Below are 72,089 nucleotides of genomic sequence, written 5' to 3'. Positions count from 1 at the left end.
AACCGGAGCCGCCTTGTGAGTGGGAAAGCGCGGCTACCTCCAGCCACATCATGCCGGCCTGCTCGGTTGTGATTAACTAAGGTTTAATCAGCTTTACAAGCTAAACTTCCTTTGTCGACATGCACGCGCATGATAATCCGCCGGACTATCTCGTCGTACTCGGCCAATCATTGAAAACACCTTTGGCGCGTCGAGAATCGGACTAATCTGAATGTGACGCTGTTGTATCAAACAAGAATGCCCGCCACGCCGTTCCGTACGCTCGATCCGTCTGTCTCTGTACCAAGAGGACCTTTGCGGTCGTCGTCGTCGTCTCTCCCGCTTTCGGCTCGATTCAGCTTCATACGGTCCTAATACCAAAATCGTTGTATGTGAGGCCTGCGAGGCTAAACAAGAGCGTCTAGCGTCAATATTGCCGACTGTGGCAATAATCGATAAAACCACGTCTCTGAATTAATATATTAAAACTCTCTCGCACATTACACAGATTCTACAAAAATCACACAAGTATAGAGTTGTAATTTTGCTTTGGAAGAATCTTATCTAATCTTGCTCACATAAATTATTTTTCGTTGTAACAAGAAATTTTTTGTCAGAAAATGAATGAAATTTAAGTTTAACATCAGTTACGTTGGGGTCGTATTTTCACATCTCAAACGTTGCTGATTATATGTTTAATAATTGTCAATCTATCGAACAGATCAGTATTACTTTGCAAATATAAGAGCTTTATCTTGCATTACGAACAACATGACAACCGCACGCAATACCTTCCGTTGACATTGATCTAGCGATCGGACAAGGTCGAAAGCTTCTTGCGTCGCATTGTTTCCTGATTCGTTTCTTCGCGTTCGTTTCCCTCATTTCGCCGCGCATGCGTGGAAGCAATCGATGTCCTGTTCAAGGATGTTCGTTCGCTTTTGAACGTCAGTTTATTTTTATTGTTCATTAAATGGCAAACCAAAGTGCTTCTACACCGTAGACTGACGCATACGGCGCGTAAGCACTTAAAAAAAATCTATTTCCAAAAAAAAACCTTAAAATTCTATAACATACATTTTTTGTAGCACTATAGGCCTGTTGCAAAAAATCGCGAGCAACAAATACAGGACTTTATTTACAATTAGAACAAAACAATCTTCTGGACTAATATCAATCCGCGCATAAAAGAGGCCACTCTTAGGCCTCGCCGAATTGACACAATCGGGATAACTGACATCAAATTTGCGGCCGATAGAAAAATGATAAAATTATTTTTATCTTATTTTATCTATCTATAAAAAATCTTTAGCATTGTTTAACTTACACTTTTTATTATAGTTTTCTACGGAAAAATATGGATAAAAATTTCTTAAATTCTGCGCTGTACATTTAAATAGATTCACGTAGAAAAATTTTTTAGTTTATTATCGCGTTTGATGAATTTTTTTAAATATATATACGATTGTGTGTATCACATGTATAAAAAAAACATTTACCGGTAAATTTTTTAACTTTTTGACGGGATTGTATGTGTGTAATAAGGAAAAGAGCAGTAGATACTATATGTGTAAGTAGATCATCGCTCTACCACGTTGTGTTATTCGTGACCGTCGATGAAGCCGCGAGGAACGTCAGAACCTTATCGAGGTTGCAACTACTTGCTACCGTGTACGTCGCTGGAGGAACAACTAATCCAATTGGCGGGTCGAAGCGCGAGTGAAGAAGCGAGACAAGTGAAAATTCTTCTCCCGAGTCCGAGAAAGAGAAAGAGTAAGGGAGAGGCAGAGGTTAACTCTCGCTGGGTTATTAAGGGTTCGCGTAATAACGTGTTTGCGAGAGCGCGCGGTTGCACGCATCGCTCACGAGGAACATGGCATGGCCTCCGGCTGCTCTCTCTCTCGCAAGGCCCAGCATCTTCCTACGAAAGCGTCGGTGTGGCCGCCCCCGACTCATGGGAACGTCCTCGGGGCAAAACACGGTCGACGGAATCGCGCGTAGCCATAGAATCGCCGTCGGCACCGGCGGAATTTTTCCTAGGAACTTATTAAAATCCGAAGTTCCTTCATTAGAATCGCGTCAAATCAAAAATGATTGCGTCGATGTAAATACGTTCAATGATTTCTTTGAAATCATTATAATGTGATTACAGAAAGGCAATCTCATATATGAAGTCATAAGTGCAACGATTGAAATATTGTTCTAAAAAAAATTGGAGTTTATTAGAAACGTTCGTTATACTCAAAATTGTGTCTTAAAATACAGGGGATACGCTGACAAATGTTTTGGTTTTAAATGGTTGCTTCAATATTCCGCTCGCTTCTTGATTCACATTCAATTTTTTTCGATATACAAAAACAAAACAATATAATAAATTTTAAGAAAAAGAAAATAATAACATAATCAGTTTTTTTTTTATTTATTCGAAGAGATGTAGAATCTTGTGGTCCGTTCTTCTCTCACGTGTGTGAACGAATTCTCGATACTCCTCTTTCTCGTTTGTGGTACCACTTTTGGCTTGCTTCTTCCACCGCTTCTTTCTCTGCGAAAGATTCCAATTTCCGAGACCATTGCGCACATTTGGCATCAGTGGCGGAAGGTCCAGGAGTTTACCAGTAGGCAATAATTTCGCGGGAATGCGGCGGCAACGCAGCTTTCGTGTCTGCGGAAAAGAATCTCGGATACCCCGCTCGATAACGGATCTCACGCCGGATTCCGCGCCGTGAACAAATTGGACTCTCTCTCTCTCTCTTTCTCTCGCAAGCAGATGTACCCCGTTATTCTCGAATAGAATAGTCACACGGCAAAAATAAACTCTCATCAACACACGGTATTCGTGCTTGATGTTCGTTTATCTTGCTGGAATGCGCGTAAAACGTACAAGACACGAACATAAACGTAATTCATATAATTAAACTCCTAATTTTATGAGTCATACACACAAGCGCACAGTAGTATTTTATACTCTTTTCTTTGCCATTTTTTTTTTTTGCACGTTATATTGTCGTATAACAAATATATGTTAATTTCAAAATAATGTCTTAAATAATTTATGTATAAAAAAAAGATGTATCTATCGCAAAATAAATTTTTATCTTATACGCGCACATTTATAATTTATATACATATTTTTATCTTAAGCGTATTACTGCGAGCGCGCTAAGTAATTTCTAAGCGAGAAAAAATATATAGAATGACGATCCACAAAAACAAAACCATAAAGATACAAAGAGCAAGAAGATCAAGAAGCTGGATGGTAATAGGCAGGACGAGATAAGAGAGAGCAGAAGGAGCACGAGAGAAGTAGAAGAAGGGAAGAAAGATGAGAGAAGGTGGCTGGCACGTATGTCAGGTATGCGGGTGAGAAACACCCCGGGGCCGTCCCTTGCCGTTCCGCCCACGTTTAAGGTGCGCGTTGCGAGCGAGCCCCGCGGGCCCCCGAGGGCCCCGCGATAAACTTCTCGACTCGGGCTCTCTCTCCCTTTCTCTCTTTCTTTCTCTTTCTCCTCTCCAGCTGCGGAGCAGCACGCGATCCACGACTCTCGGAGAATCGAACGCCCCCGCGGGCACACGCCGTCATCACGCGAACCCCCGACAGGTAGAATGAAAGAAAGAGGGGCACGACGAGCTCCCTCGCGCCTTTCAGGCAGAGTAATCTTGTATCTCGCCGCGGTTTTCTGTAATTTCCGCAGGCTTTCGTTCTTTTTTTTTTTTTTTTTTTTGTTTTTTTTCGGAACCTTACGAAACTCGCACATTCTTCCTTTCTTTCTTCGAGAGATTTCATAGAAGATTTTTTCTCGCTTATCAACGCAGATGATGTTACCAGTCATTATACTGCGAGCACAAGAAATATGTTTTAATGAGTTGTCAGAAAACATTTGGCATTAAAAACCAAATTTGGCTAATAAAACTTTTGAAGAGTTTTACACGTAAACTTATTGTTTAATAAATATTAGTGTTGATGAAGAATGATTATAAGAGCCATTATATGAAAAAAACTATTATTATAAAAAAAACTCTATTTAGCTTGTTTCCTATATAGCATCTTGAAATCTATTATTGCGGCAAAGAGAAGAGAGATTAACGCCGTGTAACCAGCAACCCTATTATCACTCGTGTATTACACAGCGCTTCATTAGTCTTTTCTACTAGCCGCTGGCAACACGCGAATAGATATCTTATAGATATAAATATAAGTAAAATTTTTTATCACAGTGTAACAGTCAATCAACAACATAATGATGCAGATAAATGAGAGAAAAATTTTAATTTAAATAATTATAACTGTATCCTATTGTTAACACGTATCTTATATATACAATAGTTGAATAAGATAAATACGATGCGCGCGCCCACAATTATTGCTCATAATTTCCAACATCGGAGATACAAAGATTTCAGAAAGCGGTAGCTCCTCGTGATTTCATCCGCGAGGAAGAGCGTACTTTTCTCGATCCCACGCTCTCGAGTGCATTACAAGTTCATCTCCGCCTACCGACCGCTCGCGGCAATACGGTGCATGTCGGCGATCGATATGCACAATCAAATCGAATCGATTCCGCACAACCAAGCTATCGTGCCGCGAAAACAACCGATCCGCAATTAGAAATATTGCTCGCGGGTGATAGATCAAGTGGAACATGTAGATCAAATATGATAAAACTCGAAAAGTGTAATAATATACATCGAATGTGCGCGCATCATTCAAACGTACTTATTTTTCAGGATAAACTGTGTGTAGTATTACATCGATTTTCTCATACTTTAAAAACAGAATCCAGAAAGTTAAATTTTAAATTAGAGACTAGAATTTTGAAAAAAAAATATATATAATATTTTTGCTTTTTACTTATTTTTAACTTAAATTTGAATACAAAAATTTATTGTAAACTTTAGGTTGCATTTTTAAAAAATTTAAATGCAATCTTCGTTCGACTAAATATTGACTTCTATGCGAGCGCAATCTTCATGTAAATTTGCACGCAATGTGATTCTTACGCGTCTTTACTCTCTCTCTCTCCCTAAGGCTGACCAATCGGATCGATATCGCACATCTCTCCGGTTGATCAATAAGCCGGACTTGGGCATTGCGGGGCTACGTGCAAAGGCAGCCAAATTGCGCGCGTATACACATGCGAATAGAAGCGGCGCGATTTTCGCTCGCACACACGGCTCACGCGCGATCGTCATTAATTAGACAGTTGGCACGCGCCAGGTGAAGCTCACTCGTGTTCACCTGCGACGACGAGTCGCACACGCGCCTCGTGTGTTATAGCACGAGCGACACGGCTTTTTAGATGGTTGTTGCCGCTCGCCGCCGCATTGTGGCTTTGTGTGACGGTCGGCAACGTTTATAGGGGTCGCCCACATGACATCTGACCCACATCCGGCCGATGTTCAGCGAGCATCGATATCGTCGTTCAGGTCGAACCATTAAAACGTCGAATAATTTCGAGTCCGCGTCCAGAGGATTTACGGCGGATCGATATTACGCGCGATACCGTAATATCGCACGCACAAGCGCGTGTGAGCGCGCAAAGTCTGCTTCGGCAAAGCGAGATATTCTCGCTGAAATTCTTTAATCTCTGAACGTAATGAAAACAACAATATGTATATAAAATATATATGTAGCACAGAAGCGAATAAATATCAAATTTGATCGTTGGTTTTTGGACGTCGTCTAAATCTCTAGTGTGGATACTCTTTTTCGGATTACACTATTTATCGGGGATCAATTTTTGTCTGAAGTATCATATCCATTTTACAAAGACAGAAAGAAAGTGAAAGAGAGAGAAAGAAAATTTATGCGCGTTTATCTCAAAATTGTTGAAACCTCTATTTTTACTTATTTCTTTTTATTATTTGTATTTACACGCGTATAAATGTTTTGTCTATAACAATATTTATTTTTTCATAAAAAAAAAAGAAAGTGTACCTGCCCGGAGCGAGAATAATTTTGTGTGCGAAAACGATACCTGCTTTTGTGCATCTTCTGGAAATTAAAAGGCAACACCTGTACGTACATTCGCGTGATGCAAGACGGCGCTGCATATTCACGAGTAATGTAGCAACGTAATGAAACGGAGCTCTAAAGAGAGTGAGCCGCGCGGAAACCCGAGAGAGAGGTTACTCGATAATCGTCAGAAATTTCTGATTATTAAGTGTACAGGTGTTTACAGCGGGAACCCAATTCCGGATCTGCCAGAATCGCCTCTGGAGGAACTTACGCTCGCGTGTGAGTGATGTGAGCGACTTCACGTGGATGAGTGTGCGCGTTGCCGCTAGTTTTCGCATAAAGAAATTCACTTGCGTTGCAGCTGGTACTTTTTGCGCCGTCCAAGTTTGATGATTCCGCGCGATAATTATTTACTGTTGACTTTATGACGAAGATATATTGCGTTCATTTTGCTCTTAAAGATAATATGTCAATTAGATGTGAAAAGTGTGCGTGTCACACAGGTTTGAGAATTATTGATCGCTAATATTAAGCACCAATGAAAAATTGCAACAAATTAAAGTTTGTGAAATAAAGTGCCAGTGAAATCAGTCGGTGAAAAAAAAAAACAATGAATCTTGACTGAATTTCAAGCAGACATTTTCTTTGTAAATGTTATTATTTATATATTATTACTTATATATATATATATAAATATTATTACTTATATTCTATAAAATATTTAATATTAAATACAAGAAAAAAGAATTGTAATAATATTTTTACCAACATAAAATTAAGTGTTTATTTACTTTAGTTATCACCAGTTTTAGTTATCTTTTCTAAATGAACGCACTTAGAAAACTCGACACATATATTTCGTAATTGAACTCGCAAGAAAAATTACTTTTACAAACAAAACGTGCAAACTCATCATAGCGATAATATCGGTTCATTATAATTACACGCATGTGTAAATAAACGCACGCATTGTCAAACGCGTGACTTTTGAGATCGCGGATCAATTCGATGTTAAGAGGTAGCGTTTGTCGACGGTCTCTCGTCAATGCAAATTTTGCTGTCGTGCTTCCTCTCTCCCTTTGCCTCTTCTCTCCCACCATCGCGAAACGAATTTCACCCTAATTTCCTGCGCCGCAGCACCTGACGATGCACGAAGTGCAGCTCTGCTCGCGTGCTCAGCAGCTTCCGGTTCCGGCGCGTGCTTAAGCATTCCGGCTGTTCGCACTCGTGAACGCGAACACGTCGAATGTGTGCATATAAACATAAACGCGCACACATACCCACCTGCTCGAGCCATACGCACGTCCGTTCGCGCGATGTGCCCCGCTCTATCTAAGTGTGTCCCTTCTTCCTATCCTCTTCTCTCGTGTTGCGCACCTGATGCACAACACCACCCGAAAAGCCGTGCTCGTAGATCGGTAGATAAAAATGTTAATGATCGCGAATTGAGACAAGGAACAGGCGCGCGCGCGCGTTGTTCCGACAAATGGCCTGCTGAAAATAATTATCGTCCGGCTGACCACAAGAACGCCCTCGCGCCTTCAAATCGATTCGGGATCGATGCAAATGTATAGCCGATATACGAAGGGCTTATGTATATTTTAAGATGCATATCTCGAAAACGACTAATCTTCTACAGATATTGAAAAAATTTGTCGTTACATTTTTTCATAATACATAAGAGTACCTTAAACAAATTACTTTTATCAGACTGGTTTTTTACAATATTGCGTAATATTTGAAAAAGAACGTGACGATAACGCCGTGATGAACGCCCGTTATGTAACATAACGGACACACAAAATCATCGGAGAAACAGGTGAAAGAAATAGTATTTTCTCGGTTCGGTGAAAATTTCTTAAAATCCGCTGCTTTGACACTGGAAGAAATAGGTCCTTTTTAAAGGCTATATATGTCGCAGGTGTCAGAGCGGATGGTCGGGTCCGTTGTTCGACATTCGCTTCGCGTTTCACAAACGAACGGTGATGCCGATTACCATCGCCGCGAGAACCAGAAACGTGTTACATGTCATGGTTTTAATGCACGGCAATCTGCAGCGGATTTTCTAACTCCATCGATTTCTAGAGATTCTATCTAATATGCAGATATATATTACTTTTAATGGAGCAAGCTTACACACGCGTGATTACATCTTTACTGTAGTTGCCTCTTTCCATATTAGCATAATATTTATTATAATTGTTTATAAAAACTCAAAATTCCCAATGTATTTCACTGGACGTTTTATGAACAAGATTTGTGCGATTAATAAATTACTGATTGTTAATTATTCGCGCGCGTAGTGTGTGACGTTTAATAAATCCCGGCTGAGATAATCAAGTTTGTAACATTGTAAGTTATAAATAATAACGTGGAGATCACACAGGTGAGGCAATCGGCGCGGAAAACGATGCGCAAGCTGATGCCGGACAAATATTATCGTCGAAAACCATCGGACATTTTGGGGCGGTCCGAATGCTGGCAATTAGCGGTGGCAGGTGGTGATTACCGGCTCCAAAATGATCCTCCTAAACACCGGAAACGTCCCACTCTATTGCCCGGGCGTGATTCTACAGTCTCGCCGTATTAAGACGACTACGCGCGGGACTCAAGGCTCACAACTAAGGCGCAATAATTCACGAGCGCGATCGCGAAAGAAATTGCCGGTCTCGAGTCTCTCGTACAAGCGCTAACGATCTCCTCGACCAATTACACGTCCCGCGGGTCGATAATCAAAGTCCTTACCGCGTGTGTACCGGCGATTAGCGGCATAGCTCACTCCGCAAGAAACACGTAAATTAAGGAGATCCCGGACGGGGAATTCATTTTGTGAGATTAAAATTTCTAATCTCTGCGAAACGGCCGATTGAATTCCTTTTGAGATTTTCTTTCTTTTTCCCAACATTACACGCGCTACCATATCTGACGTTTCTTTTCAAACAATTAAAAAACAAATTTTGATATACATTTTATATTCTGTCAAATAAATTTAAACAAACAACATTTATAATAATTTAAATGCAAATTATAGAAAAAAATTGTATTCATCTTTAATATGTGTGTGTGTATGTGTGTGTATACTAAATCTATATAAATATTGATTGTATTTATAAAGTATCGACGATGCTTTTAAAGTGTCGAAAGGAAAAGAGAGAATATATAAAAAAAAAAGAAAGAGATACATTAGATTTACGTTCTTGTATTCGACAACTGTGCAGCGACGGGCTCGATTAATTAAAAGCGAAGCGCGATGGTTCGCCCCCCGAAGGTTTGCTTCGCGAGCTTCTCACCCTGCTTCCAGTCGGCGTTATTAGAAGGAAACAACGAGAGAGAGGGACCGATAGAAAAAAAAGAAATCCGATGTAAAAAGGGATCTCTCGTTTGCGGTCGGCGAAACACAGAGAGGCCGTGATTTCGCTGACGCCATATATATATAGTGTTGCAAATCGAGAGAAGCTACTAGAATCAATCAACCATTTCACATTACGCAAACGAGCACGGCTCGCTTCGCGTTCGCATATAGATCGTTTTCAATTGAGTTTTCATAAAACCGGAAATGATGATCGAAACGGTCGGTGTGTGAATATAATAGTTCGCTTCTAATTAACTTCTTTTACACATTCAGCAGTGTGAATCCGCGTTTGTATTATAAGAGGATATAATTTCTGTTTATTGATCGGCACAATCGTAACTCTTCTGTCAGTTGTTGAACATGAATTATTACATCGACCATACACAAAGACCGAAACATTTCAGTCTTTCTCTAATATTTATTGACGTCACATTCGTTTTATATTTACTCTGTACCGTTAATGCACAAATCGTATTGTACTCTGAAATTCGATCATCTATCACTCGTTCTGGATTCTGTTTGATGCGTGAATTTTGCCTCATCGGTCATTTACACTCGATTGATTCGCGAGTTTCCAAGTTCAGAGCTTCGTAAGTTCGCATGTTCGAATTTGTTTTTTTTTTTTTTTTTTAACAACAAAAATCTTCAATTGTAAAAAAGATATCGATTTTTTTTCGAATTAAATAATAAGTTTTTTCATGATGTTTGAAACAACAACTGCTCAGAGCAGGAGGCGGAGAAAGGCGAAGTAGGAAAAAACGAACAAAAGAAAACAGTTTCTTTTTTCCTACACACATAGGGAGTCTGCGCCGCGAGAAACAAACGAGTCTCCTCTCTCTCATTCAATAGCCATAAAAGCCGAATTATAATCGCGATATCATTAACGACGTCGTGCGAAAGAAGTAATTAAAGCGCGCGGCTCGTGTTTCTCGCGAACCTCGGACAGAACCTCTTTCTCGGGGCTCGTGTGTTATAACGGGCTCCTTCTCTTCTCCTTAGGGTTTTGCTCTGCCTGGCTTTCAACTCGTCGCGTCATTCCGCGCGGCGTTGCGATATAGCATGCGCAGGAAGACACGCCGCGCAGAAACGCCTCTACCTGCGAGTTGCAAAAAGCGGATCCGCCGCGCCACGGAAAGATACGTCGGCGCCTCTCCCTCTTTCTCTCCTCTTTTTTTTTTTTATTACTGCCTACTTGTTAATCAAATTGCAATAAGGATTTCAAGATTAATATTTCTAGGTGCAAAGAGCGATGGAGATTAGAGGTGCGCGCAAATCGTCCGCTCGTAGGTAAATTGTAGCTTGCGCTTCTCGTTAGTAAAGAAGAAATATCCAAAAATTACATGTTTATCAAGATTTAGTTTTTGTTACCACGTCTCAACAGCTGCATAACGTAATGTCTTTATTACTGAAAAGCATCGCATAGTATATTGAGAAGAAATTACTGTTACATATGCGTCAATATATTTTGACATTGTTAAACAGAAAATATTTAAACCTGTTATTTCAGTACAGAGATACGTCGAAAGTGTGTTGAGTGATTTCCGACGTTTGCGCACACTTGTCAGTTAACCGCTCTTGTCTAAAAAAAAAAAAATCAAGTCTTAAGTAATCGTAGATTCCAATATCTCCGCGCAACAAAAAGGTTTTTACAAAAAAACAAGTTTCTTTCAGTCAACAGCACTTTAGATAAGTAAAACTTTTCTCTTCGATATAATTTTCGAATATCTTCAAGTTCCTTCGGCTATCTGTGATGTACATACTATGTAAATACTACTGTGGAAATAAAGTATAAGATCACACACACACACAACGTCGGCTGAGCGGATCGTATCTTCTAGACGCGGCGCGCTTCGACATCTCGTTTCACGTCCGCGATGATAAAGGGTCCCATCGACTCTCTCTCTCTCTCTCTCGACCGCGGGGGCCAGTTCTCCAGTCTTCTTTCTTCTTTCCTTCCCTCTCTCTCTTTCTCTCTGTTTTTTTCATTCTTGTTTTCTGCGCACAGTAGCCGAGAGACGACGAGGCTACCTCTGAGTTTGGCTCGGAACTGCATTCCGCAGCTGAGAGTCCCGCGCTGCATTCACCGTCATTGGCGCCACACGCTGCATTTCTCGCCGTCGCCCTTATGCGCATTATGTGTCTCTCTTCTTTGTACACGCACACGCGTGTATGTACATGTGCGTGTATTTTTTTCGTATATCTTCGACTTACTTACGGAGCGATTGATAAGTATCCAAAACAACGCATAGATAGTATCACATTCCTGTTGACAAGTTTGATATATCTTTCAGAAGAAACGAATGTCAAAACGCTGGCTCATTATCACACACGTGTAATGTCTATGTGACAGCTCGTCAAAGTAGTATAGCCATTTCCGACATCGATGACTTCGTTGCTCGAAAAGTTCTTTCTTCTTTTCCTCAGATTGGAAAATAAAAATTGGAAATTGCACACAGTGGCAATTCGAAGCCCAATTCGTAAATTTTGTCTATTGCAACAGTGTGTGAACTGATGCATCGTCTTGAATAATCGAGAGCGTCTCTTTGACGAGCTTAGGTCACACGTGCGATAATAAGTCAGCGTTTGACGTTTGTTCTTTTAAACGATAAAATTGCTTGTCAGCAAAATAGCAGCAAAACGATATTACTGTCTGATCGTCGTTTCGAGCACTTAACAATCGCTTCTCGTATTGTATTTTGCCGTGTACGCGTGAACAATATGTTACATAGCGCGAAGATGTAGCGCGTGCGTTGTTCGACCGAATAAAATTATATTTTCACGTGACTTCTCCTCGGATTGTCGCGTGTGTGTTGCTGCCACACATTAGCGTCACGCAAGCTACGCGTATTGTATTATATTAGCGTTTCTAATTTTGCATCCTTGTACGTCTTCCTCCATAATAATCGTCAAAATGCTCGTCAAAAGCCCCAAATTGTGTATTATAGAATATTATAGAATGTAGAAAATATATGTACGTAAATATATAAACGCCTCGTGTTAATTAATTTTTCCATATCATTTAAACTTGAGAGCCGAAGTCTTTCTCCCGAGTGTGTAAATTTAGTATCAAAATCGAAGTTGTCGGAAATGTGTTTTCTTGAACATATTGCGAGACATTTTCGGCAACGTGTGATTAAGTGCGTGGTATTTCCCGATGGGGATTTTGCGCCATCGGGAAATTGAATTCATGAAAATAATAAAAACAATATTGCACGCAAAGCGAGTGAACGAGACGGTGCGAACAATCGTGCGTTTGATGATTCATTCGACACGTGGTAGAGAAAAACCACCCACGCGACGTTTTTCTATTTTCGAAACCAGAGAATCATCTTCCGCTCGCATGGATAATAAAGATACGTCAACTAAAGATACGGGACCGAGTTCTGCGGAACAGGTGCTAGAGCTGGCGAATAACTTCTTTCAAGGAAATCGAGTCGTTGATCGTATTTAGCGTCGGCGGAGCCATTGGCAATGAAAACTGCGCGACCGTAGAAAAAGCGAGAGAGAAAAAAGAAGAATGAATAAAATATATTGTTGACGATACGACCGCGAGACGAAGAATGTTGATATATTTTCTTTCTTCTGATTAAGTCCTTGTCTTCCCTTAAGATTCTTCCTGTTCCTTGATCCGTTTCGGGCTAATCGACGCAAATCTACGAAATCGCGCTGCACTCGCATGCGATGCATAATAATGCGACACGAGCGCGGTTATCTCGGGACTATCCACTTACCCGGGACTATCCTATACCCGGCTATATCTAAATTATCTACTTAGCTATCTAACCAACCCACATCCCAAGTGCGCGACCGTGTGTTGCGGGAACGCTTTGCTGTTTCAGACTTCTCTATAATAAAGAGAAGCGCGCTTTTCCATCCCCAGCGAAGATTTTTCATCATCTCTGATGAAATCAAACGCAACTGGCGAGAGAACAATTGAATTACCAGACGCCTATATTCTATAAAAATCGCGATTTTTGTCATTTCGTATAATAGTGTAATTAAAATAAATAAAAAACAGATGAAACGGTTTTCTTTCGTTGGAAAGAGACGTGACATAAATTCCATTTAGTGTTTATACGCGTGACGCAAGATATTAGATCGCGTTAGAACACTACGTTAGAACCCAGACTGCTCGTGGTTAAAATTAATCGACGTCGCAACGACGATCTATCTATATTTTATCCGAAACTACTACTTTACGTTGTTTCCGCGAGGCAAGATGACGTTTTTGATATTACGTCCAAGAACTGCACCGGATTTGAGCGGCCCGGTCGTGTGTCTCCGGACAACAAATACCGCGAATGTCCGGCCAGTGTGGCGCCAGCCGCGCACGTCGCGGTAACTTTATATCACCGCCTCGCGTCTAAGTACGGCACTGCTTGGGGACCGACATACCCAACAGTCACGATTCAACGACTAGCCTACCGATGTGTATTTATACAACAGAAGGCGAGAGAGAGGGAGGGCGAATACATCTGTTTCCATCCGGGCACGTGTCTACAGAATTAGAACGTTTCGAAGGAGACGACATGCCGCAGAAAAGAGTCTCACGGGACGACAAATCGGAGACCGAGAATACCGTGGCGATCTAGGCAACTGCCGGACCGACAAATTTATTTACAAGTCCCGCGATCAAAATAAAGCAAAAGGCGAGTTAATAAGCAAAGCGCTTGCTTTGTCGATGAGTATAATATTCGTATAGCGTATCTCGAAGATCTCCGATATAAACGTAGTTGCGCGTAAGTTGTCTCCATTGGTCTCTCCCGCGTATTTCTTCGAATTTTTGAATATTCTTTTAGCAGTTTCAATTATATGCAATAAAACGCAAGCATAGCTTGCAGTTTTTATAAATTTGTTTGTATATTTGACATTTATTTACCGCAGCTTTTCCGCACTGATAAAAATTTCGCCAACATAGTTTCTCTCTCAAAAATTGACGTTGAGTATAACTGAGATCGAACCAACGACAGAAAACGGTCACGGCGGGCGACGGTGCAGAAATGCATTCGATGCGATCGAGATAGCGCGGAATTCGCGATGCGACGACGCCGACTCTAGCAAACGTGTTAAGGGAGTGACAGAGATGCCAGCTGGACGTCGGCGCCGTGGCGTCGTCGCACGGCCACGTTCTTGTTTTGTGAGTCGTGGAGACGCGTCACGACTGCCGTCGTCGTCGTCGTGGTCGTCGTCGTAGTCATCGTCGTCGTCGCTGTGTAACACTCTTCGCGCATGACCACGCGACCAGACGAATGCGTGCAGGTGTTCGGCGGGTGGAACAGAAATGCTCCGGGTTTCTGTGGCGTTGTGGATATATTATTAGAGCATTTCGGAAAAAAAAAAAAATAATGCTCGACGCTGCCGCCGCGAGCCGACTTTGAGTTTCCTGACAAATGTCCCGCAACTGACGCGGCGTTCCTGACAGCAAATAGAAATGAAGATCTCATTATAAAAATAAGACAAAAAAAGTCAGTACTTGTCGTAGAACATATATATTTTGACGCAAATACACAATAACAACACAAATGTTTTGTGTATCGTTAACTTTTTATTCATAATACACTATTAATTTATAAGTTTTTTTTTTAAGTATGTTATATTACGTTTTCTAAGAAATATTCAATTATTTTTTTTGTCTTTCTTCGTCAACCGTATATAGACCGAAATAATCTTTCGGATAATCTCTGCACGTAGGCCGCGCAATCATATTCGCGCATATATCCGTGCGTAAGTATATATCCGCGAAGGCGAGTACCGTTCGCCTTCGCGAGAGAGCAAATCCGCTTCGCGTCCGGCTACCGGATTGCAAAACGTGGGCGACTTCTCCGAGTCGCGAGATCTCTCCGCGAGATCTCGGCGTAAACCACATGGCACGTATGTGTGTGCGCCTGTGAGTGTGGCGCCAGATGTCGCGCCTCGTAATCTTTACGTCGGTCGCGAGCGAGCTCTCCGACCCCTTCTCACAATACATCCCCCTCGTGGCATCGACTTTGTTCTCTCTTTCCGTCTCGTTCTCTTGTTCTCTTGTTCTCTCTGTTGCTTTCTTTGTTTCTCTTTTTCTTTCTCGCACGAAGTCTGCCTTTCGCGCGAAGAGACATTGGAACCGCGTATCGTGTTTCTATAGCCGCAACAATAATAGCGAGTTTATGCGCGGCCAGGCGTTGACGCCGACGTTAGTTACGACGGTAAAATGGAATACCGGTGAATATCGTTTTGGTTTGAAAAAAAAAAAAAAAAAAATGCGTGTCATCAAAAAAGAAAAAACTCTATTTATTTTGTAAGTATTTTGTCGCGTGTATTTAATTAAAGTTTTTTTTTTTTATCGCATAAGCACGTACAGGCTATCTGGGGGATCCGTGAAATCTACACAAATAAAAAAGACCGACGACAGTTCGGGGACACACGATATAACGCGGCGTAACGACGCGAAGGATACCGATTGCCAGAAAGCATGAAATTGCATTAGTCACCGCGTTTAACGTTCACATCTGGCCGTGGCGCAATGAAAATAACAGCTCGGTCTGGCGACAGTCGTAATGCGCGTGCGAAGCGCATGAATTATTATTTTGGTACCGATACATGAGATTTGCAAAATTTTACGATTTATACATTTGCATCTGGCACGCTCGTTTGTACACAAGCGATGACCGATTAGTCTTCCGCGAAGAGCGTTCCACTTGGCTTGATCGCCGACATCAGTCATCATGTAAAATAATTTTATGTAAATATCCGACGGACTTGTTCTCGGTTGATTGTTTTATACAAAAGATATTTTTCATTGCGAGTCAAACTGCGCGTCGATTATATTCAAAATTTATTATAATTGCAAAACACATTTTTTGATTTTGTTTACTTTATTTTTTCGCAAAGAAATGCGTTAACTAAATATAGAAGCTTGAACCGGATCTCCTGTTGTTTCGTTGAGGACTACACTGCCATCTTAAACGTTGTCAACAACCGGATTAAATTATGTAAAGTGTAAAAATTAATTTAACAAAATTTTTGAGGCGGAGATAAAAAAAATTCATGCTGATATATTCGTCCTTCCATCCAGTCCACACCGACTCTGACATCACTTGTTCTCCTTCCAGAAAGAAATCGGCATTGCGGCCATCCGCGTCGATCCACATACCGGCGAACGACCTCGTAAAAGCTCAAACGCTTCGCCGGCGTGTGGATGAAGAAATTATGAGATCGCGTATAGTCTCGACAGAAGGTTCTCGCACATCTGCCGCATCTTCCGCATTTGCGCGATCGCGTACCGAGTCAGCGAGAATCGGTATCGACGCGAAGAACTTTTCTCCCGTATACGAATCGGCACGCGAGTGTTCCATAAACGTCTCGTCGCCTACACCAACGACGCGAATGAATCACATTCGTAGCGCGAATAAAGGCGAAGATTTCTGTCGCCTCGCATCGGGATATCGTAAATTAACATTTACGAGATATCCTTCTCCGGGAAATGTCGATTGTGGACTATGCATCCGCGCTGAAGGCAATGATCGGCGGAATCGCAACGTGGTAACTCCATTCGCACATTAACGAGAAAACAGAAGCATTAGCGCCAATGAGGGAGATAACTTGATTGTCGATTATCACAATCGACGGAGGAAATTGCGAGTCCTTGGATTTCGAATTGAGAGAAGATAAATATCGTCCACGCGCGATGTGTTCGGACAGTAAAATCCACCGCTAAAAAACATTTTAAAGAACATTAAACTTTTTTTTGTTTTTTTTTTTTTTACGAGTGAATAAGCCCGAATTTTTACAATTAACTATAATGAGACAAAATTCTGTCCAAAATCGGGTAATTTTATCAAATTAAAATTGGATCTTGAAGCGACTTTTTTCTAAACAGTCCGAGTCCAGGTCGCGTTGATTTCTGCGTAAAGCGCGATATGAGATGTCAGATGCATGACGATCGTCTGAATCGCTGCAGGCGTCCGGTAGCATTGGTCGGCGGACGTGTTTCACATGACGGCGATAAACGCCTTCGCAAATCTCACCTTTTTTGCGCTTCCTACGTGCATTATCCGGCGGCTCCTTCCTCTCACCGGTGTCTCTCTCGTCCTCGGATTCGCTTCCAGGAACGATTCACAGTGGGAGAGTCGTTGCCGAGATTATCTTGTTTGCGCAAACTGTTCTCGCCGCAGGGGTGTGTGTGTGTGTGTGTGTGTAGTGTATTCTCCGCCCGCGCGGAAATTATCTTTCGCGAGATCGGCGTATGACGTTTGCGGCACGTGTAACATAACTCTTAAGAGGATGCTGAACCGTCCTACTTTACCCCCATTTTGTAGTTCCAAGGTTTTGTAAAAACTATTAATCGAAATGAAAAACGCTTCTCTAGAAAGAAAATACGCTAAAAAAATGGAATGCTCCTAAAAAATACAAGAAAACCAAAAAAAAAGTTCACGGACCTGAGTACATTTTCACTTAGCTGAACTACACTTTACCTGAACTACATTTTCACCTTATGGACTGCAAATTTTGCGAACACGAGCTTTAACGCGGCGTTACACGCCTCGTGTGAACCAAGTTTCACGGTAGTCGCAAGCTGGCAATTTTACAACTTCAAAGCTGCATGTATGCAGGAAGCGTAAAATGTTCATAAAAAGTTAGCGCGATTAATTTTGAACTCTATTGTGAGATGAATAATACATCAAAGAAAAGTCGAAGTCAAGTCTTTCTGTCTATAAATTTTCACGAAAATTTTGACGTCGCCGAACTGCGCGTGTCGGAAAACAGCAGGCGAGAGCTCGTCCCAACTAATTTCTTCGTCTACACGTTTCTTGTGGATTTTGAAACGCCCAAAAAATGTGTAGTACTACTAATTAGACAATCGCAAGGGACACAGGTAGAAAGAAGGTGGTAGAAAAAAAATATCATCCCTTTTTCCTCCGGAAAAACCGGAGACTATCGTTTACAGCTTACAACAATGTAAAGGGAAAGGTGTATTTGTACCGGTGACATCAATACACAAATAAATTGCGCCATCTGGATCAAATCAATAAATCACGTTCACGACTCCAATTCTTTTAGTAGAATATTTTTAACACCTGTGTCTATATCTGTCCCTTTTCTTTTCTTTCTTACACAAGAAGAGAAAATGAGCAGCAATATTAACGATCAAAGGATCCCAAGCAAGATCAATTTCGTGGCCTTTTTACCGGCGATACCTGAAGTTTCTCGTCCTATTCAGAGTTTGGCTTTGTCTCGTCTATCGTGAAAAATGAGCAGGGAGATAGCGGTATAACCTTCCGCGCTCAGGTATATCCTCAACATGGAACATATGTGATTTTTTTATATTAGAAATTTAATTGCCAGCATTCAAACAAAGAACGAAAATCAATGCTTTGTTAGACGTTATAAATATATTTAAAAAAGAAGATAATGAATCGGCAAATGTTGGATTCCTCGGAGTATCATGTCTCTCTCGTCAATTTTCAAAAGTTATTTTGTAAACTTATTACGCACATATGAGAATAAAAAATTATTTTCTTCTCGCTTACGTTGGGAATAGCAAATTAATTTGCATCTTCGAGAAATTTTGTAGCGGCTGCGATCTTGGATAATTAATATTCATGCTGAATTCACCGAAAGTCATTAATCTAGATATTTATCTTGCTATCTCAAGCAAGCGTTGACAGAAAAAGAGAGAGAGAGAGAGAGAGAGAGAGAGAGAGAGAGAGAGAGAGTATCGGTTTCTTTTTAATCAATAACAACATATTATGCACATTCCTTAAAAATAAACATGCCAGCACTTGTCTTTATGAGGTTTCTTTGTATTATATAAGTTTGATCAAGAAAAGTCGTCTCAGTGTACGGCTTTTCACATAATGTTTATTCGATTAATATACCGATTGAATACTTCGAAAATTTCGTCTCGACAAAATGGACGAGGGTGGGCAATTCGTTTGAGGACATAATGGTGTCAGACGCTTTTTGACTTCTAAGGATGATAGAATTCTTGCTGTATTTTGTAACTGATACCTGCGCCTCATCGTTGTTTGATCGCACCTGTTTGGCCCACGGCGAGCAGCTTGAGGCGCAACTAATCCGCCTTGGAGTTACACATCGTTAAAAACCTTTTCAAAAGGCGAAAAAGGTTTCTTCAGAGAGTCGTCTCGAGGGAGAGAAAATCTTTCCACTCAAAAAAGTTTACCGAACAAGGTCGAAAGATTTTCCAGTAAATGTATAGTTAATAGAAATAAAATAAAGTTAGAAAAACAAAAGGATATTTAAAGTTCAACACTAAATAGGTTCTCTTTCAGAAATGAATTATTTGAAACGAAAAAACACGTAAATATTGAAATTTTTTTTTTTTTGTTAAAAAAGAAGAGGTAAGACGTTCTTATATTTAAAGTACTTGAAATTTTATGATATTGCCTGTTATCAACTTTGAGGTCGCTTGTAGGTCAAAAATGGCTCATAATATCTGATTGTGACAATGACAACTTTTATCAGCATCGCTCTGAGTGTTATTTCCCAAAGTTTCAGCCCATTTGAACAAAACTCAATTTCCACAAAAGTGCGAGGTCTTTAACTTCTGAAGATTAATTTATTCTGTCGTGAACACGCGATAAATCATTTTTGACTTTCTTCAAGACAGAACTAATAAAAACATCATTAAAATCGATTTAAAAACATTGTTATTGAAATATGTACATTTTAGTTCCGGCTACTTATATTACATAAATCACGTTAGCGTGTCAAGAGACAAGCCAAGTCTTATCATTTTCACAAGCCGAAAAAAAATTTCTTCTTCTGCTTAAATGGCGCGTAACAGTCCAAAGGGTGTATCGAAGAAAACTAATATGTGGGGCGCGCAAAGAAGTGAGGGAACGGGGTATTCTGAATTTCTATAGAACGATAATAAAAGAGCAGAGTGAGACGGAAGGTTTTGACAAAAACGACGACTACGGTTCTTTTGGCGCATGTTTTCGTAAGTTCTCTACGCGAGCGAGAAGAGAAATTAAGAGTATGGAAGAGGAAACGAGATCGGAGTCGAGTCGAAGAAAGATGAGAGAGAGGAAAGCAATAGGTGAAAGAAGAAGCAAAGGAAAATAAAGGCAATGAATGATGCCGCGGCAGGTGCATCGTGGCGTGTTTAACGAGTGGTCCGATCCCAGGCTCCGGTGCACCTGTAACTCGCGTCGAACGAAACCAGTCGAAAGAGGTTCCACCATCTCCACCAGAGCGACGTTTTCTGCTCTCTCTCTCTCTCTCTCTTTTCTCTCTCTCTCTCTCTCTCTCTCTCTCTTCTCTTCTCTTTTCTTCTCATCTCTTTCTTCATCTGATATACAGCGACTTTCTTAAAGATAAATTACGCGGCTGCGAGTACGTAATCGCGACGTCATTGATTTACGACTTCGCGGAAACGCGTATCGAGGTAGCCAATGCGTGATCGGTTTGATCTTCTCCTTGAGGTGCCACGTTTCTCATCTTCTTTATCCTCAGGTAATCAACCTGCCGAGCAGAACGGCATGATATACTTCTCAAAAGATCGAAATCGAAGAGAAGAACTGTTTGACTCGTTCGATGAAGCATTTGTCAGTTCAGCAATGAATGTCGTTATACTTGATAAAAGAAGTATGAGCGAGAGAAAATTAAATTATCTTCTTGCGTCGATACGTTTATGAATATTTAACTCGATTTATATCAATTACTTACTTTGTATCAAACAGAGAAGAAAAATTTATATATTATTTCGATTTCTTTTCTTCTAATGGTAATCTACAAATTGTTAATTCCGTCTGAATTGTCTATAAAATTGCCCAAATAGTTTTTAAATTAAAATTTGCGCCGCTAAAATATTTTTCTAAACTTAAGAAATAAAGTTTTCGATCTTGTTACACATTTGAAGAGAGTCGTGGTGCGAGCAGTGGTGCCGCGATTGAGCATCACTATTCGCGACGCGCTCGCTTCGAGGCCCGTAAGTCAGGAAGCTGAACGGCCGGGCTTTAAGAACGTGAGAAATAAGTGGTGCCGCGTATGTACGAGAGATGAAATACGATCGCTTCGGCCGCGCTCGGAGAAAAGCCATTTCAGACGTGGCTCTCTCTCTCTCTGTGTGTGTACGTGCACCGCGCCTCACCTTGCTTCGATTCAACTCTCGTTCCGTCACCCGATACCCACCTGTTGATGCGCCAACGGTTGCTCGACCTTTTTCGACGATATACCACTTTTGCCTCAGAAACCACTTTTCTTTTTTTTGTTCTTTCTATTCCGGATTCACGACGATCTTAATATTGTTCCTAATAACTTTGTGTACTCTCTCTCTTAAAAATCTCCAAATACCCTAAATTACTATTATTTAGTTGCTTCGGAGAACATTTAAGTGCATTGAGACACTCGATATATCGAATGTTCGAAATTTCACAATATACACTTTTTTGTTCGTAATACTCCTAATTGTTTTTTAGCAGTGTTGAAACAGCCAAACAAATTTGTTCGACAGAATCTGTGTCTCTTCCCCGTCGAAAGAATGTAAATGCAACGATATCATTGAAAACAAAAAATATTAGATTCTCTCTGACTTCGTTTGTAAAGTTCAACAGACAGAAAGAACAAACGATCATAAAATCAACGTAATCTATATCTCATCACGTAGGAACGCCAAATTGGCACTCTCTTATAACCAGGTGGCAAACACCCAGATGAAACCGTTACATGGAATGCGATGAATTTAAACGATCATATGACGTACCAAACTTGAAACAAACGCAGATCGTATCAAATTTTGGGTTGCAGAGATCTTTACGCCCTCAAAAGATTGCAAGTACCGGTATCGTTAATGAAGTAGATCGGAATGAGATACAAGAAAAGATGAATCCGTTTCTATATATAAAATCTATATCAAAACGGTACGAAAACGGTGCCGTGTATAAAATGCTGAAAAATTATACGCATTGCGCGTACAAACAGTTATTCGATCATCAATTTTTCAATTAAAAATTCTTAGTAGAGTTTCGAAAAAATCTTATTTTTTTCTACAATAACAATCTGATACTTTACATGTGTGTATTAAAATTTTATTCTTTTATTTCACAATAACTTTCGTGTAGTTGTTTGGCACCGTGTTGAAGAGACCCGATATAGCACGGCGCAGAGACAGAAGAATAGAGAAGACACGTAGACACCGCCGCGTCTGGGGCGATACAAGGGAAAGAGAAATAATAGGAACAAGAGAAGACGGAACGGGAGAGATGAGAGTGAGAGACAGAGAGGGAAGGGGAGGAGAGACGGGCAGGCACAGGTGTGCCGGGCATCGTGTAGGCGCCAGGTCCCTCATCGGACAACCTCGCTATCTTTTGCTCGCTTTTTTCTCATCGCCTTCGCCTGGAAAGGGCGGGACATGGAATCTTGGTGCCCCGTGAAGAGAGAGAGAGAGAGGATCGTGATGCCGCTATGGAATTTTCGACGGGAGAGACAGTTGTCCGAGATGCCATTTCATTTTGCCGCCCCGATTTCGATGTAAAGATAAATACTTTTCAGGAAATACGGATTATATTTCTCAATAAAAAAAAAATTAAATAATTTTATACACGCGTGAGGTTAAGAAACAAAAAGTGAATGTTGTTTGTGAATTATGTTTTTATTTGCTTTATAATTTATCGTATCCTTGTTAACTGGTTTAAAGCAGAAGGGCGTAGGTGGCAGAGAGCGAAAGAAAGGCTGGCATCGTCATTTCGTGTTTGTAACGCGTGAAAATGAGAGCAAGTTGTTCTTTATACCGTCAATTACTTTGTCGAAAAAAATCAGATCTTTACGTTTACGCAAACAACCACGCTTCCTTCGAATATATACGCGCCGATAAAATACTTTCACAATCTTTTGGCTTGTTACACTTTATTTACGTGCGTATAAATAAAGCCGTAAAAAAACACAGATGGTTGCTCTATGTATGATCAATAAGAAACAAGAAAAAATATATATCTCTCGTGTATACATTCTTTGCATAGCTATTAATTATCTATTACAAAAAATTGATATCTTTTTGTTATCGACGAATAATTTATTAATATTAATTGATAAAAGTTTATTTATGATAAAAACTAAAATGTGGATTTTTTTATGATTAACTATATATGAGTAGTATTATAATTTTTATTGTAAGAATGTTTTACATGTTTTTAAAGAACTGTTACAGAAATAGCGGGATTTCTTTTTACTCTTCTCGCCTTAAATACAAAGATGCTAGAGATACCCACTTAAGGGTCATCCTGTATGGTCCATCTCTATGTGTCTCCACGTAGGCAAACACATCGCGACATAATACTAGTTAGAGAAACGCACTTTTACAACATGTGCTAGCGAGAGATGTGTATTTTTCCCACGAGCGAGACCACCGAGCTTATTAGAATTTTCGGAAAGTTATAGACTTTCGAATCGAATTCCGATTGGTAATTCCGATTGGTTCGGATGAGCGTCTCCGATCGATTGAATCTTTTCGACATTGTAGGAAAAGAGAAAGAGAAAGAAATAAATAGGTAGATAAATAGATAGATAGATAGATAGAGATAGAGAAGGAGAGAGCGCATCTTTCTTAAAAGATATAATTTTCGAAGATAACTATATTTTCTCTCTTCTCATCATTCATATATCATGTAAGGCATTTTAAATTATAATATTTTTATCAAGTATTATTCTAGTGTAATTAACGTTTACAAACTTAAAGCTATTATTAAAAAACTATATATTTACTATATATATTTTTTTTACTTAATATTTAGAATATTATTTAATAATTAGGATTTTTGGAATATATTTATTATGAATGGTATTATATAAAATCAGTAATATATATATATATATATATATATATATATAAGTTTTTATAAATGAAAATAGATATTTTCTTTGAAGAATTAAACCAGCATAACTACGAGGAGATTTGCTAGTGATCCGGGACTTTAATCTTAAGATAGTCTCGCGAGCAGCACCTTGACACTGCACGAAAAGGACCACTCCTCAATCCGGGCAATCCGGTTCTCCTTGACGTGAGTGTGTTAGGTGCAAATGCCACTGCCACCGTGTGTGCACTCGACGGCCCCGGAGTGCTTGTGGAATGGCCCCGAAATTTCGACGCGGGAGCCGAGCCACTGGTCTCGTTCTTTCTTTTTATATTGATTAAATGCGCAACGATTACGGGCATTAAAGCTGCGGGATGTATCGTCGGATTTGCATAAAATTTCAGGACCGTGCGCACCGATGAATTCGAAGACGGATTTTTTTCGCAACAGCTATAAGTACGACTCTTGAATTTTCGATGCCGCGAATACTTCAGCGACTTAGTTTAAGATCTCATTGAAATTAAGTGCGCGCAACATTAATCGTGTAATAATGTTTGAGAAAGTTAGAGAGAAGAATTATCTCTTTGTGTAAGAATTTAAATATCTAAATACGTTTTTAGCAAATGGCAATTAGCACAACCAGTAAAGTTTTTATCGTATATATATATATAAATAAAGACTTATTAAAATAATAATTCTAAATTCATCTCCATCAAATATTTACTTTAGAAAATTTTCACTGAACAATATCTCAATATAATATTTATGTTTTTATTATTATATAATTTCATAGAGTGACTTTTCTCTATTACACAGCGCCAAAAGCTTTGATGTATTTCTCTTCTGGTTTCGGAATGCATTGCGTTTTTCCGATAACGTCGCTTATCAAGATACATATGTGTTGACTGGAAACGCGCGCCGCAAGAGATTGATAGATCAGATCGCATATATATATATATATATACATGTATGAAAGAAACGAAGTAGCAGATTCCGCTGGTCTATTATCACGTAACTGCCAGCGTGAGAGACTTCACTGATTCTTTCTTCAACAAAAAGACTCACAGAGCCCGCGGAAGGATAAATTACTACTATAAACTTTTAATGCCAGCCCATGCCGCAGGCCAAACCGATTTCGCACGCCCGTGCGCAAAAGATGCGTGTCTTCGAATTCCGATAGAGCAAACGAAAACTTACGCGCTATATTGACGCATTTCTCGTCACAAAAAAAATCAAGAAAGAAAACATGCGGATTGACGGACTTTCAGCAAAAAGAAGTTTTCATTTCTGGAAAAGCGACGTAAGTAAATTTAGAAATCACACACATGGTTGTTTTACTAAAAATCCTAACTTTAGACATAAATCAGAAAAAATATACTCTGACGCTTATTAGATGACCAAAATGTAATTATTTTAAAAAAAGTTAATAATTTGAAAGAATTAAAATCTAACATATGACACAGTGTCAAAAAAATTGTTAATATTATTTTATTTATTATATGGAAAACACACGTAAAAAATCTTGTACAACACCGCAAGATAAGCAAGACGCAATAAAACCAAATCCTAAGGAAATCCTCTCTAACGCGTTTTTACGCGTTTTTTTGTCTTTTTCGATGTATGTTTATCTCACCTTTTCTGAAATTTCCGTTTCTATTTAGAGCTGAACGAAGAAGAGAATAGATAAAGAAACGATTGCACAGGTGCGCCGACCGACCACAATTTCGAAAATCCTGAAAGAGGGAAGGAGGAAGAAGAACTGCTCTCCGCGGCGATAAATGCGGTCTGGCGAGCAATCGCGTCGACAATTTACAAGCGGCATTAGAACCGCTACGGTGGGATCCGATGTATATAGAGTATGTACACACGTGTACACGTACACACTTGTACAGTCGCATACACGCAGCGATGCGCGGTTTCAGCTGTTGCTACTTTCTGGCGAGCAAATAAAAGCCCTAGCACCTGCGACCGCAGCGAACGGCGGCGGCAGGCGGCGCTAATTAGACGGGAAAATACGATTCGTGTAGCGTGTCTCGCCCCTGCTCGTTGATCCTCAGTCACCTATGTCGCGTAGTCCGTGGAAACTTGCATCTTATATTTACAAAGCGCGCCACAGCATCGACGCTCTTTTGAATTTGCGGCAAAATGCGCGCGGTTTCTTTTTCTGAATTCGAAAGTGCGCGCAGCATAAAGATACATATTATATATTCATCGATATTGACTGAATTAAATTAAAACTTTGAAGTTTCGCGTGAAATAATGTAAAGATGTGAATAATGACATTTATTAATGTATGACTAAAAATGTACGAGCGGTCAATTGTAACCAGAAAATTAAAAGGAAAGCGAAGTTAGCGACAGCTGATCGCTCGTGAAAGTTACGTTGGCCAAGCGAAATTGGCGCGGTGTGGTATATTTATATTTGCCGGATCGTCGATCTCACCGATTACTTGTCGGTGTCTCCGATCAAAAACAACACACCTGACATCTCCGACACGTTCGACAGATGGAACGAGCCACGCGATACTCGACGAATAATTCGGACGCCTCGGTGACACGCATACGCGCGAGCGCGCGGCTTCACATTCTCTCGTTCCGCGTCACTTTCGCGAGCGAGCAAACGAACTCCGGTGGTTCCGAGTCAAATTGCACCGCGCCACCTGCCTCCAAATGAAGAAGGAGCCATCGACCGGAACGAGACTGGATTGGAACGAAACTTACCGCCTTAATTCGCCGACACTTGATTAACCCCTCGGCAGCGCGCAGAATATATCCCCCCGACCTATTAATTACGTGTATAATTGGCGTTTCAGTTCTTGTTTGTTCTTTTAATCACTTTCCTCCAACTGAAGCACGAGCACGCATCCAGAATCTTATTTTAAGTTAAATTCAAACAGCTCGATCGGCTGGTTGGTAAGGCAACACACAGTTCAACTTTGACGTGAGAACGATAATTTAAAAAAAAAAAAAAAATGACATGTTTACTTACTTTAATAATAAAAATACAAAAACTTTATATCAAATAGTTTAGATATGTGAAATATTTAATATAGTAAACACGCACGTGGAAAAAAAACTTCTGCACAAAATGAGCAGAAATGCAGTTTTCTTTGACAAAAACGTGTTGCTTTTACATTCTGCAATTTCCTGGCTGTAAATCAGACATAACTGTGTAACGTTATGGTAAACGGACTCGTACACATATGGTGACCAGCAACGCGCGCTTGGCGCGCAGGATGCGTCCGACAACGGATCTATTGGCCGACTTCCTGTTCCGTGCAGATCGGGAAAGTCTGATTTTCTTTTTTTTTCTTCAAGGACATCGTCTGTTTTGGGCGTGACGAGAGCAATCGTCAGTAAAACGACAGACACGAGGCGCTCAGCTGTTTTTTTTTTGGAAAACGAGAATCTGTTCCGTAATTACCATGTGTCGAGTGCTTAGCGACACGTGTTTTTAGTCTTGCTGGAAATCCAAGTCTCGCTTGTCGTATGGGCCGGCAATGTGGGCGGTTGATATAAATTTGGAACAAATAACAAAACAGACGTTGTCGGAGCTTCGATTGCGGCAAGAAACGCGATTGTTAGCTCGCGTGTGACTGAGAAAATTTACTCGTTCGTCTCGCCGGAATTAAAACAAAAGACAACTAGTTAAATAATATTTATATACCATAAATTTTTGCTTAAGTGATAAAACGAACTTTTTTCTTCAGTTAATAAAAAAAAAATGTTTCTTTCCTGGTTTTAGATTTTTCTAAATTAGACAATTGGCGCACATTAAGTTTGTTATGCACAAATTCGCCGTTATTGCGCTGTTACATATGGTGACCACAACCTTGGTCATATTTCACTATCGGTGATGTGATATGTATGTGTTACAAAAGCCCATTCGATTTTTATGTACCGCAGTACTCATTACGAACGTGTCGAACACATGTTTGCAAAAGTAAAAAACAAGTTGGAAGTGTGATCGAGCTTTACAACACAAAATTTATTACACGCTTCGCAAAAAAATATACATTTGTATTCGACGATGTATATAGCTTCTTGGTTTCACGTTGTTATCGTGCACGCATTGCACGCGTACGCAATGTTGATTTTTTCTTTAACAAAAACATTTATATAACGCTACTCTTCTTCAATGTTAATTCTTGGCATTATCTCGACTGTTTTCAAACTTGTTTCAAAACTTGAATATATACAATTTATCAAGACTTCATTGACACAATATAATTTTTCTCTCAAAAATATTTTTCTTTAATTTTTTTTATTTGAATACTGAAATAGAAAGTTTGCGAAATGTGTACGCATAAAAACTCCTCGAAGCAAATTTCTTTATCGGTCCAATTTATTCATAATTGAACAAAAAATGCTTTCTTGTTAAATTATTTGCAAGCTCGAGATTTAATTTTGCTCGTACAACAAATAGAAATTTAATCAATGATTCGCCACCGGGAAAACAATGATCGCGCTTTTAGATCTCTCGCGCTCTCTCTCTCTAATATTTAGCGTTCACAGAGAGAATTCGCGGTACTTTGCGGACACCGCGTGCATGCCGACGCGAGAATCCAGCCGAAGCGAAGCGTGCGATCGCGTTAGTATTCACGGTGATTTGTCGTTCGTGCGACGGATAGCGTAAACAAAGGGGAATGTCATCGCGCCGCGCGTTGACAATGACGGCCATCGTCAATGGGCGCCCCGACGTTTGTACGTGATTGCAAACAATCGCCTGGGCCCAGAGGTAAATTTGATGTCTCTCGCGTGCGTGTGCGATGCACCACCGTTCGCGCGCGGTGCATACAAATGCGGCTTCTTCCGATTAATCGCTGCCGAATCCTGACGTGTTATCGAACTTTTTCCCCGTGCTATATCTCCAAAATCGCTAATAAATATTATATTTCTGATTAAAACGCCCATTTATTAAAATGCAATTATGTCTGATTATATGATTAAATAATAACAATATGTTTTTTTATAAGACTAAGAATCTGAAGACTATATCTCAAACATTATGTTCGTTTAATCGCAGATATATGTTTCGCCGATAAAAAGTCCTCAAAAACGCTAACGAGATACTTGTACAAGTTTTGATTATGCGCTGACATCACATCTTCTCCATTTTAAGTGGCCGTGTGTGTAATGTAACAATATAATCGTTGATCCGTCGGGCTCGAGTTGCGCAAACAAGTTCGAGTCAGTACCCTTTTTGGATTATTTCAACGAGGTCACCACGTGTGACTGTGCTCGGCTGAAAAAGAGGGTTGAAACTCGCCCTCTCTTTCTCGGTTTGTTTTCTCTTTCTCGCTTGACAAATCCCGCCGCCCTTAATTGAAACAGCACGTGTCTTCCGCGACATGCGGCAAGCTAATGGCAGCATCGTGAGCTATCAAGGGTGTAGGGAAACAAGAGGAAAAGGGGGAAAAACCGGAGCGCCGCGCGGAGGGGAGAACGTGAGGGTCACATCTCTCTCTACCCGATTGCACATTCCTGCCGCGTGCTTTTCTGCGGGTCGAATCGATAATAATGGCTTCTCATTTCAACACCGCGGTAAGAAAGACGTCTCGTTATTCTCGCGAATGAACTATTGATACGAAGAGAGAAAGAAAATCAAGTGTAAAATGAAGAAACATATTATTTTTTTTTTTTTTTATAGAAAAGATAAAAAAAGATCCACATATTTCGAATGCTACTTTCGAAATAACTCACGTGTGTAAAAAAAAAAAAATATACAGAAAATTCAGGTGTATCGGAAAAAATCAATTATGTACATTTGTAAAGTCTATATCTCTAAAATTTATGCGTGTGTTAAGTTTTTTAATTATATACGAGAATGTTTTTCTGAACTTGTTGTTAATATTGAACGTTGACACTGGCGCTTTAAAATATTTTACCGCAATTTAGTCGTAAGACGTGCCGTAGTTAAGCGGCATTGGAAGTCATCGTTGTCGTCGTCATGTCGTTGTAATACCCGTACAGAGATATACAACCGGTATAAGCGCGATATCTGGATCACGGATAACGAACGACGGTGGCGTGGTCTCGTGCTGCGATTCACGTCTCTTCGTCGCACTCGCGCGATCGTATCGCGCGCGCGGATATCGCGTTACCCGAATTAAACGGCGACCAGGTACGTGAGTACCATCCGATCCGACCATCCGTCCGTTCGTCCGTCTATCCATCAAATCCGATCATAATTACATGCCGTATAGCGATACAGTCGGGGGGTAGTACCCAGCAAACCGAAGCGTATCCACTGTCACGCGAACTGTCGGACGCGGCGCCCCCTCTCTCGCGCGACGACCTGATTTACGAAATTTCGTATACACACCATGAATTTCCAACTGGCGTGTATCTACGCGCGTACATACGTATCGTACTAATCTCATTACATCCACGATCAAATAAGCATAATAAAGAGGATCCCCGACCAACTGTGCAGTTTTTCTCCCTTACGAAAAAAAATATGTCGAAATATATACGTACATATCTTTCTCTTTCTCTCTATGTGTGTGTACGTAGATGACGTAAATAAAAAAATCACATATTGACAAGAAATTAACAATAAATATATTATTTAAAAGTTTAAACATGAAACATTTCTTCTTTTTTTTAATAAAAATGAGTCGGAGATTAAATTTGCGCGTATCGTTGTCACTAATCGCAGAACCGCGTTTTACAATAGCAATACATAATTGCGTGACGTATCGCTAAAGCAAGATTTAAAATATTTTCGATACGACGCCGCATGTGTCCCACAAGTGGCGGTAGATACTCCTCCGATTAGCCTCCGTGTGCACCCGCGCGAGCCTTCGCGAGATTCGCGAAGAAGAGGGTCAACGTGGTGGCAAAAGGGGAGAGTTTGGATTAGATACCCGGGAGAGGACATATGGTGAAGCTTTAATAATTGAAGCCGACACCAGCGCAGATGCGACCACCATTCGCTGCCACCGTTATCGCGCGCGATCTCTTCATCTTTCTCTCTCTCTTCCTCTTTTCTCTTCTCGCCCATCAAATATTTAGAGATTATAAACTACACACAGCGCGTGCACACACGTGCCGTGTTGTATACCGCGTTCTTTCCGCGCGTTTTTCAGCGCGCATATGCGCGCGTCCGTCCTCTTCTACAATTACATCGGCAAAGCGCCGATGATAATGTCAATACACGAGTAAGGGATACATCTCTCGCGATTTATTTCCATATTTACACAGCGAACAAGTTAATCTGTTTGAATATTAAATTTGAATTTTTTTTATTTGTATATATATATATATATATATATATTCTCCGGAGAGAGAAACAATTGGATAAAAAGCTTCAAGAGAAGATAAAAACAAAATATTAGGGCAGAGCGAGTCACAAAACGCAGGTATGTACGTGTGTGTTGTTTTATTAAATATAAAGCTTGTACTGGTTTTTTTATATATTTAATAAAAAACACACACATACAACTTGTGTCTTGGCTCGTATCTGTCCTAATGCTCTCTTAGTTTCTTTTCCAAAGATAATATCTCTTTCTATAAAAGTATTTAAATTTATATTGATAATCAAATTCTGAAATATCTGATAGATTAGAAAAAAACTTCATTGTTCAAACAATTTTTTGGGGGAAAAGGAAAACAACCGTGTAATAATAATTGTTATTATGTGTATAAAACATTTGAAGAGATATACGAAAACTCGAATAGAAATTATATCGCTACACTTCACAAATATGGGAATCAACTAAACCATAACTAAACTCAATCGTATCATCAAAATATAATTTCCTGTGTATTATAATGAGTTAAACAATAGTGACACTTTTGGAATACCGATGCCACAAGCCTAAGAGATTACGGTCGTTTCTCTCATGGGACCTGCGGGTAAGCGACAAAATTTATTAAGATAACGTGCGGGCAGATGAGAGCGGCGAGCAGGTGTGTCTTGGGCGTAGCACCTAGCTACCAAACGAATCGCAACACACGGAACGGCGAAATGGCATTGCGAGATCAGACAAATTCGTCATCGCGCAATTTAGATAATCCAAGCGATTGTACAAATAGGCGGAAGATATATGCATCCGTGTGTGTTTTGTTATCAGATTTACATTAGTCACAAGCTACGCTTCTTGTTTTTCTTGTTGATTTTTACTGTGCTACACGAGATACTATTGTACACGTTTGTGAGATGATAGCGACGCTATCAAAATAATTTGTTTTGTGATAGAAAAAGATGCTTGCGAAGACACGATAAAAAAAAAAATTAAATTTGAAAGTAATTTTTTCGGTCGTGTTATTTTACAACAAAAAAATAAATCTGGTCTTTTGACCACACTTGAGAAGCTTCATAATGAATATCCGTGAGATCCTTTCTCCTCTTACAACTATCTGAAGAACCGCAAGCGAAGGAGCGAGAAAGGACGAGTTTGTCAGGTGGTGCGGGATTAGTCGATTGACGTCGAGGAGTTGCCATCTGGTTATCCTCGAGGTCCCAGTGGATTAGCATGCCGTATCCTTCACGTGCCACTCGCAGGAGGGTCCTACCCGGACGGTTGATGGCAGAAGGACGGTAGGATCGCGACTCGAATGGCGCTGGACGACGGGATAATAGAATTCGAGTGCCTCAACGTCTACTCGACTTAGACAGCCGGGTAATGTCAACGCGATGAAACTTATTGTGACATCATGTTCTGCAGATCTGTTCAAAGTAGTTACTGTGTGGGCCAAAAAAAAAAATCGGCTATTTTTCGAAAAAAAAAAACACGCTTTTTGTATAAAATAATTTATTTGTTTTTAACTATAACTTTTCAAACTTTTTTGAATGTCGAATGTTTTGCATAAAAGATATTTATAGTCGGAAGATTAATAATAATTTTCTATAGAATGTGTGTAAATATTATATATAGATTTTAAAGTGTTGAAGTATGAAAATTAGACGTTGCAACATTGTACATTTTATCTGAAATTGTTTTATTTCAAATTTTTTCTAGTTTTCAATAGAATAATTTTTTTCTATACAATAGAGAGTGTTGCCGTTTAAATTATTGCAAAAACAGTCGAGAAAAATGTGACAATATCTTGAGAGTTTCTTGTTGACGTCAAGTCTTTGAAAAAAAAAAAAAAAACTGACCGATAGAAAAGTTAATTTACAAATGTCATATGTATCTATGAGCACGAATGAGTATAAGATGAGGCTAGGGCAACCCTCGGGAATTTTCTTGAAACCTTTCTGGGTAACATCTGGCCGACACGCAAGCGAGTCTTCGTGCGTGCTTTGCTTTCCCGATGGTTTCGACGCACCCCTATCGGTGCATATGTTTCGCAGATACCGCGCGCGCGTGTGACGTGTGTCCCGCGTGTAAGCTCTACGTGTCGTGGAAATTCCCGGGCCGAGCTCACGCATTATTGCACCAACTGTCATTCGCAGTCCACTGAGAAAAGACCAGTCGCTCCTATGTCTAATCGCGCCTGCAAAATTGGATCTTATTAAGCCGGTCTAATTTTATTGGGGAGGGGTAGCCAGTATGCAATTCCGACATGAGTGCTATCGATTGTGTCTGGAAAATCTTGACGTATTTTTATCAAGTAAAATATTGTGTTAATCTTAAAGCTTCAGAAATAAAATTGAAATAATATTTTTTTTCATATTATCAATTATCTATTTTGCAATTAAAAAAATATAACATTGATAATTTTCTTTTTTAAATTTTGAAGTGCATTTTATCAAAAATCAGAGTTCTTAAGTTACATAAAAGATTCTAATATCGATGGGTTAAGTCTCATGTAACAATGCATGACCTGAAATTTTATTTCCAGGAAACCATTACCTCCCAATTATCGTGGAATCTATTATGCAAGCTCGATCCGGAAGTATCGGGGGAACGAGCTTCGCATAAATAAACGGTGGAAGGATATTCCGTAAGGCAGAGCGGCGAGATATTAGGCAAATAGGCGAGCGCAGGAAGCGCGTGTCATGCACGCGCTCGCGTCGCGATTACTTTCGCGGGGTGAACGCACGACATCGCACGCATTTCCTTTTCTCTCTTTTTTCTCGCTCTTTCTCTCTTTCTACGTTACGTTACGCGTTTTACTGTAAATATAGAACGACACCCCGCTGCGGCTACTGGCTATGCCATAAGGTAACGCGACGTGACTCTATATGGGGCTGGGTCGAGGCTGAGTTTCCGCCCCGCGCAATGACGCGCTAACGATTCTTTGTCACGCCGAATTGATCAGTCGATTATCTTGTAAATAGATAATGTATTATTCATATCATCAAAAAAACATTAATGCGATCAATTAAAATCAATGCTATCATCTGCGATCAGAAAATTCCTCATTGTCAAGAATAACACACTGAGTCATAATAAAAAAAAACTAATGTGTATTAAAATGTCAATAAAAGTAGTTTTCGATAAGATTTTATTGGAACACAACGATCAAGATTTAATAAAATTATATTAAATATTACATAATATATTATAATGTTATAATTATATATATATATTAAATATTAATATTTTTTTCATTTATACACACATTGTGTTGTTTTTAATAGAATACTATCGGGATTCGATGTTTCTCGACAATCCCGGTAAGTTCCGTGAATCAATGAACCTGACGAGATAAGCACGAACGCGTACGAGATAACAGATTAAATATTAGCGTATACGTCACCTATACTGTCTTGGTCTGGCAAATCTGGAAAATCGATAAGGCTTGCTATCTAGGGCTTTTCACACGTGACATGCTTTAATTGTGCTAGGTGTTCTCTCCAAACGTTCGTCAGAGAACAATTATCATGTATCTGCGTGTTCTGGCTATCGTTAGAAACTTTCCCAATTAGTCAGAATCGTGAAATAGTTTGCGTCTCTAAATGAAAATTATTTAAACTAAAGTTACATGCAAAATGTGTGTGTGTGTGTGTTTTGATATTTTGAAAAAAAAACTTTCTCTTTAGATTTTTAATTTAAAACTTTAAAATTTTAAAATGTATATAATTAATTATAAATGTATAATAATTAATTTATATGTATAATTAATTTTACATTTAACTTTATGTGCAATAAATAAAATATATTTTTGTACATATGTAATTATCCGAAGTTCAGGAATCAGTTCGTCATATAAAGATTAAAAATTAAATATTATCATAACCAAATTTAAAAACTATCTAAAATCCTTTTATATTTTGCCTTCCGACTTTAAAAACAGATTGCACTACAAACAGATTCCACATGATTTATCTCTAAAATCCGAAATCTTTTTCTTTATAGAGATTTTCTTAAGAAACTCAACAGAGAAAACGAGCATTTGTGAACGGGAGATAATAAAACAGAGCCAAAACGTATTAAGTACAAGTACACAACTTTTAAAAACGACGCGGAGTAAGCGTAATGCAAGCCTTGTGCGTTCGTTAACAGTGATTCCTTTCATTTCTTCGCACCACTCTTCGTCGTCTGGGAAGAAGAGAATACCTTAAAGCGCCTCGTGTTTTTGATCATCATTTTTTTCTTCGAGAAAAAAAGCAATGAAGCGGTCGCGGAGTCGATAACTTTTAACCCTGTAGTCTAAACAAACAGTTGAAATAAAATCAACGTTAATATATAACTTAAGTAAAAAAAGAATCTGACTTAATGTGTTCATATTATATATATATGTTCCTCAAAAAGGAACTCATAAAATATATCAGGGTCTAACAGTTTTGCTGCGTGGAGAATTGAAACATCTTCCTCCACTTAGAGCGGCTCAATACTAACGAAGTGTGTACTGGCGCAAACAATCGTGACGATAACATTTCTCGTAAAAACCGGAGCAAATCATTCTCGGTCTAAGAATGGATTAAAGCGATATCGTGTGGACGATGATGACGAGAAGATAGTTATCGAGCTCGCGTGCGTGCACTCGTGTCCAAGTACGCGTGTACTTGGCAAACACATCTCTCGATCTGATATGCGTCAGTTATTATATCGGTTATCGCGTAACGCGCGCGCGCGTGTCGGACGCGTTTACCGCGTCACGCATTTCGTGGCAAACGTGATGTAGTACTTTTATCGCGCAAGAAGCGCGAGTGTATAACACATAAAAGAAAATCATGCGATAAGAGCGAGACTCGCGCGGTTGTGATACGCGCGGGAATCGATTTTCCGCGATTTACGAGAGTCATCGTCGCAAAACTATAACGAGATACGATTTTCCGGTAAAAAAAAAAAACAAAAAAAACGCGCATATCTGGCAAAAAATTTTGATACGATATTTTTTTCGCGTGTATGCCCTCTTCATTCGAATATTATTGATCATTAATATGGAAATAAATTTTATACGCGATAAAGATTTACTCTACGTGGATATATATATATATGTATATATATAAATTCGAATTTGTATGTCGTATATAAATATTCATCTCTTCATGTCGAATATATTACGTTATTTTTATCGATATGTTTCATCAAATATTTTATCAAAATTTTCACTGATACGCACCTACGCACATCGGATGAAGTATTTATTTATTAAAACCGAACTGTTTTTAATAGAACATGGGCTCTAAAAAGAGAATATGATATGATGAAAATGTCACGGCTCTCCGGAGACACCCGTGGGATTAATACCATATCATATTCCGCGCGCCAAAATGACGTGTCGGGTAGGGAAGAATAAAAGAGGGAACCTTTTCGCATCATGCGCGAGCGCTCGCACGCGTGCGTGTTGACTGTTAAAAACTGTAAATCACATGGCACTCTCCGAGTTAGTGCACCGCTCTCGTCTTTAACGCGACCACCATCTTCGTCTTGTCAACTCTCTGTGTGTCCGTCTCTCTTTCTTATCCCCGCGTTCTCTCCCCCATATAGTCGTCAGCTGTCGACCGACTTCCGTCCTCGAGAAGAGAGAATGGAACCTTCTTCGTTGCTATTATTACAAGAATGCTCGTGGTGCCGAGATTGAAGGAAACGAAAAAGCTGTTGCTGTATTATTTTCCACAGTAGCGCGCACAAGTCACAATCTTCAAACACGATAAATTTTTTTGTGTCAATTATGCTTTCTATCTGATTTGATGACGATGATGATTTATTCGGGCTTTATTAAATGAGTATTCTTGAAAAATAGGATCAATTAGAGATATGTGATATAAAACAAAAAATAAATAAAAGACGCAACATTTTTGTATTACGCTTTTTCGTTAAATCCTAAACATATGTGTATAAACGTTTTTTATAATTATAGAAATTATTTTTTTATTTTTTTTTATTTCTTACTCATGTGACATATTAATTTAGATTTACAAATTTTTTTTTTTTTTTTGTAGATATATCACGTTCTGCAGAGAAACTGACAAAGCGAAATAGGAGACCGGCTGCCAGTGTTGACGTGACAACACTGGCACATAGGTTATGCTCTTTGAATTCAACGTGAAATTAAAAGGCGACCGAACACCGCACACCGGGCGTGTCTTTTTCGCGGGTTGACTCGTGCAATTGCACGCAAAATTGCTGGCGGCCGAAATAACCGTCATTAATGCACTCTTTCTCTCTCACGTGCGCGCGACCGATATTCGTCGTGGTCAAAGCCGGCGCGAATTTTACAACAGACTGTGTGCAAATGCACCACGAAAGAGAGAAATCGCCTGACAAGAACTCATTTGTTTATTATTATATTATACGGTATATAACTCGAGTTGTGTTTCGATACTAACTGCCAGCAATAAAAATCCATTACTTCACGTCACACGTGTTACAGATTTCCAGTACTGACAGTGAATATCGAAACGCAGTCTTGATTGCGAGATTACAGGCGAATTTGCAAAATTGTGGTTCGATTAACGGACCAATTTTTCGATATGACTAGCACAACACAGGTGCGCGCTATTGTTATTTTTATTTAACGTGTTGTCAGTGAACACAATCTGTCACCGCGATGACAGATAGTATATACGTCTTATAAACCATATAATACACATATTAGAAATGTCAGAAATAACGCATGAAAATCAAACTCAAAAAATAGTGAGAGAGAGAAGTGGAAAAACAACACGTGACTAAAGTAACGTGACAGGGAAAAGGGTAAAAAAGAGAATATTATATATATTATATGTAATATTCTATATCTATATATAATACACACACATACGTATATATGTGTATATATATATATATATATATATATATACCGTAATCACGTAACCGAAGTCAGTAACACCGCCGCGGTCGCGCGGCCGAGGTCAGTGACTTCACCGCAGTCGCGTGACCGGGGTCATTGACCCCGCCGCGGTCGCGTGACTGCGGTCAGTGCCCCCGCCCCCACCAAGGCCGCGCGCCCGCGGTCACTGACCCCGCCCCCACCAAGGCCGCGCGGCCGAGGTCAGTGACATTACTCTGTAGTATGTATATAATACATATAATACAATATAAAGTATGATATTATAAATATATAATAAATTCTATGTATAATACGTATTATTTAATGTTATATATAATATAAATTACAGTCACGTTATTTTCACGTGTTGTTTTTCTATTCTTTCCTGTCACGTTTGACTTTAGTTACGTTTTTAATTTTCTCTACATATACGACGACCTGTCTCAAAATTGCTTTTCATTATTTACTCGCTCGATTTTACCGATTCGATTCGACCAACCAATCAATCGGCAACGTGGAAAAGAGGCAACAATAGATGCGATATATTCGGCTCCAAAACGCGCACTTCTCGGTCCAAATGCCCTTTTTATATAGGATATCATCATTTTTATATAGGACTCATCGACATCACATCAAGAGAATATAGAATCGTCATAAGATATTTAAACGCAATTAATGTGGCGCATTCTGCATTTGTATTTAAACGTAATTTGAAGAGACGCATTTATGACTTTACCTCGAAAAAAAAGAAATTCGACATAACTGGCTAAATTTATCGAGTTTAATTTCATTCTGAGAAGTAATGTTCGCGATAACATCGCTGTGAATTGTGATAAAAATAAATGTATATAGAAACTCCGATGGATAATATATTTACGCGTAGTTTTTGCTTATCTCAAACCATTCGTGTGTTACCTTAGAAAGATAGCTTACTTAAGATACACAATTTAATCACCGATGACTTGAAGGTATGTCGATAATGCGTGGCGATAAATACGATAAAAGATCTGACCAACAGGTAACGGAAAGAATATTATCTCAATTAACATATCTTGTAAAAAATCTTGATCGCGGTTGAAATAATCAAAGTGTCCTGAGTATATCGTCAAACGTAGATTGCGACTTTTTATAGAGAAAACTGTGAGCAAAACAATTATAAAATCAAAGAGCGCAGACTTTTGCATAACAGAATCAAAGTCTTTCATTTCCATTCTCACTTCTGGAAGACTCTGATTGGTTGATTTCTCTTACGTCTTATGTGTTATGCATTGTGCAAAAAAAAGTTTGTGCTTTCGTCCTAAAAGTTTCATTATTTCGATTTAATTGCACGTGAAGCTTACGAAAATACATAAAGTCGAAGTCACGCACAACTTCGTGTACGTGTTTTAGAGTTAATATCATCGTTCGAAGGTAACGCATTTTTGAAGTTTGACTAATTCTGAGGAATTTGGGGTGAAGAAAGAAATACGGTAAATCACACTCGAGGTTATTGTTTTCAAAAGTTTTCAACACACACAAAATCGAACCAGGGAGCGCAGGTAACTAAACATTCTCCCTTTGATTTCGATACCGATAAGACGTCTGTCGGATGATGTGCGCAGCAAGTATTGAGACCAGAAATTTTGACTTCAAAAATCGAGAATGAGACAAAACGATTTTGGAAAATATTCGTTCTATATACTAAGAAAAGATTTATCAATTAAAAAAAAAGTATCAATTTAGTGTTAAATAATGTTAAATAATAATGTTAAACGTATCGATCGGTGTATATGATTCGCTTTGCAGAAAAATGCATCAACGAGAGTTCACTTGTTTTGAGAAGAAGAGACGACTGCGAATATTCTATTGCGCAAATCTCTAAGATACAATCGTTTTTTTCTTTTGCGTGTTTTTCTCAGTTTCCGTATTTGTTTTATTTATTTTTTTTATTCAATTGCATATTTATATTTAATTCTAAAGAACAGCTTGATACACGTACATTTTAACATACAGAGCAATTTATTTCTTTTTAAATCACATTTCTGCGTATCAAATATCGCGTATTACCGAGCGTAAAACGTGTCCTCAGAGAGGAGGAATGTTATATCACAAAGATTGTTAATCGATTGATAAGAGAAATATAAAAATTGTTTAGAACGCGAGCACTGGAATTATTTTTTTATTGATAAGTATGAATCATGCGTATATACACTATACACTCGCGTTCGCATTTGCCACGTATTTATTCGCCACCTCTGTCACTATATATTATAGTATCAAAAACTTATATTCTCTATTGTAGAAAAAAAGTCAATAAAGTTCAAAAAACCGTATTTATCTCATTAATCGTGGACCTTGATAGATAACGACTCGTGAAATTTTAATGTATGTGTCTTTGAGAAACGCGCTCAATTATAAAATAGAAAAAAAAACTTTTTTATAAACACCATGTGAGAAAATTACAAGATTAAATAAAAGTCGCTGATGACCTTGATTGGTTATGTCTCTTGATGCGCGTCCGATTTCTGGTTTGACAAGTCTGGTTATTGACAGGAATAAAGCGCGGAAGTTGTTTAGCTTCAAAAATCCGATCTTGATGAAGACTTTTCATGAAACTTCTCTCTCTCTCTCTCTCTCTCGCACACACACACATACAATAGTTTCGAGCGCTAAATAAATAAATCTAAATAAACGCGGAAATTAAATGATTTTGTTTTTTTTTTTGCAAAAATTTTCCTACTTTTATTTCTCGTTCAATATTCATTTTCGAATTTATCTGATTTCGCGGCTATCAAAGTTTACACGCACGCAAAAAATAGTTTGAAATATTGTAATTGCGTGTAACGATGACACACGAACAAGCTTCAAAGATAAAGAAAATAAAAACAGATCTTACTTATCTATTTGACGGTAATCTCGCTAGTAGTATAACATTAAAAAAAAAAAAAACTGAGTTGCGCTAATCCGAGCGGATTGGACATACGGATTTGTCGACTTCGGAAAATATCCAGCTGCGTTCACAGATGGTGACCACACGGTCGTGTGATTGCATCATGTCGAGGATAAAAGTTAGAAGAAAATATTTTTTTTTTAACACGATCAAATATATAAAATAAATCGAACTAAGAAGACTTGCGTTATTATTGTGCTCATTGTATATTTACGAGACTAGCCTGTCTGACCCACGTATGTATAATAGTTTTTTGTAAGTATGTACCTATTATGTGACGATGGCAGCTCGGTTGACACGCCAATTAGACGCAACGTGAAGGCCATATTTCGACAAGATGAGAAGATATAATGTCGACAAAATGTGCAGTTTAATTTACAGTACTTTAAACGACTGCATAACAATTTAAAAAAAAAAATAATTAAATATAATTTTTAGTTATGAGCCGTTTTTTTCCTCACTCTGTTATCGCTTATTTATTCATTTATAATATTAATTGGAAACGACACGGTGCTCGAACATCGAGCTTGAGCTTGCGATCATTTCGTCGTCGCGTAAATTGTCGTTCGCACGAATTCGCAGATGTTTACGATTCGGCGGACCCCCGCGGGCGTGTTTGCTCCGCTACCGCCTCCGAAGAGAAAAGAACTGCTCCTAATTCCCGGTCGTACGCAATACGCCCGCGGGTGGTTCCCATGGTTTCAACGTCGCGAGAACATTCCTTCAGGAGGACAGGAACGTTGCACCCGAGTCCGCTCGTTGTGGACGTAAGCAGGAGAAACGCCAGGAGAAGGCGAGGGCGTAGGACAAAAGCGAGAGAGAGGGCTAAAAAGGAACAAAAATATTCGGAGGTCGAGTCTCCTGGAGATCAACGCCGGTAAAACGGCCTCCGCCGTCTCAAGATCGGGGGAAAAAGACTCCTGCGGTGGTCAGTGCCATAAACTCCTGGCGATTTCTGGCCGCTCTCAACACAGACGTGCGCGCACAAAAATACGCACACACACACACGGACTAACACACACGTCGAGTGCGCTACTAGTGGTGGGTGGGCAAGAGAGTGGCTTATACAACGAAAGAGAACCGAAGAATGAAGAGAGGAGAGCGTAGAGTTAGCGAAGAGACTGGGAAGAGAGAAAAAGCAAGCGAGGGCAGTAAAGGAAAGACAAGAAGGTCGAGCGAGTGGTACAGAGGAACTGTAAGCTAAACTCTCGGCCTGCTGGCGCCGCTCTGTCGGCCCCCGCTGACTCCCGCCGCCAACAATGCGTGCACTCCTTCTCCTCTCCTTTTTCCTCGTAGCTGCCACGACCGCCGACGCCAACGCTACGTCGCCCAACATCTCGGTGGTTACCAATAGACGACATCGCTACGATCAGCGGCGCCAACATCGGATACTGGCGTCGCATAAAAAATCATTAAAGAGAAATTAAGAATCAATAGAAATCGTTAAAAAAATTCTTATTTCATCATTTAGTGCTTATTCCTAACGTCGTTAGGACTCAATGATGACTCATCAGCCATCGATATTGATATATCGCTAACTATCGCTAATTATCGCTAAATATCGTTTGTTCACATTATTTCTTCGCTTTGTTTAACACGCGGTGTTCATTAGTGGACAAATATTATCGATACTGCTTAATAACGTAACTTACTGTCATCGGAGCTACCTGGTATCACTGTAGAGCGACGCATACCACTATTATCAACGGCGCCACGCCAACGCCAAACGCCAACGCTGCTGTTCTCTGTCACGGACTCTCTTTCCTGGCGCGATTCCCCACCATCACGCGGCGTTTTCGCATGCTGCGTTTGGCAAAGCTCGCAGTGGAGATGCAAGAGGGAGACAAAGAGAGACCATGTCCGAGGCGACGTCGCGACTGAGCCTGATGGTGATGGTAGTGGTGGTGGTGTTGGCAGTAGTAGTTCAGTAGTACTATAATAGTGTTGCCGGTGTCTTGGTGGTGGTGGTGCGATTGCGGTGTTGGTGGTAGTGGTGGTGGTAGTACGTTACTGGCGGCAGCGACGGTGGCGAAGCTGGTGGTGGTATTTGAGTGGTAGAGCGCAGAGCCAGTCAGCCCTCCCTCGCACACGTAAGAGCATGAAACGGAGCAGTGAGTACACGAGGCGAGTCAGTTCACTGTCGACTGCGATCGAGAGAGGATTCGCGTCAGTTTCAGTTACGATTTCATCGCCTATACGGACACTCGCGAAATAATAATTTTTCGAATATCACGCTTGTGTTTTTTTTTTTTTTGGTGAACAAAAATTTGGGATTACCAAAACGATGAACCAAACAGTTTGATTGCACACGTGTGTGTTTATATGTGTGTATGTGCGTCGAGATTTTTGTGGGTTTTTTAAATACACACACGTACACACATTGGGGGAAAGAAGATAGTGTATTTAAGTGCGTGAGGGTGCGTGAAAATCAAGGAAAATAGAAACGCCGGTGAGAAAGAAGATCACCCGGTGATCCATGCGAGGAAAATGAGCGATCACGTGGTGGAAAGTACGTTCGAGCTTTCAGCCCTTATGAAAGGTGAATTTTAATCCGTAGGTTCGTAAGCGCGCCCGCGGATTTGAATCGAGCGACGACACGAGATCGACACGTAGGTGATTTAACTTTGATCTGTTTGGAATATTAACAGATACTGGGCAAAGTGTTTTTGTTTGAAATTAAATTAAAATTATAAATTTTACAAAAATCCTTTACTTATGTGTCAGTAAACCTTTATTTATATATCACGAGTTTGAAAGTTTTGTGTTAAGTATATGGTGTGTCAGATATATGCGATCGCGTCACACGATATCTCACATAAGATAAGTAAACAGAGTAATAGAATTATAATTGAAAACAAAATACGCTACGAATGATATCTCGCGTTCAAAATATTATTTGCATTTATATTGAGATATGAAATTAAATCACAATTAAGTACATGCATACCGAACAAAATGTCCAAAATCGATTTCACATAAACAAAGTTTCACTTTAACTGTACGTACCAATCAGTTGATCAGATAAATTAATTGGTTTCTTTTTTTATTCATATCTAACAATAAGAGATATATATATATATATATATATGAAGATAATCAAAGATATACACAATGAAAACATCTTTGGATGTAATCTGTGAATGTTACTATTATGTATTGTTTTTGATTAGTTAAATTGAAATGTTTTTTTTTTTTTTATTTCTTATCTCGATTACATTTTCAATCAATTTACTTCAGTTTTAAATCACAATCTCAGTTTTATTCTTCCTGTATTTACTTTTATGTATCGAAACATTTTCACTTTCGTACTTTCTCGTGTCGTCGATCTAAAATTTCCACATATAACAAATGAATAAATTATAAGTCTCCAAGCATAACAGAATCGTGATTTGTATTAAAAAACTGCTCTATCTAGAGTGTGCTTCAAATTTCTGTCACTGTAATATTAAATCTATACACACACACACACACACACGCACACATGTGCGATTTACATTTCAATGTAAAACATAATCGATAAAATAATAATCTTTCAGTTGGAAATTAGATCTGTATTTTATCAATTATTTGCTAAAAAAAAATAAAACTTCAACGTTCGCTAAATAGTTGCCACTGAAGAATAAATATTCGGATTTATTTCGCTTGTAAATCATTACGTCGATTGTTTGCGAGTCAATTGATACGATCTTTTTGGCGGATAATATTTATCGTGAACGTGCCAGCGATGTGGAATAAGAGATCGCGACTAATCGGAATCGGAGAAATGAAAGAAGAATTAGTTAAAGACAACGATTGGAATAAATATGTACCCTGTAATTAGGTAATAGCGTTAATGAACAAATATATGACGGGAATACAGAGGACAGTACAAACACGAGAGAATTTTACTTATTATCTTGCTGAATTTTAAAACATTTAAATAATATTTAGACATTTGCGAATTAATAATTCTTTTGACAAATTCGGTACAATCCGGATCTAGTGACACTTTTTCATTGATACATCATGAGCTGCCAGACACATCGAGACCAATTGTCATACGTAACTCACGCGGTGTATCACGCATGTTTCACATGTAGTATGTAAAATTTTGCTGGGTCAAAACAGGATCATTATCTTATTACGTTTTCTGCAGCCTGATAATAACACACGCTGAATTATTCAGAACGATATCAAAAGAACCAAATCTAAATTCACCGTATTTTTCGATGCCGGATAATAGTAGCACTTTTTTTTTTGTCAAGACATTGGAAAATGGTGTAGCAACTTGATCGAGTAAGAGAGACGAGGGGAAAACTAGAAACAAGAGAACGATGTATAGGATGTGCGACGGTTGTGGCTTGCGATGGCGCCAGTCAGTGAGTCGTCACATATCCGCACGCAGAGATACACTTCTAAGGAACAAGCAATCTCCTTTGAACCAAGTTCGAAATCGGTGCTGAACATCAATGCGTAAACAACAATGAGCACGACGGAATCAAACGCGACAACGATGCCGATTTAGGTTGAATTCAACAAAAGACCGACATCTGACGATCTGTATTGTATTGTCAGTTCCTTCTTTTTTTTTTCACAGTATTCTCAGTATTTATAACGAAGTCGTATATACATGTGAAAACAAAAAGTAACATAATTTATATCTCTGTCAAATTTTCCATGAAATTATCATGAGAAGACATGACATTAAGTGACAATTATCAAGAGAAAATCTCCATTTAATGAGATGTTTTATCTCTGCAATAGTTATCAAAATTTATTAATATCTTAGGGGATGAGATAACATATGAAAAAACACAATATCGCGATGAAACATCCGCAAACTTCCGATTTGCGCGCGATCAGTGAAAAATCGACAGTCCTATCTGACCGCGAGAATCATCATCTTAATTTAATTTAATTTAATTTAATATCGGAGTGACAGATCGTTTTATTTTTTTTTTATAACGACTAAAAAGTTTATTTAAACAGCCCATTATTTTAATTAGCCCATTATTTTTTAATTAATGTTACATGCTTTGTTGTAAACACATTATATTAAAATGCATCGTTGACATTATTAAAAAAAATCTCGTAATAAAGAATTAAATAAAGGTTATATTGCTTATATCATTTTATAAAATTATTATTATTCCGTTTTTGCTATCGTTATATTAGAAATTTTCAACGCAAGGTTTTTTAATGTTATTTTATGTTTCTTATTTATTGCCATTCACGTATTAGCGGATTTCCGCACAAAAAAAAGAGAAGTTTCGGGCTTTACTTTCCTCCCTGAAAGCGGAAAAAAAATCGATTAAAAAATCGCGTCGATAAATGTTACGCCGCTGCTGATTTTAATAAGATCAAGATTTTAATAAGATCGTATATACATGTGTTAAACGTCAGCGCATTCCGCTCGTATTCCGATTCAATACTCACTCAACATGTTAAACTCGTCGCTTGCGATAACGCCGTATTTTTCGTACAGAGTTGCACGCATGTGTTTCAAACAAAAAACAAAGCAAATAATAAATAAATTATTATACACGCGCGCCTTTCAACATCTTCACAAACTTGTGTATCATCACAGTATCATCAACGGAACTCAACGAAATATATGCTTTGAGATAAATGTAATTGGTCACACGGTGTTGTTGGCACGAATACAGCAATATTCATCGATAAAATCAGTGTTTGCTGATAATATTGCCGTCGCTTAATGGTTAATTTAATAATAAATTTAATTAGACGTGCAGGTGTGTGTGTATGTGTGTGTGTGAATAAATATTCTACTTAATGCGATTTGCACATTTATTCAACGAACATAATATAATATTTATAATATTTTATTCCATTAACTATTTTATAACTAACTGCTAAATTTAATAATAAAAAAGTTATTACTTATAATTGGATATTAAAAGTTATTACTTATAATTTGATATTAATCGGAGAAAAGAAATCTTTTTACGCTATTACTGTTTATTATTTGTTTGATATATATATATATATATATATATATATATATATACCTACTATTTATTGATTTTTTAGCAGGTATTAATCTCATCGTCGAAAACATCGCCGATAAAAAAATTGTCCTCCAGTTCCGTTATCATAATCGAGCTGACATAAAAACGTGACAATGAGCGTTTTAATTAGATTATGTCTGTGCCCTGCCTCCGCGCGATAACTATAATCGAGGTATATCTATCGATTGCCATGCGCGCTATCTAAAAAGTCTTCACGCGCATTCTCATTTACATATCTCATCTCTTCTCGCCCGACTACTTTTACTCTCGAACTCGCCGTCGCGAGCCGACGAGCGAGTCGACATTGCATTTCGACTTGCAAGCGAACTACTACTGTAGAGCAGCGACGAAGAATGTGCACCCCGTTGCTTTTTACAGATCTCGTAACTGCGAGGAACACGTTTTACCATTTGCTTATCGCTACACGCACATCGTTACACGAGCAGTGAGTTAAATATTTTTATGTACCACCACGTACGTCAGTCTCATTTTGCGATGTCATCGCGGAATTGTCTTTTGGCGTCGTTTTTCTCGTTCCATGCGTGACTTTGTCCAAAATATACGCAAAATTTATGTGTTTATGTATTAACATGACGCGTGTACGCGTATGTTACCGATTACAAAAGAAAACATAATGTTGGGTGATGCAAAAGTTCACGCCTGATTCTGATAGATTTATTTCTATCTAATAAATTCATTAGGAGAGTTGTATAATAGAGTTATTGATTGTTACGTGTTGCACATCTATGGAAAAGTGACATATTCAATGATTTATTTGAGCAAAAGACTCGTGTTCTTATTTGAATTTACGTTGTTAAAAAAAATGAAAATGAGAGAAGAAAACTTGCAGATGAGATCTGTGTACAGAATCGATGATCAAAAGTTAATTTGCATCCTGGAAAAGTGATGCTTTCTGTTTGGTGAGATTGCAAAGAAATAATTTATTTTGAGTTGCTCTCCTGTAGAATTAATTCTAACAATTAAACAATTCAAAGATAGCAATCCAATAAAATTGTTTAATTCTCAGTCAATCATGAGACAGGCGATTTTCACATCACGACAACGCAAAACTACACACTGCAAAACCGACCTTGCGCAAACTAAGAAAGAAACTGAAATGAGATATCGTATCACACCAACCATATTCTCTCAATGTCACACCAGATTATCACTCCTATCACTTGTTTCGATCATTTCAAAACAATTTGAATTAAAAAAATCTTGCAAATAGTTCAAATTTGTCGTACGTTTAACACTGTTTTCCAATTTTTTTGTTGTTTTATAATTTTTCAAATTTCAATACAATATTTGAGTCAATGGAAATTGCTTCAAATTGCAACAAAAAATAAGATCTAATTGCATATTGATCTGTTGTATATATTTTTTAAAGTCCAACGTCTTTTTTAAATAATGTATTATTCTGACCTGCTTTAAAAGAATCCCCGAATTCTGGTAATGTATAAGATGATTCTGAACCCACACCTGTGCTGTTGCACAAATAAATAGTACCAGGCATTTCATAAATTGATCAGTTTTGACACTTTGCGGATGCTTCGGGCAATGGGTATAATACTCAATACAAATTTCGTCAGAGGTTTTATTGCAATTTTGACTTTGCTTCGAGAGTGGCTACTTTACTGAAATCTACTTTACTGAATCCCATCCATACAAATCTCATGTATACAAAAGATGCTACGAGACGAAGGAACGTGCCTATTTACAACCTTGCTACCTGTGTGATAACACTACTTTGCACAGTAGTAATTAATTTCTTGAAAAATTTTGCTCTTTGATTTCTACAACAACAAAACCATATGTCGTAATTAAAAAACATTTCAATCTTACTGTACATAATACATATGTAATTAATAAAATGACAAAAGTGACTGGTTCAAGAAATAATTGGTATTTTATATATAATTCCAAATTTCTGATAGTTTTTTACAAAATTGTTTTTAAGAGAATTGCCCTAAAAAAACAGTGTAAATATATACGTTTTATTATTTTTTTTTTTTTTGATATTTAACTAATACAAAATCCGGCCAAATAATATGTACAAGCAGACACGATGTGAATCTTCATGAAAAAATAGGAAAAACGTGATTCCTCGTGAAAAAAAAATAAAGAAAAAGATATAAAGAATAAAGTTTTCTCATTTTCGGCTTAATTTTCGAGAAAATCGAGTTTGTTTTGCACACGCGCGATACACGGTATACGTCGCTTGAACCATATCTTAGCCGTACAACAACGCACGTACGCAGCGGATTTTTAAACTCGATTTTCTCGAAAACTAAGTTAAAAATGAAAACAACTTTTTTCTATATCTTTTTTTTTATTTTTTCATGAGAAATCATGTCGCGCCCGCTTGTACATATTATTCGGCCGGACTCTGTACATACGTTATATATGTTGATTATATGTATATAATGATATACTCTTTATACATGTATATATATAATTAATATATTATATATTAAACATATATATATATAATATTATATTATATATATATAATATTTTACATATATATATATATAAATACATATATAATCAATAAAGTACAATGAGCAGCACTTGGTCCTGATCGTCAAGCTCACATTTGACGCGATTAAAATAAGCGATTGCTCGAGAGCTTTTACTCACGCTCGAAATAATCAGTGATGATTCCTTTTTTTTTTTTTGGAACAACAACAAAAAAATTATTGCTATATACCATCTATGTATGATTAAACCAGCAAGCGCTTTTAAACACACAGATGTGTTTTCAGTCATTAGAACAGTCGAAACTTATTACGCATTAACATTAAAGTTGCACGAAATCGCGATGCGCGTGTACCTGTTATCAATCGCAATTTTATATTGATAGTACATTGGTAAACACGAGTATGGTTCACGCGTGAGCGTGAATGTGACACGTGAATCGTTTGTGCGTGTTTATTATGTCGACTGGATGTAGTATATATATTGATACGCATCATCGTACGTGCGTAAAACGAGAAAGGCAAATATTAGATAGTTAATTTCGTCGACAGAGAGAGAAAGAAAATCTCAAAAAGATTTTCTATAAAATGTGTATTTAACATTAGACACTATATATGTATATATAAAAAGATATCTGGTAATATTCGCATCATCGCTCGTGGGAGAGGTAAAAGTCCTGTATCACTTTGCCTGTATCAAATTCGCAATAATGAACGAGTTATTAATTAATAGAGATCCGCAAGCATCCATATGCGTGACAGACGGCCCAGCATTTCGCGCGCTTATGATTGCTACGCACGCGATAACTCAATAAAAGGAATTTCTAAACACATGTATTACGTAAAAATAATTAATAATGATGATTAAAAATGCAAAAGCATAATATATATTATATGCTATTATATGCTGTTTATATTATCCTCCCATTGTGTGTGTGTGTGTGTGTGTTGAATTGCAGCGTGCACAGCAACCATAAGAGCGCGAAACGCTGTGCTATTTATCTCTTTTCTGCACGTAGATTCACACGCTCGTTCGCGAATCTTTATTTTAATTAAGAATTCGTTATTGCAAATCTTGCAAAGTGGTAAATAATTTTTTGACTCGGTATAACCCTTTCTATCTGTCTACGAACGATTGTACGGCTATTAGATCATCTTGTACATATGTAATAAATCTTGTACATATGTAAGTTAAAAAAAAGAATGAAATTGGAATATGTATTTTTAATTAAAATAAAAAAATGTGTATTAAATTAATTATAATATATAAACATAAAAAGATATATGTTTATTAATTTAAAAATCCCGACTTATGTCTTAAATTTAATTAAATATTAATTTGCAATATTTTACTCATTATTTTGTATCGCACAATTGTCATATTTGAAAAATTTACTAATCGCAAATCAATCTGCAAAATAAATATTCGCAAAGTATATGATTATATATATATATATATACACACATATATATATATTTAATAAATGTAACGATAAATATATTAAGCAGATGAATTTGAATCGATAAATATTTTTGCTATGTCAGGTAAACATAACGAGTATCTTGAAAGCTATTTTGAATGTTGTAGAAGACACGTAAGATCGATTCGAATATCAGAAATGTTCATTCAAGTTAAATAACACAGTAGTATAGATGTCATTTCTCGAAATCGAATTTTCACGAAAAGAATCGATTTTTTCTTTATATTAACATAATTTCAATCAGATCTGATTAATGTTTTGTAATTAAATGTAATCTCATACATCTAGTTTCTCTTGTGTCATAAATTTTAAATTAAAGTACTCAAGTGGAGTTTTGTAAAACTCGGCTCAATACCAATGCAATATTGGCGATATTGGCCGCTAATATCGATATTGGCAAAATGCTGAGATGATAACTCCGAGACGCAGTACCGATCATTGACATTATATCGGTACTTGAATTTAACATCGCGCTACAGTATTATCCTGATATCGGTAATCCCTGGCAACTCCGACATCCGATGCAAAAAAATTGTCAAATTTTTAACTCGATTTATGTGTTTGTCGGAGATGCTGTCCGCGTTTGAAACTGAAATTTTTGGCGTCGGAAGTATCGCCCAGTAATGGGTTACCGATACAGAAATAGTAATGGCATATTCTACAAGAGCAATATTAGAATGTCGTTATACATTTACAATATCAGACACAAAGAACGATTCAATGTTGTTTTGCCAAGCAAGCCGGCCAAAACACAAGTCAATATAGATTCGGTATCGACGAAGTATTGTAAAACAGTACTGTTCAACAGTATGCAAACGATACTGAGTAAATAAAACCACCGATATCGAGCCAGAATCATTTTTTAGTGATTTCTTGCCGGTATTGTGCCAATATATAAAATATACCTAACCTTTTTAATAATAATATAATCTCATCGTCCACTTTTAGATCAACATTTGTAAAAAAAAAAACCAAAACTCTTGTTGTTCAAAAAAAAAGATTACCCGACTGTTGTGGAGTAATCTCAAACACCATATGGAAAATAATCTCGAACAAGTTGTGCAATTGACTTTTCTAAATATAGTGGTTTTTGGTACACAATATAAAACAGCTGCTCTTTCTAATGTTAATTTCTTGCTCTTTTAACATCTTCTGTAGCGTTTTTCGAATTTTCTGTATCACATTTCGTTTCTGTTCTTTTTATAATCTTGTGGCATCTAAAAAAAAATAAAAAAACTATTTTAAACCACACAATATCGATATTTTTTGTCTGGTACTGGACATGTTGAGATTTCTCGACTCAATACAGTAGAACTGCTTTTCTTTTTTAACACACTGCAATAGCTGCGTTCGAGATTACTCCGCAGTCGCGATTACTCCACTCTCCTCGAACATAAAAAAAAAAAAACATAAAATAGAAAGGGCAAAGAAATTAGTAACATTATCGATCAACAGATACAACATAAAACCTGCATTTTCGATATTGATAAACTCTACCTGTGTGAGCACTATTAAAGTTATTAACAGTCGAGATACCAAGCGATGATATGAAAAGTCACCATTATAATGTCTGCGAGTCAAGTATGCTGAGACAGAGGTCAAGTATGTTGAAACAGAAGTCACAAGGTTAACAGAAGAAAAAAAAGAAAATTCTCTTAGTTGCACGCGCTCGATCGATATATTTTCACTTAGTATTATTAGAGATCATTGTGATCGTTTATTAACGCCTTGAAAGGCAAATATTGTGCACAAATTGCATAGAATTTTAAAACATCGTTTTTTTTTGTTGATATAATCGCGCGTGTGATAATAAAAATACAGTTTATCTCTTTTTTGTAAAAGAGAAAAAAATTTTTTTAAAAACGAGAAATTAAATTTTTGCTTCCTCGCTCGTCTCGTTCTCTTTCATAATAATTAATTAATAAACATAAATATAACTTCACCAATGTTTGATTCGCGCGAACGAGTTTTTGTTTGCTCGAGAGCGATTTCATTCAAAAAAGAAAAACAGAATGGAAAAAAAAAAAGAAAAAAAAAGCGCGCGCGAGAAGGAAAACGATTCAACGCGTAGATCACGCGCAAAAAGAAGTTACAAACAAACAAATTACACATTCAGCACGTACGGGGGCATTGTGTTTACGTGGAGCCGCCCAGCACTGATCGACCAGACTCCGATAAACCGAGCGGCCATGTGCGCAGCGAATAGAGGAGGAGGATGAGGAAGAGGAGAAAGAGGAGGAGGAGAAGGAGGGGGTGGCGGCGGCGGCGGCGGTGGCGGAAGGAGCGAGTAAATGGAAGCGGAGCGAGGAGAACGGACAAGGAGAGATTCTCGCAATCAGTCCAGCCGGTCGCGCAAACAACCAAGAGCTCGGTATACCAAGTCACGCTCGCTCTCACGACCATCTGGCTAGCGCCATCCGCCTTCTCTTCTCCTCTCTGCTCTCTTCTCTGGAGACTATCTTCTCTGATTCTCCTCCCGGTCGAGTACACGCGTTCGCGTCGTCGCTCGCTTTCTCTTATCGCGCGCGACTTATGAGGAAACGGGGATATCGCGCAAACGGATGCGTGAATAAATTTTGCATCGGGGTTGTAAAATGTAAACTTTATCTTGTATTGAATAAAACAGAACGCGATATGCATTTTTGCTAATTGATTTTTAGTCTAGTAAACATTGTGACGTCTTGTTTTACTTCTCGTGCAATTATGCAAAAAAAAATCGTTAAGTTTTAAAGCGTCGATTCGATTGAAGTTTGTTGACGCGGCAAAAGAGATTTCTTTTAATTACCGTCATTTGATATTGTAGAATAAATTTGCCGCATCTGCAATTAAATGTATGTATAATAATAAGATATATGTTGTTGATTGTCTCACATCAAAACAATGATATTTCTGCCGTAACAGCAAGACGCAGATCGATTAAGATCATTGTCAGCTTCTTCAATGTAAATTTTCGCACATGTGCAAATTTAATTTATCTTGACAATTATTATTTGTGTAGCAAAACTTTTTTCAATTTTATTGACAAATTCAGATTTTGTCAAATTGTCGATTAATCAAACGAAACCGGAGTTGAATTTGATATTGAATTTAAGCAACAACGCGACGCGACGCGAGTTTGTTCGCGGCAGGAAAAATCATTATCTTTTCTCAGAAAACATTCGAAGAGATCGCAAAGGTATTGAGATGTTGCCTCATTATTTGGATCGAGCCGGATTAAGATACGACCAACGAGGTCGATTTATTTTGCGACGAACGAAGAAACTGGCGACGTAGCTTCCTCTCTCGTCGGAAGCTACGCACTATGGTATATTGGCAGCGGCGATAAATGCCGCGCGCTCTCTGGAGGATCGGAGGGACAGGAAACGGCGCATCCACACGGCGGCGTCGCGTCGTCGAGATTTATCGGTGCATCTTTTTTTTTTTTTTTTTTATTTCCTCTCTTGCCTTTACTCTCTCCTCCCTCTCTCTTTCTCTCGCGCGCGCTCGCTACTCGCTTCGCGGAAAGCCTCCGGCGGAAACGCGACGCGCCGCCATACGAGAGTGGAATATAATAGCGCGCGAGCGAGGGATAAGCTCTTCGGTTGTCGTCGTTGCGCAGCATGTGCGCGCATGATTCTTTCTAAACTTGTTTGTCAAAACTTTGTTTCGTTCTTTTGTCAGATTTTTTTTGAAAAAAAAGTGACACTTTTTTTAGGTAGATTTTTCAAAATTAAAATTCACACAAGTTTTTCACCATTTTCCCACAATTTTTCGTTCATATAATTTGAGCTACGCTATTAATTGTTTTTTTGTATTAAAATTGCCGTATTATTTTTCACAAAATAAAACAAAGCGTATGCAAAGTTTTCGCAAAACACTTCCCCAAAGTGTGTAATTATTTTCAATTGTATCTTATTATTATTTTTTTCTGTTCCTATTCTTATTAATTGCAGTCGGTCGTATCTCTCATTGAGCCATGACGATTTTCGCAGCGCGATGAATAACGCAAGAGCAAAAGACTCGGCGTCACGCCGCTTCTCGCTTCGCGCAAGAAGAATAAGACGGTTAATTCGGACGGCGATCACACTTTCGCGCCTACGCGCGGTTCAGCACATGGCCACGCGGTCTTAAATCAACGCTTTGGCTTTCGTATATAATTCTCTCAATAAAACGCGCCAGGGCGAAGGCGAAACTTACGGTAAAACGCGCACACGCCCACGACGTGGGCAGCGGCGACAGCAATCGGCGGCGACTGCGAAACGCGCTTTGACACGCGTTGAAACGGTAATCGGTGCACGGAGACCGCTCGTTAAGCAATCGTTAAGTACGCGGTATCGAGAGTCATTAGACATTCGTATCGGGCCCGGCGATCTAAGACATCGCGAGCCGATACGCGAGCGACTCCGCGTATTACGTCGCCATTACCGGTGCGTAACAGGTGATTATTAGCGGCCCACGGCGTCGCGCGGCGCCGGATGCGATTGGCATGTCGTGTAATTACGCGAACTAGTCGACACACACACCGCACAAAACCCGCTGCTTTGTAATTCCACAAAAGGCAGCCCGGCCCCGGTGACGGACAAGGCGTCCACGCGATGTATAGACGACAGCGCGATGACGGAAATCACTCGATGCGAGTTTTGATATCTACGATCGAGCAACCTTCCACATTTAGATTGATTCTTTTATTTCCGTGAAATAGTTTCCAATATGATCGAAGAAAAGAGAATGGTTTTTCTCGAAACCGATATATATAGTAAGAAACTTATAAAAAGCGCGAATCCTCTTTTGTGTACGTGTGCGCGCGCACATACCGTGACTTTTTTTTAGTGATTATATGGTAATCTCACCGCCGTATCAAAGCAAATCTTTTTCTTAATTAAAATCGAAAGAAAGTACATCAAAAGTAACAACTCGCTACTTTTTATTTGCAATATGTAAAGATGAAATAAGTATGTAACTTACTATTTTTCTTTTTTTTTTTTTTTATTGTACACTGATATTGTGAAACGTACATAGCAAATGTTTTTTAGATATATCAATCGTATCACGCGCGCATGTTCTTTTTTTTTTTTTTTTCTCAGAGACTTTCGTAATTCAGGTCATAGATCACGACGCTCGAATCGCGCTTATCGGGGCTTTCCGATTCTTCTCACACGCTTATATTGCGCGCAAAAGAAGAAGGAGTGTGGATTCGTTCTCGATATCAATCATATCGTTACCATCGTACTTTTGCAAGTTTTGTCGTCGTATGTCTGATCAAATTTTGGCCGCGCGTGTGCGAGAACCGTTCGCGCACATTCTATATTTAGTCTTTCGGGTTCTATTCAAAGCTCTCGAAAGCTGTTGAAAGTTTTTTTTTTGACACGCCGTAAATGTTTTCTTTCTTTTCAATTTTCCACGTAAAAAAGTNTTTTTTTTTTTTTTTTTTTAATATTCCTCTTTCGAGGAAATAAGTGGAGAGCGAATTATCTGCTTGTTGTTTTTATTTTTTTATTTTTTTTTTTGTTATTTTTCACAACGGAAAATATCTATATCGGATTTCTATAAAAAACGCAATGAAACAACATTTTCTTTCGTCGATAAATTCTAATCGCGCGCAATTCTGTTGTAACCAAAGAACAATACGTATTTCTCGTACATTACAAATTACTCGTGAGAAAAATTCGAAATTCGCTATATCGTCCGTAAAAAAAAAAGAGCGAGAGTTATTAAGAAATTAATTTGGGGGTTACCGAAATAATAATAATAACACGCCCGTCACATCATGATTATTTTACACGCAGGCAAACACAACTGTGCAACAGACGCAATATCAAATAAGTCGCTTCTTCCACGAAGAGTACCTCCGCGAAGCGTCACGTGAAAGAAGCACGACGGAAGGATGGCGGAAGGTCGGGCGTGCACAAGCCGTTACGTTCTCTCGCGCGCCAGAGTTTGCACAGATGTGCCCGGCGTGTTTGAACAAATGCGAACGAGACGGCGGCGGCAAAGAGATGCATCCCGAGATATCTGCCGCGAGAGCGCCTATATCTTGCTCGCAACACAAACGGGGCATGAGCGTGCGCGTCTCTCACCGCATGAGAGGGGTTTTGCGTTATGAACGGAAAAACCGCGTTGCGTCTGCGAACGTTGCGGATAATTTCTATCTCTGGATTGCAAAGCTTCCCGGCGGGATATATCATCATTTAACTATTCCCCTGGAGCTACACGCGCGCGGGACTGACCTCCGGTCGAAATTACTCCACGTGGCTTAAATGTCGCCACCGCCGCCGCCGCCGCCGCGCCGTTACGATAGCTCGCAGATGATGTCACCGCGCTCTCCTTATTTATGTCCGTCCACAAGCAGTTTTCTCTGTTCGATTCAGTTTATTTTCTGATGCAAATTCACAAAAAAAAAAACGCAATATAATGTATTCTATCTTTTATTCATAAATAGATCTTGACGCGCGTCTTGTGTAGATATATTTTACAAACACGTGTCTCTCTGTCTGCGTATTTTAATTTGCACATTTTTGCACAATGCAGTTTGCTCATAACTTCTCGCGTGCATCTTCTCTCGTTCTTCGCATTGCAAACAGATTTCTGATTTTTACGGAAATATCTCATTTCCACATTACATTAGCGTATAGTTATATATGCGCTGTAAAGTAATTCTTACACATCGTTTGTAAAATTCCAAGATTCGAATTTTGCAACTTATCCTGTTTGCTTTTAAATGTATATATAACGCGATGTGAATTTGCGCTCTGGTTAAAAGACGATAAGTTCTCGATCGAGGCCGATACAAGTTGTATCTATCAATTGCGTGCGGGTTTCGAGTCGCGACCTCTTTCATCGGCTCCGTTTCTTTCGCCCGGTCAATATTTATGAATCGGCCGACGGTCGAGCGTGTCGAAGCAAGCGGCGCCTACTGATGACCCTTAATGACCCAACTTCTTCCCGGGAGAATCTCGATAATATTTCCTTACCATCCGCTTGTAACAGTTTTCTTTTCCAAGTGCGCATGTACGATATGTGCGATAAAAATATTTTTGTGTGCGCGCGCGCGCGCGCGACAATCTAACAATAAACGTTTCTCAAGTAGAAATGCGTAAATTTGTCGAGATTACATTGCAATCGGAGTCGATTGTGTTTTTTATTGTTTCACGTTATAAAAAACATATAAAATAAAAGTAAACGATAATTTGTAGAGACCAACTACTTAACTAACAAGGATGCGGAGTGTTGGTGCTTCGACGGCAAAGTCGAATTATGAAGAAGAAACGCTTTGCGCTCTTTCGTTATACAGTTAAACAATAACGATCGTCGTCGACGACGGTGGCAAGCAGATGGTCGCTATCGAGAGTGAGGTCTTGTTATCGGCATGATAACGTCTCTAAACTAACGTGCGACGAATATACAGACGATGCCAGGTGGCCGGGAAGCGTTATCTCTCTTACTTACGCAAACAGAGATCCGCCTCGATTTTTCGCGGACGTTAAATTCTCTTTATTCCATTCTTTTCTCACATCATAATGTACCAAACGGTAATAAGTACATTTTGTTCTTTTTTCAATTCTAATTAAAATTATTTTTTCAATTAGCGCTCTAATTAACGTGCAAGTTAATAATTCGCACTGCGTCGCAAAAACTTGTTTTGTTGAGGTTCGCACGTGGCCGTGGAAATGACGCAGAAAACTTGCGTTTGGCACCCATCAGAGCGGATACTTAACGTGCGCGAAGGAATTTCGAGCCTTTCCGGAGAGTTCGCGCTCTCTCTCTCTCTCTGGACAGCTTCCAAAATACGCAAGTTCTTGCGGCAAAAAGTTTTCGGAAAAGCGCGTCTGAGGTCGGCGTGTGATAGCCGAGATCAGAAAGAAAAGACGATCCGGTCCGTCATGATCGCGATGACTCTCTCGGAAAGGCAATAAAAACAAGAGCAACGAACAGACAAGATTGGCGCCAGCGTTATGTGGCAATCACACTTCACACTTCGCGTATTATTTCTCGAAAGGATACGAAAGCGAAAGAAAGCGAGAGCAGAGATGAGGAAATGCGTGTTTATTAATATTGCAGAATCGAAACGCAGTGTGTGCGTTGTTTGACACTTTTAAATTTCTACGAAACTGGAAGTTCATCGACATATTTGAATTCTTTTTCATCTTATGTGGATTTTCTATATTTCTCGTAGATTTTTTTATGCACTTCTAACACGATAGATTTTTTATATTATAATTTTTTATATTACAATTATTTTACATCATAATACATAATCAAGGAAAAGTAAGAAGAAAAGTGAGAAGAAAATTTCTGATAAAAGCAACGTGCGTTCTGATCTCGAGATCTCGACGTTAGATGTGCCGTTAGATATCTAAGAACGATAAACAGATTTCGTTTCGTTAATTTCATTCCGGAATAATAGACCGGTAGACTGAAAATAGGAAAAGAAGAAACGCGAGAAGATAAGTGAGAGAGTCAACAGATATATATGGCCAAACCGCGATCGAAGAAATTCTATGCGTTCTACAACGCGTATCGAATGCCATATCGCGAATTAAAAATAAATTATTAGTATTTGCACGGTTCGATCAAATGACGGTCGCGTGGAATCCGTGTGATCGATCAATCGTTTTTCGCTAACCAGCCGCGCTGTGAAATTCATCACAGTATACGCTTTATGTAATCGCACAAGGAATGTCAAAGTTTAAGATCGCGCGAAGTTGCGGATCGTATGGAATTTTTATGTCTCGCCGTTGGGAAATGTGAGAAAGATAATCGCGAAATCGCGATCTCTCCATTCTAACGTTGGATAAAATTACGCATCGTCGCGTTTGCACGTACGTTTTTTTTTTTTTTTTTTTACACAAACAGAAGACGTTTACGTCAGTTTATCCGACAATTTGAGCATTGTGTAGTACTGAGTTGCGCACTGTGACTTTTTATTTCTTTCGTGACTTTTCACACTGCGTGTGTCGTCGCGACACACGTGTTGCGATCACATGTTTTCAATGTTCAAAATTACAAAAAAAACTATAAAATGAAATAAAAGAAAAACGTGTGAATGTGTTTCAAAAAACTTGTACGTATGTATGCACAATAAGATGTAATTATACAGGTGTAAAAATTTATTTAAAAAAAATTATTTAAAAACCAAATTATTTTTTGGACCTTAACGTACATTAGAGAGAGTTAAAACAAATGAAGAGGACAGGACGGGAATTCACATAAGCCGCGCGATGACAAGCGTCTTCGCGGGCGATACTAAAATCAGCAAAATTAGTCTCCACTTTGGAATCCGAGTAGGCTTGGATTGAAGAAGCGCGGGCAAAGAGGAACGAAATATTGCCGGGTATATTATAATCTTTCCTCTCTCTCTCTCTCTCTCTCTCTCTCTCTCTCTCTCTCTCTCTCTCGGCCGCGGCTTTTCTGTATGCGCGCCAGATGGTACCAGCTGGATGACGCATCAAAGCAGAAACCTCCCGCGTGTCCGAGGCACGGTTCTGCCCACGGAATCGCAAGGAAACACGTGCGCGATCCCGCCGTTCGCTCTCTGTGCCCGTTGTATTCCGCTCAACTCGTAATGCGAGAATTCGGTGAAATTTTATAACGTCATTGGAAAACATTAATTTATTAACGCGTGTTCGCAAGAAACGGCGTCGCATCAAATTTCATTCATAAATTCCTCGAGTGACTCATATCGCACTCTCTGATTAATTACGCTGACATATATATAGACAAATATTGTGGACATTTTATTTTCTCTGTACAAAAACAAAAGTTAAAACATATAAACAATATATACTACGATGACGCAAATGGTAAAAATAATAAAAAACAAAGCTATAAACCAGATTAGCCTTCTAGATTTAATATTATAATAATAATAACAACAACAACAACAACAATAACAACAATAACAATAACAACAACAATAACAATAACAACAACACTAATAATAGCAACAATAAGAACAACATTCTGTCGCTTTCAAAAATTAATAAAATAATATTGCAACATACAAGATGTTAAATTAATTCACGAAGTAGATTCAGATAAAGCGATTTTTTACAACATTTTGAAATATTTAATAACAGTTATTTAATAACAGTTTAATTTAAATTAAGACTGTAAGAATTAATATTGTTTATTTTTTACTTTTATTTACTGTAGTTATGATATTTGTATAAATAAAATACAAGAGCCACGTTTGACGTAAATTATCTATTTTATTTGCAGCTGGTGTTATGGCGGGTTCCGAGAGAGACAGCGGCTCTTGTAGTGGTGCTGACGAGGACAGCAGATCGGGTCTACATTCGCCCACCGGATCCGAAGACAGCGTCGAGGTACAGGTGACGCCGATTTCATTACGAAACAAGCGAAAGCTGGCGGAACCGCGGAAGATTCAAGAGACGAGCGTCATCGCGACGCCGTTAAAAAAGAGACGATTTGATCCGATCTCCGAGCACACCAACGTGGATCAAGAGGAGGGAACCGCTCTGAATACACCTAGTCCCTTTAGACCTTGGATTCCTGTCTCCCGTAAGAATGAATTTAAACCCACTGTGACCTTAATAACGACGTCGTCGACAGCTACGTTGACGGTCTCCAGCACAACGACAATCACCGCGATGGTGACGTCGTCGACGGTAACTTCGACGACGTCACCTACAAAGGCATCGTCCAGTGATGGAGAAGAGGAAGAAAAAAAGGAAGAAACAGACGGAACAGCGGAAAGGTTGCACGAATCGATGAGAAAACTGCAACATCCCAGTGGTCACGATCGATCGATTGTTTCTGCTCGACGAGAACCTCGTCATAAGACGTTCGAGTCAACGGCACCGACAACATCGGTACTCACGTCTAATGTGATTCCCCTGCCGCATCCCAGGCTGCAAGAAGAGCCGCTGTCCCTAGTGGTGAGGGACGAAACTCCGAGAGTGCCATCACACCCTGCCGTGAGCGGTACTTACGAGAAGACACCGTCGTACATGATGGAACATCTGCTAGCGTCGTCCGGTCGCGGTCAGATTCACCAGCAGCAGAATCATCCGAGTCACCGAGGTCATCCGACGGTGTCCTCTACGTCTAAACATCATCACCAGGGCGGTCAGCAGAGGAATTACAAAAATATGACGAGAGAAAGACGAATAGAAGCAAATGCTCGAGAGAGAACCAGAGTTCACACCATCAGCGCGGCCTTTGACACTCTGAGACGCGCCATACCGGCGTACTCGCACAATCAGAAGCTGTCGAAGCTCTCGGTGCTAAGGATTGCCTGCAGCTACATCATGACGCTCAGCAAGATTCTCGAAAAGGACGACGAAGTGACGACAACCACAACAAGAACCAATTGTCCCACGGGTTTGAGTGGTTGTGTCGATCTGGTTTCAAGAACTATTCAAACGGAAGGTAAACTCCGAAAGCGGAAGGACGACTGAAAAAATTTTGTTTCCAGAAGAAGAAAAAAAACAACAGACAACGGAGACCGCGTGTTTACGAGATAACAGCTCGAGATAGCCGGTGATTTCCTATCTTTCACACGTTGTTGAAAAAAATTGTTCGTCTTTTCTTCTCGATATCATTTTGATCAGCGCGGGAAGGAAAAGACGATCCGTAAAGTTAAGCAAGCCATTTAACTTAAGAAAAATCGATCACCTGCGGTCTCCAGCTCTCAAGATATACTACGCAATTTCTCTCTCGATTTCTTTGTATCAAGATTATACATTGAACTGAATTAATGTGCAAAGAAGAAATGTTAATCCAGTTCAATGGGAGCTATGAGAGACAGAAGAAATTTTTGCAAAACACAAAACAAAAGTTCAATTAAACAGATAATTGTGAGTTCTGTTTGTCTGAAATATTTATAAAAATTATAATTAACCTCACATACGCTTTGTATATATATATATATATATATGTGTATATATATATATATATATTGTATAATATGTACATATAATTATCCATCATCTTTTCTTCAAAAATATAACAAACGCTGCGATCTTTAGATTATTAATTAAATTGCCCCGAGACTGATGGCGTCCGTGATAGGAAGCCACCTACGTTTCAATAACAGCTGCGCAACCAGACAATAAATCTCTTTAGAAGATACTCATACGAGGCACTTATAGACGATGCTTAATTTACAGCAGACAACCGTTGTATACAGTCGTCGCACTGTCAGGAAAATTATGACGACAAACATTTACGCAGTATCTGACTATATGTATATTCACGATAAAAAAAAAAAAAAAACCGACTCTTAACCCATTCGAGATGTGTCATTCCCTTTACTTAACTTTATTGACGTATCCTTGGAGATATGATGTCTTCTTCTATCACATACCGAATGTGTATACGTGTACTAAGATATTTCTCAGGTTTTAAAAAGCACACACATATAAAGCGTATATTAAAATTAATTTTATAATTTAACAATATGTTAAAGTAGAATTAAATTTGAATGCTTCTTCCGAAAAAACTAAATAATGATAACAATTTATCATCGCTATCATTGTTAGAAAATTAAATACCTTTACCGGGTGTCTTATTTATTTATTTATGACTAATTAATTGAGATACCCTATAATAGGTATCCTGAGAGAATAAGTAGGTTCTACATTTTCTCTCAGTAGAAATATAGAATTGATTCTTCTAAGATTGTTTTAGAAGTTTAAATAAAGGTTGATAAAAAAAGACACTTATCTTTTACAATTTTCGAAATTTCTTCTATTTTTAGCGATGATGGATCCGTACGAAAAGCAATGCTGCAAAAAAAAAAAAGCATTCTAACTTGAAGCTGAGAGTAAGTCTTATTGTTGTTGCCTCTCGAAAGGGTTAAGCATGTTCGGTCCGAACGAACGGATTCGTGTGTCGCCTAGAGATGAATGATTTCGAAACTGAAATCTATCCGCAGGCGTGCGTTTTTTCTCTTCGACAAAAGGACAAAAGGATCGATCTCGGTCGCCTGCAATCTGTTGCGTCGGTTTACAAAACGTCGATCTAGAAAACGTCGAACGAAAAAGCAGAAATAAATCTGAAGCGCAAAGACAATAATAATATGCTACTTCTGGTGTGTCTTAATTTTTAATAAGACAATGTTTCATGTGTATTTAGGTACGTAGCGTAAAATTTAAATTCACCCGCCGCAATCAAAAAGCTACAAATGATATCTCGTCTTCCTGTGAAAGTTTATAAAAAGTCACACAGTAAAGAGGTAGTCTATCAAGACGTGAAAAAATAAAAAAACGCGCGGAGAGTTGAATTTATTACATAAATTTTATTTTCGGAAAAAAACAACGTCACTTGTTCCATTATCTTTATTATTATTATTATTTTGTTTTCGTTTTCTTTTCATTTTTTTTTTAATCCTGAGATTGCTTATTTCAGGTATTGTCTTTTGTTGATGAAAAGACAAAATCAAAAACCTAGTAAAAATTTGCATATATTATAAAAATAGCGCGCGTAAGGCAAAAATTATTTAATTTTGCACTTAGATTCGACTCCCTCTGGTCAATATACGCAAAAAAATTTTGAATACAAGGAATTATTGTATATATTGTGAGATTTGTGTTCGAATATATATATATATATTGTTGGCGATCATAACTGCAAATGAAGAAATGTTACTTGATCCTGAAGAGAAAAGTGAAAGAGTAATTGAGAAATAAGTTGTGTTCACATTTGTCTTTTTTTTTCGCGCAGTTTTGTCTCGACTGCGTGTCGTTTTTGTCGACTGTTTGTGTCAAACTCTGTAAAGTGTAAATAATAGATATGTAAGTATATTATAACACACACTAACGAGACTTATGTGCCGAAAAAATATATAGGTAATTGAACGTGCTATCGTAATGCGAAAAGGAAAAAAACCAGCGCATTTGTACATTTGGCCTTACGCAATGTTTCATGCGATAATTCGACATGTATACCTTTCTTATTCTGTAAGACAAAAATTTGGAGCAAAGTTCAAACGAAAGTAAAACTCAACAACGAAAAAAAAATTGTGTGTGTGTCTTTTTTTTGTTTATCATCACAATCCTTTCCGTTCCTTCTCTTCGCATATCTCTGTTTTTTTTTTCTCGCGCGTAATTTGATTTCATTATCATGTTACACGCTCTCTTTAGTGGGGGATATTTTATTTTCGTCAGAAAAAAAAAAACAAAACACAGAACTAAAAAGAACTTTTTAAATAAGTTTCTAATTTAAAGGCGAGCAAGCGGCCTACCGGTGAAACTTGCAGCCTTTACCGAATCTCAATCAAATAAGAGAGAGATTGATTTTATATCGCAAGATTTTTAATTGAATATGCAAAATCGCAGACTTATCGAAGATATATCGTCTGTCGCTAACGTAACACGCGTTAAGTAAAGATACAAATTTAGGTTTAGAACTGTTTGTGTTTAGTTAGAACTGTGGCGGCACGTACACACACACACAACACGCGCGCGTGCACATGGTGATAAAGTCACGCGTAACCAGTCGCAGTCAGATTTCACGAGTTTGTCTAAGCTCCCGATGGAATCGTGTTGTTGCGGCAACGAGTAGGTAAAAGCGGATCCGACACTACTAGCTTATAAAAAAAAAAACGTGTGTACGCACGCGAGAGTAGGTGTTCAGGTGTAACGACACTGCTAAATGCATCGTCGACGCGAGAGATGAGGGTGTTTCCCGAGCAAGCGCGCACATCTGGCCCACAGACAACGATATCGATCAACAATCCAATTGTGTTGTTTGCCACTTTCGCATGATATATATCGCGCGCACAAACGAAACACGCGCTCACGTTTGCGTTCCGCATCTTTTTATTAGGTCTACCGGAAAGTTCTGTTCCGTTTTTGGAATAAAACAAAATACAAATTTAATCTTAATTTTTCAAAACTGGGATATACAAATTGCCCTCACGCTGGCAAGAAATTATTAATAACAATGGCAATTATATTATTTAATAAAGTTTATTGACGGTAAGAAAAATTTGTATTTTGTTTTATTCCAAGAACGGACAGAACTTTCCGGTAGACCTGATACTTGCGATAATTATAATATTTTTTTTTTTTAATGTTTCCAATTCTCTTTTCTATTTTTATTTTTATAATCTCATACCCGCAACGCTGCTTGTGTGATCGATTTGTCATTAGCGAGGAATCGGCGCGCGGAGTTTGCGTTTGTGGGTTGTATCCGGTTCGGCAGCTGTTTAGCATAAGGGCAAATTGCTTAAGAAAATAATGATTCTCTTGCGCTGCCGCCACCTTGCAACCCCCGCGTGTCTCCTTCTTACCCATTATCTTGAGATGCGGCAGGTGGCGATGACGTTCTCGCGTTCGACCGGCTACCTGCTTGAAAACGACCGCGCGCGAGTTCGAACTCGCCACGGCAGCATCACATATCGTCTCACTCGTGTATGTAGCACGCATATGTGTGTGTGTACATATATATATATACGTACATGTACCTTGTCTCTTCGGGATAACCAGGAGTGCACGTGTAACACGGGCGTTAGGGAGAGCAACTTGAGAGGAGAAATCGACGTAAAGGTTGCGAGAAAAGAAGAAAAGGCAAAGGGATGAGAAAGATCTTTACATGCTAAGAGAAAAACGCGTATATAATATACGCACAAATCAAAAGAGCAACTTTTCACATAAATATTTAAATAACTTTAGATAAATATTTACAAACATTTAACAAAAATACAAAAGTATTTTAATAACAAAAATATTTTGAAAAGTTTTTGGTGTGTACTCGTGTTTCTATGTTGCACTTACTTAAGTATATTTTATACCTAACTCTATTCAAATGCGCATTGATGCTAATTGAAATTAATATACAGGCTGGATTTTTTTCATAAATTTTATAAAATCTGAATCGGTGTTTTGTTTTTTTTTTTTTTTTAATCGCGCGTTTCTCGCTCAGAAGGAACTGCTGTACGCGACAGCAGGAGTCTCCAAATTTAGGAGAGGCAATTTAAGAGAAGTGAGAGTCGTGTGTGAGAAACTCCTCTCTCTCTCCTCACTGCTGCGTGCTTTTCTGTGAGCAGGTGCGCAACCACAAATGTGACTCTCCGACGGATCTCAGATCTTATAATCCAAACTGAACTACTAAAAAAACTACTGCACGAAATCCATTATACGAGTTTTGTGTACGAATATGGTGTATATCGAAAAAAAAGCGACAAGAAAATCTAAGCATTAAATCTCAAAAAGACGCGTTAAAAATCGAAGAATATTTTTTTGTTATAAATTGAAACAAATGAACGATGTGTACAAAAAATCCATCTTATTGTAGATCACATACTATATAATAGATATTCTGTATTGTACGAGCCGGAAGAGAAAAACTGATTAAAGCGTTAATCAATTTTGATGCAAAACTTTGTGGCAAAGCCACAAGATAGTGTATTTGCGATTTTCACCTCGACTTCCATTTGCAATTAGAGCTTCTATTCGCAATTCACGAATGGCAGTTTCGTTGCCTGCAAATGAAGAGAAAGAATGCCGACCGACCGAGCGAGCGAGCAGGTGCTCGAAACACAACATCGCAATACGGGCGCACTTCTCTTTTCTCTTTCAATCTTCTCTTCGCGCTGAGAACGTCTTCGTTCTTCTCTCTTGAACGTGTCGTTCGCATACAAAATGATGATCTGCATCGTGGATTTTAGAGATGCTGCGGAGTTACAAACAATTAACACATATAAGAATATAAATGTTTGAATTTCAGTAAATTCTTTTTATACATTACAAATTTAAATAAACTAAACTTGCTCTTCTCAAAAAGCAAATTTAATTAATTTATCGAGATAATGATTTTAATTAAAATAATATATAAACTCGGTTGTGTTAAAAAAAAACATTAAAATTAAAACACGATATCTCATCAAAACATATCTCGTTAAAATCGAGATAATTTTCTTTATCTTACATAATTAACTTAAATCTATAATTAAAAATTAATTGAAATAAAAAACTCTTTTTCTCTCAGTCAACAAATGTAGAGAATAAAGATCACAAAAATGTTTTGCAAAAGCGCTATAACAATTGACAAAATGCGATCGCGAACTGCGACGAGAACCATATTATACGCGTTTGCGTAGCAGAGACACGCAAGAGATCCGGTCCTTGTGTCTCTCTTATTTTCGAGCGGACCCGAGGTAAAGCAACTGTGGATACGCACCTGCTAAGAGGTAGGCGCAGGTGCATTTACCCGCCTTCATAAGCATTACTTAATTTTCGACGGTTACATAGCGCGAGTATAGTAATTGGCATGGTGCGTAACCGACACTGAAAAAGAGATAAAAGGGCAACCGCCTTAAGCGCTCGTATCTTCGTGTCACACAGACAATCATCCATTGCTCCTGGACCTTCGTATTATTCTTTATATATTTTCTTCAATTTTGTGCAATATATTGTACAAGAACACTTACTTATTGAATTTAATTATTCAAAGTCCCAGTGCGACGATAAAACAAAGATTTAAATTCTGTCACCGTTCTCTTATCTATAGAAAAGAAGATAATTTAAAAGGAACTCTTATATCAAAAGATTATTACTCGACTCGATAATTTTGAAGATATTTTATTGCTCTTTTTCTCGATCTTTTCTTTCTTTTATCATATATACGTTACGTTAATCTGACTATATAGAGAAAACCGAGACGCAAAGTGACATTCTCAAAATAAATTACCAAAAAAAACCAAATGTATGCAATATTATGTAATATTGGGTATAGTTACATCTTTTAGTTTAAAAGAAAAAAATATTAATCTTATATTCTTCTTCACACAAAAAAACAAGTTATTTAGTTATTTATTTATTGTTAAATACAATTGTGCAAATTTGTACAATCGTATATTTGTGGTTGTCACATCTTTTTTTGTATGGAAGAAGTATAAAATAAATAATACATAGAACGCGTTTACGCAGAACAAGCGTGTTATTTTCGAAAAAAATTCGTTGGAGTTTTTCACGGACTGGATTTAGCGTTGTTGTTTCAGTCGGCGAATTGACGCCGAGAGAAATCGCGAGAAGTAGCGCCAAGGGAACCGAGGGACTTAGGTGCAACAGCGGCCATAAAGCAAGATTAATGAGGCAAAGTGCGCTCTGGTAGGAAGCTGTCAGAGTCCTGGCGCCAGCTGACCAGACGACTCGCACAACCAGCCACACAGTATCGACTCACACTCGCCGCTGCTACACCCACACGCGAACTCTATCATCCAAATCCGCTTTTCTCTTTCTTTCTGTTTCGCCGTTATGGTAAAAATCGTCTGTTTTACTTTACTGTCTGAGAAGATTGATCTTGACCAGTGTCTAATCTAGCAATTAACGATTTAACATGTACAGATATTAGAAAGATTATAAAAGAATGCGCAATGGAAAAGCAACAAAGAAGTACAACAATGACAGAAGTAAGAGAACATTTAAGTACTCTTCAAAACATTCTTATCTATTGTAATGAAATAATTATTATCTATATATAATTGTTGTACAAAAGGCGACCAAACAATAAAATTGTTATCCCGTCATCAAAACGCTGTAATGAAAATTTAATTTTCTTCTCTTTGTAATCATTCTGCTATCAATAAATTGTATCTTCCTCCTTTTTCTCCTCAATAAGTTTCTCAGATACTGATTGATCTCTTTATCTGCAACGCAATCGCGACGTTCAGAAACGCAAGCTCTCTTTCTAAGCTGCGGAGACAAGAACGCGCGACGAGATCATGGTCATGTGTGCGTGTCCTGTCTGTGTGTCGCTATCTCGACACGTCTTCCGCATCTTCTTCCCAGGCTGCCATCGACGATCGGGGACCGGCCATCTCTCGACCGGCCGAGCATCAGGACACCTGTCTCCGATGGTTTATCCCACGTTAAGTACATAACCAGTTTCGCAATGCAACGGGGCTCGAAACTTTGGCTATACCAATCAGTTTACAGCATGCGCGCATATCCTGCACACATACATACGCTTAAGAATCGGACGGAATACTGTTTGCGCGTATATAATCGCTCGTTCATTCTCACTCGCACATGTGCACGCATAGAAGATCCCGCACGCGCGCATAGAACCGGAGGACGAACCGATTTAGGCGAATGTGGGAAATCAAATTGTGATAACATACAGGGTGTATCCCTGTGTGTTATTTCAAAACTATGACGGTCACCGGTTTGATTATAAATCTAATAGAAAGAATACACAAAGATAATCTCTTGATTATATATATATATATCTTGTAATTTAAATTTATAAAATACTTATTATTTTCCCGCAAAAAATGAGACAAAAAAAAAGAATCGTTAAACTTTTTACGTATCTCGCACGACAAGTATTAAGCATGAAAAATGTATTTGCAATAATACAGTTTTTTTTTTTTTTTTTATGTTAAGTACTTAAGAATTTTCTCAAATTATCGCGCTTTCTCCCAGCTGCGAACTCTTTAATCAATTTGGCGTCGATTTCTCCTTAGCGAAAGTTTAATTGGACGTCACCTTTTTCGCGCCTTTTTTTTATTTTCAACGTTAAGCAGCAATTAAACGGTACCGCTCGGCTTTTAAACTTCCATTAAACAGAGGCTGACTTGAACGGAAAAGAATAAATAAATTGAGATGAAGAATGGATAAATTTGTTGCTTATTTTGTTTTTTTTTTTTTGTTTTTTTTGCAATCTTGGAAGAGATTTTGTGAATTACTTATATATTATATATATTACTTCACACAAACTACATTTATATAATCTTAAAACCTACTGTAAAAAAATTTCTACTTGAAATTGCTCCAGAATTAATATTTAATGTCTTATGTACATATTGGTTGAGAAAATTCAAAATAACATAATATCTTCCTAATCATCTGCTCGGTTTCTCACAACTGCAGAACGTAACTTCCGAGACACCCTTTACATGTGGACGTATATTAGGTTCTGACTGCTGCGGCCAGACGAATACAAACGCAAATGCGAATGGCAAATGGCGGGTGACAAGGCATCGGCATCTGCGCTTAATTAATGCAACACCGGCCGCAATGATACAGCGAGGAGAGCCCATGAGAATGCTGCGGGACGATCACTATGCCCTGGCCTCGGCGACGGAGATCGTCGTGCCTCTCTCGGAACGACGTCAACGACGACGATAGTGCCTAAACCAGTCCATGGTGTTCAATTATGCGCGTCATCGACCCGATGCGCGCTTCGTTTCAAAATCGATTTGCCCAATGAAAAACAAAAAAAAAACACGTCCAAGAAACTAACTCCCTTTTTCCGCGTAATCATTCGCAATTGCACCCACGAAGTATCTGATGACGAGTCTTCGTGGAAGAAGAATAATATGTACAACAATCTAAAAGATTGTAAGTGACATAGAATTCATTTCGGAATAATAAGTTTTACGAGAATATTTTAATCTGACATTTAATTTAAAAATTTTAATGATTTCTGTCTCTCTCTATCTCTCTCTCTCTCTCTCTTTGTTGTTTACAATAATGTTTTATAATTTAAAAGAGATTATTTTTTCAATTTAACGTAATTTAACGTAATTTTTTCATTTAACTTTAGAATTAAATTTGGAAAAACGCAATTTTTTTTCTACAAGTATTTTTATTTAAATATTTGATGCATAAACAGAGAGTTTTTCTGTACAAGTATTATTTAAAAGCAACAATGTTCTCACACGTTGCTAATTAGTGCACTAATTAGCGCACCGTTGCAAAGCTAAATATTTAAATAGTTCTTATCGTTCATAAATTGAAAATTAAATACTCAAATTTTGCTAAGCTAGTATTTGTAGACTCCGCATAGAAGTTTAAATTTTAATTATCGGCCCATGCCGCACACACCACACACATATATCTATTATCACCAAATTAGTTTTTAGTCTTTACACTATGAAATATTCAAACTGTACACGTCACGATCATAATTATTTTGTAATTTAATATCCATAAACTCTATAAATTCCTACGTTCTGACTGACAGTATATATTTTTATTGTCACAAGATGAGAATTATTAACGCAAAAGTAATGAATATATATATATATATATATATATATATATATATATAA

The 72,089-nt window shown here is 38.3% G+C and overlaps 1 protein-coding gene across 1 annotated transcript; it reads left to right on the top strand.

Annotated features, from left to right (window-relative positions):
* Positions 1-43,120: 43,120 nt before the first annotated feature.
* On the top strand, positions 43,121-62,933 carry LOC109856889. Its single transcript, XM_020432615.1, has 2 exons — positions 43,121-43,658; positions 61,286-62,933. The coding sequence occupies exons 1-2, from the start codon at positions 43,607-43,609 to the stop codon at positions 62,485-62,487; spliced, it is 1,254 nt and encodes a 417-aa protein (XP_020288204.1). The 5' UTR covers positions 43,121-43,606; the 3' UTR covers positions 62,488-62,933.
* The last annotated feature ends 9,156 nt before the right edge of the window (positions 62,934-72,089 follow it).

The sequence above is a fragment of the Pseudomyrmex gracilis genome, unplaced genomic scaffold, assembly GCF_002006095.1.
Source record: "Pseudomyrmex gracilis isolate BER0280 unplaced genomic scaffold, ASM200609v1 scaffold_4, whole genome shotgun sequence".
In the NCBI taxonomy this organism is placed as follows: Eukaryota; Metazoa; Arthropoda; class Insecta; order Hymenoptera; family Formicidae; genus Pseudomyrmex; species Pseudomyrmex gracilis.
This window is presented reverse-complemented; position numbering and strand designations above follow the sequence as displayed.

Coding starts and splice junctions, on each gene's coding strand:
- LOC109856889 (XM_020432615.1), top strand. CDS start 43,607: ATGAGCGATCACGTGGTGGAAAGTACGTTCGAGCTTTCAGCCCTTATG. Junction 43,659..61,285: donor GCTTTCAGCCCTTATGAAAG/GTGAATTTTAAT, acceptor TTTTATTTGCAG/CTGGTGTTATGGCGGGTTCC.